At 38.3% G+C, this 56,862-nt stretch overlaps 3 protein-coding genes and 2 long non-coding RNA genes across 5 annotated transcripts; 3 read left to right on the top strand and 2 right to left on the bottom strand.

The window, feature by feature from the left end:
- Window positions 1–4,682: 4,682 nt before the first annotated feature.
- Window positions 4,683–5,775, top strand: LOC120108244 (E3 ubiquitin-protein ligase ATL31-like; the record flags this gene model as incomplete). The annotated part of the gene is given in 3 exon segments (XM_039121823.1): window positions 4,683–5,433; window positions 5,436–5,459; window positions 5,462–5,775. Coding segments are annotated over 3 exon segments (1,089 nt in total), but the record flags the coding sequence as incomplete, so codon positions are not given.
- A 9,812-nt stretch (window positions 5,776–15,587) lies between these two features.
- On the bottom strand, window positions 15,588–20,325 carry LOC103695611. Its single transcript, XR_005509689.1, has 3 exons — window positions 19,923–20,325; window positions 19,601–19,767; window positions 15,588–16,178 (listed from the first exon to the last, which is right to left on the bottom strand). It is a non-coding gene; the product is annotated as an uncharacterized LOC103695611 (long non-coding RNA).
- A 12,499-nt stretch (window positions 20,326–32,824) lies between these two features.
- Window positions 32,825–34,079, top strand: LOC120108247. Its single transcript, XR_005509690.1, has 3 exons — window positions 32,825–32,861; window positions 32,947–33,046; window positions 34,032–34,079. It is a non-coding gene; the product is annotated as an uncharacterized LOC120108247 (long non-coding RNA).
- Window positions 34,080–37,096: 3,017 nt separating this feature from the next.
- LOC120108246 (putative clathrin assembly protein At4g40080) lies at window positions 37,097–38,910 on the top strand. The gene is given in 2 exon segments (XM_039121831.1): window positions 37,097–37,733; window positions 37,735–38,910. Coding segments are annotated over 2 exon segments (1,035 nt in total). The 5' UTR covers window positions 37,097–37,376; the 3' UTR covers window positions 38,413–38,910.
- Window positions 38,911–42,628: 3,718 nt separating this feature from the next.
- LOC120108245 (vacuolar protein-sorting-associated protein 11 homolog) lies at window positions 42,629–56,012 on the bottom strand. The gene is made up of 5 exons (XM_039121830.1): window positions 55,682–56,012; window positions 51,153–51,332; window positions 50,656–50,979; window positions 48,775–50,553; window positions 42,629–43,166 (listed from the first exon to the last, which is right to left on the bottom strand). Exons 1-5 carry the CDS (start codon window positions 55,901–55,903, stop codon window positions 42,810–42,812), a joined length of 2,862 nt encoding a protein of 953 aa, XP_038977758.1. The 5' UTR covers window positions 55,904–56,012; the 3' UTR covers window positions 42,629–42,809.
- Window positions 56,013–56,862: the final 850 nt, after the last annotated feature.

The raw sequence follows: 56,862 nt of genomic DNA, 5'->3' as shown, positions 1-56,862 counted from the left end.
AAGGCTCACCAACCACAACCTAACAAACAATTGTTTTTCGGGTTCACAATCAACCCAGTTGTTTTCCCAAAGGCTCACCAACCACAACCTAACACCGTTGGTTTTCCCCTTGGCTCACCAACAAACCTTAACCCCTTGATTCAATCCCTTGATTGAATCAAGTTATAAGATATTAGAACACGAATTTAAAACAAATCAAAGCTTCTTAAACAAGCAAATACAACAATATAAACAAATAGGTAAAGAGAAGCCCTCAAACAAGTTGTGTAGATGAGGAAACTCGGCTTCTTCTTTACTTGACCCTCTTCTGATTTCGCACGAGGTAGAGGATCACTGAGGCAGCACACAGTTGGAGAGAAGCTTTGGAATTCACTCGGATGCTCTTCTTCTCTCTATTTTTGCTTTGAATGGCCCTTTTGTGCTTATGGGAGATTTCTCTTGTAATCTCTTTGAAATCTCTTCCCTAAATGTTCTCTCCCACTTCCATACCTTCTCCCCTAGCTCTCCTCTTGATTTTATAGCTTTACATGTCGTGGAAACAGAAATCTAGCTGTTAGAGACAAAAATAGAGCCGTTGCGCACAGTCTGCAACTCCTGACAAAGTTTCCGTTGGGATCGGAGTCGACTCGCGCGATCTGGAGTCGACTCGGCTGTAGCAGGAGTCGACTCATGCTTTTCTGGAGTCGGCTCGGCAACTGTTCCAGATTTGAATTAAAGTGGTCTTCTCGACTGGGAGTCGACTCGACTTAACCCGGAGTCGACTCGCCCAAATCTGGAGCTGACCTTGCACTTTTGGAGTCGGCTCATCCAAGGAATCCATAGATGTCTTCTTCAACTTGGCTCACTCGAGTCGACTCGTGAATTCTGGGAGTCGACTCGGCGCTCAGAGGCCGAACTTCCGATCTTCTGTCTTTTGGCTCGTTCAGTTTTGGAGTCGACTCGAACTGTTCCGGAGTCGACTCGGCTCTCAGTATCCGAAAAATAGTCTTCTGTCTTTTTGGAGTAGCGCTGCCTTGGAGTCGACTCGAACTGTCTTGGAGTTGACTCGAGTCTCAGAGACAAAAACACTGTCTTCTGTCTTTTGGTGTAGCGCTGTCTCGGAGTCGACTCGGGCTTTGCGGGAGTCGACTCGGCACTCAGTGTCTGAAATTGGCTCTCTGACTTTTTGCCTTGTATTTCTCTGGGAGTCGACTCTTGCTTCCTTAGGAGTCGACCTGCCAACCATTGGAGTCGACTCGAGTTCCTCAGGAGTCGACTCGGCTCTCAGGGTCCAAAATAGCTTCTCTGTGTTTCTGCCTTATTACTCCCTGGAGTCGACTCGTACTATCCAGGAGTCGACTCGAGGACTATTCTTTTGGATTTTCCTTTAAATTTGCTCTTCCAACTTGAGTCCTTTGAACTTGAAACTTGGGTCAATAAATTGTAGCTTTCTTCCAACTTTTCTTGAGAGCTTTGGAGGCCTTCTTGTGTTCTTCCAACTTGCTATATTCCTTGCAAAATAACTATTTTCTCCTGCAACCAAAGTTAGTATTTATACTTTAAGGTTTTGTGATCATCAAAATCAATCTTTAAATCAATCTTTGGATCATCAGGTCGGATCCAAGTTATACATGGACCTGTCCCGATCCGAATGGCATGTTGGGTTAAAAATTATAGCCATGGACCTGACCTGATTTGACCCGATCTTCTATTGGGTTGGATCTGGGTCCAAATTAGGATCCGAATAAAAAACCGAGTCCGATCGGGGTCATTTAGACTCGAGGACCGGATCCATTTGTACCCTTAGTCTTTAGGCCAAAGCCTTAGGCGACCACCTTAGTCGCCTAAGAGTTAAGCCGGCCCTAATTTAGATTCTCTTTGTTGACCTGATTTATATGGATGGGATTTGATTGTACCTATCCTTGATCAAACATGAACTTTTTGCAGCCTTACTAATATTACCTTTTATAAGAAGCCTCAAGTTCAAAAACTCAGTGGTGGCATTCTCACCATTATGCTTCCTTTTCTAATCTTTTTTTCTTTCTTTGGGTGACTGGGTCCATGGCTGGTAAAAAAAAGGCTACCTCCAAGTTATGCCTCCTACTCAATAAACCTAAAAGTTTTGTTATCCTAATTATAAATAATTTTTATGATGTAATACTAGCTAAAATTATATATGCAACTCATTACAAACTTAGTTAGCCATGGAATCAAAGTGCTAATTGAAAGATTGCTATATATTATAATATTAATTGATATATTTATAAAACCAAATTGTTAACATAAACTGGAGCTAGTTATCTAGGAATTAAATCATGAACACAATAAGAACTAATTGCATCTACTTAGTGTGGATAGTGAAACGCCGGTGAGAGCTGCCATGTAGCCCACGGCTGACCAATCAAATCCACCACATGGCCAATCAGAGAGATGTTATCATGCCCGGACCCGATCCGTGACACGGCCGTACTATTGCCGACTACCGCATCCCGGACATTATAGATGCATGAAGAGACTTTTAAATTTTAAACTCTCTCCCCAACTAGCGACAGCTTGGCTACGATCGTGAGAGGTTTCCATAATCACACAACAATGAGTGAGACCATGGGCTAAACACCTAGGCTTAATTTCATAAGAGCTTGCCATGAAGCCCATAACCGACCAATCAAACCACCACATGGCCAATCCTAGGGATATGCGGAGAGACTTTCAAATTTCAAACTCTCCCCCTGACTAGCGATAGCTTGGCTACAATCATGTGTGGTTTTCACAACGCACGATGAATTAGCCAAGATGCAGGCTAAACTCTGGGTTATAATCTTCAGGACACGCAATTCTTACCAAAATTGGATAATTGAGTGCCCGATTTTTGGTGATATACCGATTCTTCCTATATAAACATCTCCTGAGGTATCCTCTTATAAGTATTTCGAGCTCTAAAAGTGCTCTATTATTCTCTTTCATACCGCTCTATCTCTCTCACAATATCTCTGTTGTTCTCTAAGTGTTAGTCTATTTAGGCATCAGAGTTTCTTGCGGACACTCACTAGCAAGAGAATTTTCCATTTTATTATTCAAGTCAGATCCTACATCAGAGCAAAGTTCGAAGCAAATCTCTGCCATTTAACGCTACATCGGGGAACGATCGACATAGAGCTATCACCATCTGAGTACAACAACCACTAAATCGTCATTGTAGAGCGAGCAGTGATCTTTAGCTAACTTTCTCGATCATAACAGCCAATAGTTCGAGCACTCTAGTTTCTTAGTCAGCTTGATGCCTTGGTCAGGCTGATTTCCGATGTATTTGAAACCATGCATGTGCCTTGCAAAATTTGTGAAATGAAGCCAGTGGGGCACATGAGTTTGGTTTGGAAAAGAACCATACTCTACTTCAAATTGTCATCATGGATAACGTGATCAACATTGACTCGTTTTGTCAATTTGTCATGAACCCCTATTAAATTCAACTTGGATGGTGGCATCATTAGATTAAATTAAACATTGTTGGGAGTTTTGTTATGTAAAATAATAAATCTAATTTTACTTATAAGATTTGTAATTTAGTGCATTTTTTATGCACAATCCAATGCTTTGCATGTTATTCACAATCACACACACACACACACACACACACACACACACACACACACACACACACACACCACACGTATATGACTTCCAACTAATGTTGCTGGTATTAAAGCAAGCATTGCAGGGGAAAGCCCGCGCTAGTATTAAGAGCATCTAGTACTGATCCTCCGTAATCAGAAATAATAGGAAGATATTTACTGAAATCAACTCCATTCATTAAAATGATTACATAGCAAAAAGAGATAACTTACCAAAATTTGGTGATATATAATTGAATTTTGAATTTGAATCACCATAACCTGGCCTTATTTTGTTTCCCGACTTAACCATTAAATACATCAAATAGCTGCATGCCTCTAGTTTGCACACCATTTGAATTCCGTCATTATCTTAGGACTCGTTTGGTTCAAAAAAAAAAATGGTTAGCAAAAAAAAAAAAATTGTTATTTGATTAGAATTTCAAAAAGAGAAATAAAAAAGTAACATGTTTATTAGAAAAAATTTTTCATATCTATAAAAAAAATATGAAAGAACTACTCTCAAGCCATCAAAATTTATAGATAGGATCTTTTCTTTTATTAAAAGTATAATAGATATTGCACACAATTTTTTTAGAAAATGCGCCACATTTTTATGGTCAATCAAATATTTTCAGGCAATCATATTCACATGATTCAGCTTTTTCTAAAAAAAATTTTAGTGAAAAAAATTCTTTTTACAAACCAAATGAGCCGATAAATATTGCTTTGTAGGATTGACTAAAAAAGAACAACATTTTACCTCAAATTATTCCAAAGTCTCCATGCCCCACTATTAATCTACCTATCTATGCCCATCCTTTAACAAATGCCACTTGAATCTAACTTTTATTTAGATAAATATGTAGATATTATTTTGTGAGCTTCCAATTCTTACAAATTCTTTTATTTGGATATTATGTTTGTGCAGAAAATAGTTGAAAGTTTTTCTTTTCTCCTTCCAGACTTGTACCAGTTTTTAAGTTGCGTCTTTTGACCCACTTTCCCGTTTCCTCCCTTCCTACTTATTATCCCTGCCAACTCCACTTCCCGACCCGTTATTCTCTCTCGCGGTGTTGCCGGCTCCGATGAATCACCGCCATCCCAATCTCCGCCCTTGTTCTCCTCCTTCCCTTGCTTCTACTCACCCCTCGGTGCTCAATCGCCCAGTCCTCCCCTTCCTCCGGCCGCAACAACGACGACGACGACGACGACGAGTCTTATTTCAACACGACGAATTACAACGGTTCGATGGCGATCCTGATCGTAGTGTTTATCATCGCGTTCTTCATTACGGGGTTTTTTTCGATGTATATCCGGCGGTGCACCGGCAACGGCACGGAGTCGGGCCGCGTTTCCGTGCGCGGCGGCGCCGGGTGGGGGCAGGAGGGGCTGGACCCAGCGGTGCTGGAGACGTTCCCGACGCTGGTTTACTCGGAGGTGAAGGGGCTCAGGATCGGGAAAGAGGCGCCGGAGTGCGCGGTTTGCCTCAGCGAGTTCGAGGACGACGAGACGCTCCGGCTCCTCCCCAAATGCAGCCACGTGTTCCACACCGATTGTATCGACACCTGGCTCGCCACCCACGCCACCTGCCCGGTCTGCCGCTCAATCTCGTCCCGACCCCGACGCCCCACAAACCCCCGCATCCAATCTCCAACCGCCGGCGCCGGCGGCCGTGGAGGGGACGGTGGTGGGGAGAGGGCGGATGCGGCGCCTGCGGAGCAGGTGGAGATCACGGTGGACGAGGAGGCGGCGGAGATGGAGAGGAGGGAGGAGGCAGCGGAGATGGAAAGGATCGGAAGCCGGAAGCGGGCGATGCGGTCGAGGTCGGGAAGGCGGCCGGCGAGGTACCGCGGTCGCACTCGACGGGCACTCGGTGGTGCAGCCGGGGGAGAATCTCGACCGGTTTACTCTCCGACTGCCGGAGCACATCCTGATGGAGATCATCGCCGCCGAGAAGCTCCACCGGTCGACGAGCTGCGTCGCTTTCCCGACCGCCGGGGAAGGGAGCTCGCGCCGGGGATACGGCGGTGGTGGAGGGAGTGGATGGGAGGGGAGTAGCCGCGGTGGGAGGAGCATCCGGCTGGGAAGGTCGGGCCGGTGGCCGTCGTCGTTCTTCGTGAGGACGTTCTCGGCGAAGATTCCTTTACCGTGGAGGAGGGGGGCATGCGGGAGGGCTCCGTGAAGAAGGGGGGATGGGGAGGGATCCACGAGGGGGGAATCCGCTTCGCGCCGTGGCTGCCCTTCGACTGCTCGACGGCGGCGGGAAAGGCCGAACGCGTCGCCGACGAGGCGAATCGTCCAGTGCCGGCACTCGCCCGGCAGGTTTTGACCGCAATCGAATTTTTTTTCCTTTTCCAAATTTACTACTTCACTATTTGTATTGATAAATCAATTTAAATAACACAAGGGGGACCACTGGGCGGCGTAAGAGCGCGAGAAAAGATATGGTGCCGTTTGGACTCCTTCGGTTTAGAAGAAAGATGTGCTGCCGCTGAATCTCGGAAACGAGAATCGGAATGCAAGAAATGCGAGCTGAACGGACTTGGCCGAGAGATAAGAAAATGCTATTTTTTTTGAAAAAATATTTATAGGAAGCCTGTTTATCAGAGAGTTCCAATAAAAATTTCCAATGTCTAAGGATAGAAAGCAGCCGTATGAAAGAGAGAGATTTCAGTATAATTAAGTTCTCTATGAACAATATCGCGTATTTGAGTTGATGTGACGTGCATGGTCGCCAACAATAGCCAGTCGTACGTTTACGGTGTGAGCATCGGTTGCCCATAATCGTCAGTAGGCACGTGTCAATTGACTCCTTGGCTAGTCGACTCCCTTGGCTAGGATCGAAGTCACTCACTTCGATTTATGACCGAGGTCGAGGAGGCCGGTTCGAGATGGAGTGCCCAATATTTTTTCATTAAGGTGTACTAGATTTTTTTTCTTTTTTGTAGAAATAGATTTTGTTATTCAATGGAATAATTCTTGCTTCATCCATTAGATATATGTTTTTAAGATTTTTTATTTTTCCTAGTGATGGCAACTTTGAAGGTGGTTTCTAAGCGGTGGCTAAGATTTAAGAATAGACCGGAGAAAAATAAAGAGAAAAGAATGATGGATGACAGTGGCAAATAAGAGAACGAGAAGGTTTAATTTAACATTATATAATGACTTTTCAATGGAATGTTGATGGCATATTTTAGGTTGGAGATTGCAAGTTTACCATTTTCTAAGATGTTTTGACATGTAATTAACTATTTCAAGCTAGTATTTTAAGGTCAATCAGATGGACCCGGCCGACTGGCAATATCTTATCCTACATGAATCGGGTCTACTTTAAATTTTGATTTTTCTTAAAAAATTAAGTAACTTGACCATTGACTCACAAAATATATAATTATTACAGGAAGTGCATGCGTATGTTGTTGAAACACATGGAATAAACCTATTTCATGAAAGGGATGTTCTCGAGCTCTTCATTGGTAGAAAAAAATTATTAATCCATCCTGTTTCACCTACTGTTCACTACATAAAGTTTTTTTATTGATTTGATCCACGTCATAGATTCTTTTTAAGATTCTAGTTATTGATTTGTAAATTATATTTTTCCTATTTATAAAAAATTAAGATAAACTTATATGTATATTGTTTGATGCTAATGTATATGTGTGCTTATTTTTTCATTACAAAGTCAGTTATGAGAACTAAAAATCTCCCATTTTTATGATGCAATATTAAATATTATATACATAAAATTATTATTCTCTATTTTTTATATTTTATAATTGCAAATTTTTCACTATTTTTAATAATTAATTAATTAATAGTGCGATAGTTCAAGAGTCGAGTGGTTGATAGGCTCACCCTTGATTCAGATTAAATCTGATCATGGGGCGGGCTTGGGCATAAAAAATACTAAATTTTACATAAATTCAGTCTAAAACCTAATTAAAAATGAATAGAATTTATACCTAAGGCCCAACCTATGATCAGCTCTAACCCAGACAACTGAAACAGGTTGGCCAGGTTCCACAACAATGCTATGTTGCTGTAAACAGATTCAGGTACAATAAATGACAATGTTTTGTTGTGGATGATGATTATAATACTTCAACTAGGGTTCTCCATATGCGTGTGATCCTGGAAACTTAAGTATTCGATGGAGTCGCTCCTCAGGAAGGTGGGAAGGATGGTTTAGGATCGAGATGTTATGAGAAAATTAGGAAAAAGAAATTGGAAGAAAAACACAATTGCAGTAAAAAGTTGACCTTGTACTTTTTTTTTTGGGTAGAAAGTTCGCATTGTACTTTGAGATAGACAAGTTACCACCTTGATAAAGTTACCCAGAAAGTAGACAGGTTTTCACCTAGAAAGAAAACAAAAGAAAACTTAAATGAGCTTTGGGCAGCAGAGCCACGAGAAAATAAATAGGAATGAAACAGAGAGAAAAGGATCGATGATGTGTTTCTATGTGACTTTGTTTTATATCGCATTTAATCTATAATGAGTTATAAAATGAGAGCATATAAGCACCACAAGAATTTTTAACCTTTTTAATATGGGACTATTACTCTCAACACATTACATAGAGGTTTCGGTTGATCCTATCTAAAAATCAAAGCTTTTATATGAATAGATCCAAGAGTATATAAGCACTATAAGGGTTCTCAACCTATCCGATGTGAGACTATTATTTTTCAATATGGTGGATGGAGAGTGGGATCTTGTTGATGATTAGAAGGAAGGCAATACTGAACAAGAAATAGAGAAACCAAAGTCATACACTCTTAATTAATCAACTAGAATGATGAATTTGGTTAGTTAAATCAAAATCCAAGAGAGGTTATAACATATTAGGTTTCAAATATCGTGTAGGATATGTGTCAGGGAATATGTGTAATGTTGAAAAAATTAAATGCGCATGCGGCTTTTTAGGCCCCATGCGCGTTTGCCGGTGGAAATTACGTGAGCCAGCGCCCGCGGGTGCTGGCCGCTTAACTACCGTGGATGCGTCCGCGGAAGGCGCGGACATATCCGAAAAAGATCAAAAAAGCCTCTCTAAACACCTCTATAAATACATTTTGATTTTATCTCTTTTGGGACACGAAAAATTTAAAAAATACCAAAAAAAATCTAAAAAAAGTTCTTCCTTTTAGCCACTTCTGATTTTTATTTTTGCAATTATATTCAGTTTATTTTATTCTTTTATTTTGTTCTTCGTTGGATCTACAAGTCCGATCGGGTTCGATTTGGCTTCTTCCGAGACGTACTGAAGAAGAATTTTAGGGTCGTCGTATCTCTGAGGAGGATTGTCGGAGATCCATACATGGAGGCAAACACTTCTTTAGAACAACGTCTATACGCTTCGACCTGCCTTCAATCAGGCTATTTCTCTTACTTTTGTTTTAAAATTTAATATTAGTGGATCCGTAGGATTTGCAATTTTATGATTTGAATTTATTAAATGAATAGATTTATTTTGTGCTAGAATAGATTTCTTTTATGATTAAATAGATTTATTTTGATACCGAATAATATATATATATATTATATTCTCTTTAAGAATTTTTATTAATTGTAATTATAGATTTATTTGCTTAGTTACGTGATATATTGCTAACAATCTAAAAAGTATTTGTTTATTTTTTTTGTTAGTAATATATAATACAGTAAATTATTCTAAAAAGGTAATAGTTTGTTTAACCTCCAAGAGATTTATCATACCTCCATTTGGACTTCTCAAGGAGTAATTTCTAGATCCCATTTAAACAAAAAACTCGAAAATTGGTTAATACATAATAATTAATTCATTGAATTGATTTATTAGATCTCAATCAATTACTCTAATAAGGTAATAAATTATATAATTCATTGAATTGGCATTTTAGATCTCAATTACATAATTTAGGATGGATATCTCGTATCCGAAAACTAGCAGTTCGCCCCGTCAATCCTCCAGGACCCAAATAACTCAATTTTCGCCCATGAACGATTTGTGTCAATGGATTAGTTCGAATTTGCTAGCACAAAATTAGTAATCAATTATTCTAATAAGGTAATAAATCTTATAATTTATTGAATTGATATTTTAGATCTCGATTACAATATTTGATTTGCTGGCACAAAATTAGTAATCAATATTTTAATAAGGTAATAAATCTTATAATTCATTAAATTGACATTTTAGATCTCAATTATAATATTTGATTTGCTAGCACAAAATTAGTAATCAATTATTCTAATAAGGTAATAAATCATATAATTCATTGAATTGACATATTAGATCTCAATTATAATAATTATTTTGCTAGCACTAAATTAGTAATCAATTATTACTAATTCAAAAAATTCAAACGAAAAATTCAAAAATTAGTAATCCATAATAACAAATTTAAGTTTGCACTTAGATTTTTCTAAAAATTGAATTTGTATGATTTCTAGTGACTATATCCACTAACTAATAATGTCAAAGAAAAGTTTATCAAAAAGGCATACGTGCCTAAAAAAGGCTGGTACTTAAGTGAGCCTAGTGCTCTCCACCGATCTGGAGTTGATCTGGCTATTATTATTTTTGGATATATCAACTAGTCATTCAAAATTCAATACAAATTTTAGTGCAATCTTTTGACATAAACTTTTTGCCTTCACTTAGATTTATGTTCCTTCTCTATAACCTTGAACCTATAGCCTCAAGCACTAGTAATCACCTTAGTGCCAAACCTGAAAAATTTGATAGCCATAACTTTAGGAAGTGGTAGAACCAAATGCGGTTCTGGCTCACCACATTAGGGTTGATCTCAGCCATAGGTGAGAACACTACTGAAGTTGATAACGGATCTAACCCAACTACTTCACGACCTGCTACTCGCCAAACTGAACCTTCTGCCTCCACCAGCACACCCTCTAGGATACCTGATGAAATAGACTATCATTGCATCCGTAGAATCCTAGGTGCCCTCTCTGAAAGGTTGTATGACATTTATTACACAGTCAAGAGTGCCAAAGAACTTTGGGACACCCTAGATAGCAAATATGGTCTTGATGATGCTGGGGTAAAGAGGTTCAAGGCCCCCGACTTCAATAACTTTAGGATGGTGGACTCAAACCCTATGAATGACCAAATCTATGATTTCGAAATCCTGATCCACCAGCTTAGAGCCAGTGGAACCTGTCTGATAGATAAACTACCTAATTTCTGGTCTGGTTCTGCTAAGATCCTAAGCCAAACCCAAGGAGGTCGTACCCTAACCAAGTCTTGAACTCCATTAGGATTGAAGAGCAGCACAGGCTCAGGAGTAAAACCTCTACTGGACACAAGAATAATGCTTATAATGTAGAGGCTAGAAAAAATCAAAACCGACCCTTCAAAAATAAGCATTACAAAAAAGAAGCCCTACAACCCTAGAAACCCTAATCACCACAATAGAAAACCTACCCAATCCCAGGAGCAAAAGAAGAAGAAAGAGGAAAGTGGTGTTCGTTTCTGTTATGTGTGTGGTCGGATCATCCATTTGGCTCCCCAGTGCTTCTATAAGAAGACTGCACCTCTTTAATCCAAGAAGAAAGATCCACACACACCCAGTGCTCAAGTCAACATGGTGACTTCTGGCGCTGGCTTCTCTGAAACTGCTTTCAGGTCTGTTTCTTCACTCCTGAAGTTAACATGACTTTACAAGCACTTGATTGGTGGATTAATACCGAAGCTGGTATTCACATTTGTTCGGATCACTCCTAATTTTCTTCTTACTAGGTCTCAAGTGGAGGAGCTGTGATCATGGCAAATAGCTCGGAGACGCGTGTGCTAGGAGTGGGACGTGTAGGCTTAAAGCTTACCTCTGAAAAAATTCTGTCCCTGCATGGCGTCCAATATGTTTCGGTCGTTAGGAGAAACCTAATTAGTGATTTTTTGCTTATCCAGCAAGGCTATCGTCTTGTTTTTGAGTCAATAAAGTTGTAATTTCTCATGGTGTAATATTTATTGGAAAAGGATTCCAAAGTGAAGGATTGTTTAAGTTGAATGTAATAATTTCTTCAATAAATGAAAATTCTTTGATCATGAATAAAGAATCTCCTTCTATTTGGCATGGTAGATTAGGTCATATAAATTAGAAGAGGGACTTCCCGAATGACCGTACCGGAGAATTCTCGCGCCCTTCTTTATCTCTAAAGACGGGGTGTCCTACAATTAAAAAACTAATAAACCTAAATTTAATACCAAAAAGTGATCTTAAGAACCATGAGAAATGTAAATTTGTGTAGAAGCTAAACTCTCTAGGAAGCCTTTTAAATCTATTAATAGGGATTCGGATCTATTAGAGTTGATCCATAGTGATGTTTGTGACTCTGATAGAACCTCTAGGGAAGGTAACAGATACTTTGTGACCTTCATAGATGATCTGTCCAAGTTCTGTTACATCTATCTAATTAAAACCAAGGATGAGGTGCTTAGCAAATTTAAAATTTTTAAGATCGAAGTTAAGAACCAACAGAAAAAGAAAATTAAAATTCTTAGATCAGATCGGGGAGGTGAATATACATCTAATGATATAACTCAAATTTGTGAAGATCATGGAATCATTCATGAAGTGACTGCTTCCTATTTTTTCCAATCAAATGGAGTAGCAAAAAGGAAGAATATGACTTTAATTGATATGGTTAACTTAATGCTTATAAGCTTAGGAGTACCAGAGAATTAGTGGGGGAAAGCTTTAGTTTCAGCCTGTTATATCCTCAATAGGATTTTCTCCAAAAATAATGACCAAACTCTATATGAAGTTTGGAAACATAGAAAACCTAATCTTAGCTATTTGAATGTGTGGGGGTGCTTGGCAAAAGTGAAAATACCTGATTTTAAGAGAAAGAAAATAGGGCCTAAAACAATGAATGTCAACTAGATCAGTGATACCTTAGATGTTAAATCCACCACAGGATATGTCTTTCTTCTAGGAGATGCTGTTGTGTCTTAAAAATCCACCAAACAAATCTTGATATCTAGGAGTACCATGGAGTCTGAACTGATAGCTTTAGACACCACTAGCACTGAGGCTGAATGGCTCAAAGATCTACTAATAGACCTTCCTGTAGATGAGTCACCTTTACCACCTGTCTTCGTACATTGTGACTGTAAATCTGCAATACATAAGTGTAACCAAGAAAATACCAATGTTAAAATTAATAGACACTTAAAAGTGTGTCATAAATCATTAAGATACAAATTGAAAAATAACATTATTGCTTTGAATTTTGTAAAATCAGAAAATAATTTGGCTGATCAGCTTATAAAAGATTTGTCTAGAATAGTAGTTTTAGAGTCGTCGAGGAAGATGGGGCTTAGCCCATAAAAATAGATCACCACGGTGGGAACCCAATCTTAAAATGTTCAATGGGTAGAAACAAACCGGAGTGTGACTAAGAGCAGCACTGTTTTATGTTTTCCTCATTCCTATGACGCTAGTGCTCATAAAAGCAAGCGGTAGGATGAATTTGTTTATATAACTCTTAATAAATCCGAGACCTAAGAGGCAAGAGCTTCCTTACAAGCTTCCTTGTTAGTTTCCTTATTAGGACTCACCTATATGTGCAGTCTTAAGGCCGTGATTATAAAAAAATGGGTGATTTTCTAAAAAGCACATAAAAGATACCTGCGCATGGTCATATTAGCGCAACCCGCTTAGAACTTAGATCGAGCTATATTATGTGTGCTGTTAATTTAATCGAAGCCATGGACCGAGATTCAAGGTTAAGACCACCTCCTCAACAGATGTAACCATTGTCACTAAGTGAAGGTCCAAACCGAAAGGTACGTACACCTATTACATAATATAAGATATCCAGCATTTTATTTTGATTTTAAGATTATTTAAAAATTAATTTTTGTGGGGGATTGTTGAAAAAATTAAATGCGCACGCAACTATCTGGGCCGCGTGCGTGTTTGCCGCTTAATTACAACAGACGTGTCCGCAAAAGGACCAAAAAGTTCCCCTAAACACCCCTATAAATACTCCTTGATTTCATCTCTTTTAGAACACGAAAAATTAGAGAAAAATACCAAAAAAATTCTCGAGAAAAGTTCTTCCTCTTAGCCACTTCTGATTTTTATTTTTGCAATTATATTCAATTTATTTTATTTTTTTTATTTCATTCTTCGTTGGATCTGCAAGTCCGATCGGGTTCGATTTGGCTTCTTCCGAGACATACCGAAGAAGAAGTTTAGGATCGTCGTATCTCTGAGAAGAATTACCAGAAGATCCGTACATGGGGGCAAATACTTCTTTGGAACAGCATTTACGCGCTTCGACCTGCCTTCAATCAGGCTATTTTCTCTTACTTTTGTTTTAAAATTTAATATTAATGGATTTGTAGGATTTGCAATTTTATGATTTGAATTTATTAAATAAATAGATTTATTTTGTGCGAGAATATATTTCTTTTGTGATTAAATAGATATATTTTGATACCAAATAATTATATATATATATATATATATGTATATTATATATATATATATATATTATTCCCTTTAAGAATTTCTATTAATTGTAATTATAGATTTATTTGCTTAGTTACATGATATATTGCTAACATGTACATCTATCAAATCCATCTCCAACCACACTTGAAGTCTTGATTCTTTAGGGCGCAAACCAAGGTATGATTCATGAGTGTAGACCAAAATGTTGTAGTTTGGACTTGGCAGCAATCACAAAATAGTAGCTTGATAATGTTTTTCTTCAAGTGATGCTGGTGCACCCATTGTAAACAAGAAAATGGAAAGAAATTATTTAAGTACAAACATCCCTTGGAAGAAAGTTTTAAAGGAATGGGCTTAGCACCCAAGTAATTACATATAAATGTGATTGCCTATGGATAGGCAGGATCCAACTAGGTCTAGAATGAGCTGGACCTGACACATTTAATTTCATGCCATAAATTTACACTCAAGCTTAACCCACTAGCTAATTCGTTGCGCCAGTTCCACAGCAAAAATTTTTAAGACCTATGATTCATTCCAATAGATCAAGGTCAAACATGATTCAAACTCAAACCAATGCATTAGGGTTCCAAATGATCTATTTAGATTGGGTTTTTTGCTTGGATACCTTTCTAAATATCAGATTTTGCATGACCTTTCAAAATTGATATTTGCATGTATACCCTCATAAAACACTATGATTCATTCCAATAGATCAAGGTCAAACATGATTCAAACTCAAACCAATGCATTAGGGTTCCAAATGATCTATTTAGATTGGGTTTTTTGCTTGATACCCTTCTAAATATCAGATTTTGCATGAATACCCTTCCAAAATTGATATTTGTATGTATACCCTCATAAAACACTTATTTTGGTATTCTACCTTTTTTTATTCTTGTTTTTGCATATGTACCCATGCCATCTAACACCATTAAAAACTTAACGGTTTCAAATTAAAATGATTAAAATAACCTTAATGGTAGACGTGCAAATAGAAACATTTATAAGGGTATACAAGCAAATAGCAACTTTACAAGGATATTCATGCAATTTTGGATATTTAGGAGGGTATATATACACATAAAGAATCCTAGTAGATGGAAAGAATTTCGATACATTAATTAATATGATAGCCTTCAGAATTCTGTATTTATTAGTTAATAACATAGCTTTTAGAATCTCACATTTATTAATTAACTATAGCTTTTAGAATTTTGCATTTATTGATTATTGTTATAGCTGTTGGGAAAAGGAACATACCTTATGCCACGAGTGAGCCTTAATCTATCTTGCACATTCTGTTTTATCAATCTGTTTAAGCTTAATGTTTTTTTCTTCTTTGAAACTATGTTGCTTAGCTTTAGGATTAAATATCTACAATGCATTTGATTGTATATCTTCTAGGTTTCACTTATTGCATGTGCATCTCTACATTGCTGCAGTGAAGAGGCCGGTTAACCTCTCTCGGTGCATCGTCACTTGTCAAAGGATGTAAAATGGTCGAGACTTCAGACCTCTTCAATGTGGGATTGGAGAAAGCCAGCAAATTAAATAATGTAGAAGTTGCATGAATGGAAGTTGGGTACTTGACATATAAATATATATAGCAAACCTAATCCCATCGCCATGTTGTTGGGAGAAATCAGGTAACTAGCACTAGGAAATCTGTTACTCTCTTGTCCGATGCTCTTTAATGATTTTTGTTGTTTCAGTAGGATGCCTTTGATGATTCGGATTTGGTACAGTTCACCTTGTTTTGGGCTTCCATTCTGAACATAACCTTGATTTGGTCATAGAATGAAACCAACAGATGGTTCTCTGTTTCAGTGCTTTGATGGAAATGGCATTGCTGGCATATGACACCCAACCTTGTGAACTAGAATATAGTGTAGATCACCACAAAATGAGGCAAACATCATTAACAAAAGAATGTTGCACTATTTGTGAGAAACCAGAGATAAGGAATGAAAGGATTATGTGTAACATGGGAATCTTGATAAATTACATTCTTTTGTTAAAGAGATGTTGGCTGAAAAAATATATTTAATAAGATAGTTTGTGGAGATATTAATCTCCAACATAATCTCCACTACTCCAGCAAAACATGTGATCAAATCTGCAATTAGCAAAAAAAATGAAAAAGAATAAGTGTGAGAATTAACTTTATATCAACTAATAAATTATGTTTAGTAATAATGCTAAAAGTGATCCAAATAACTTGAAAGTAAATAAGGTATAAAAGTTTGGATAAGTATATCCAATCATATACCAATCAAGATTGTGGGTAGGTATTATCTTCTCCAACTAAAGTTTCCATTCTCTTATCTTGCTTGCGGGGTTGTCCTTTGTTTCTTTTTTCTGTTGGTGCTATATGCACTGCATGTGTGTCTCCTGTAATTGACACTCTTCCTCTTGAACCAATTCCCTTAGGCCTGCAATATTTCAATGATAAGCAAGTGATAAAGGATAAACATCATTAAGTTAGAGTAGTGCTATATGTTACCTCCCAAGCTTCTTCGGTACAGAAGAAGAGGATATTGAAGCTTGAGATTCCTCCATTACTGGATTTTTGCAGGTCTTTGCATGATGCCCGAGCTCACCGCAACGCTTACATTTGTGCATCTTCTTCGATGTATTCTCATCTGTACCCCTAATTCTCTTCTTTTTAGACCTTTCTGGAGATCTTAGACTGAGCTTAGGAGGCAATATCTTGTATCCAATATCAACTTTTATCCATTGGGCCTTGTCAGGTAATGGTCCAATTTCTAATGCATAGGCAGTCTTATACTTGGCAACGGTGAAGTACTCTGAGACATAATTTTCCAAATTTGCACATCTCATCTACAAATAAAAGCTGTAGCATGCACACAAGGAATGCCTGACATCTCCCACAGACGACAAGAACACGTTTGTTTATTTAGAATTACTTCATGCCTTCATTAGTCTCAATTACTTATGTTCTGTAATCACTGATTCTATAAACATTATAATCACCTAGCTTAAGACTGATGCCTCTTGCATTTTTCATTACCACAGGAACTAAATTTTCTTTCCAGCAGGCGGCCATTCTTTTCACCATAATTTTTTATCTTACAATATCTAATAAATCAAGAACTGGCCTATGTCTAGCCTTAGAAATCCAAACATTGAATGACTTCGAAAGGTTGTTTGTTATATAGGAGCACTTAACTGTGATGCCAAATTGAGATCTACTATATAAACCAATATTTTCAGCATTAAGATACTTGAATGCCTCCAAGTTGGCCTCCTTAATTTGATTGATGATATCGTCATGTTGGACTTTTCTGTATGCCTTTGCAGCTCCCCATAGCTTAATTTTAAGTCAGGAGTGTCTCATACATTTTCTATGTTCTGCTTGGGGGTATATATGTTGTACTGCTTCTTCCAATCCCTTTTGTCGATCTGATACAAGTACAGACCTTCTGAAGTTTGAATTGATTCTTTAAGTGCCTTTAAAAACCAAGTCCAGTTATCACTATTTTCAGATTCTGCAACACCAAAAGCAACTGAAAACAAACCATTATTTTCATCAAGTGATGTAGCAGCCATCATTACACCCCCGAACTTTTCCTTTAAGTGGCAACCATCTAGGCCTATGAAAGGCCTACAACCAGCTAAAAAGCCTGCACTGCAAGCACACAGACAAATAAGAAAGCGATGGAAGTAAGGCTTATCACCAACCACATCTAGCTTTAGCTTTACTACACTACCTGGGTTTTTTCTCAAAAGCTCCTCCTTGAAATCCTCCATTCTCTCAAAAGAATCTGCCCAATTACCATGAATCATGGACATGGCAGGCTCTTTTCCTCGCCAAACTTTGTGGTATGGAAGCTCGAGATGATGGAATTGCAACAATCTCCTTCCTAGCTCAATAGGCGATAGGTCACCCTCTTTTCGTAGCCAACCAATAATCCTATCATATATCCAAAATTATGTAGCCATCTTGTTGCCACATTTGTTTATAGATGAGAACATATGAGGTTCCTTTAATTTTTTAACCTACACATACAAACAGAACAATATATTAATACATGCAATATTTTTTCATAAGCATTGTAATGAAAAGGTAACATATTTCAACCATGATACCTGAAATGTATGACCATCGCATAATAATGAAGCATGAAGCCTCCAATTACAAGATTCATCTTTGCAACTCACTATCATTCTATCGGGCTCACTTTTGAGAATTCTTACGGCAAATTCATTCAATATAGCATACTGACTCAGTGCAACTTTGAACTATTCTGGACTTGTATATTTTGCCCCTACGGCCATGGTAGGATTCTCAATGTCCATCTCATATGTCTCTCCCCCATAGTCTATGATATTTTCATCATCATCATCAGAATCACTATTATAAATACTATGATAGTTACTCTCAGAACCATAAATTTCAGTATCTGTTTTCTGCTCGTCTGGAAATAAAGTTTCATCATTTACCCCAACAAAGCCATTATATTCAATAGCAGTAGCTAAGATATCAATGCCTATTGTAGCTAGATGCTCACTATTGTTGTGCCTTTGGTTCTCTCTTACTTCATCCACTCGAATCTCTTCTATTGCAGTTGCAGTACTTCTACATGTTTGAATTTGATCTTGGTTGTCTAGTATTGATTGAGAAAGTTATATAATATTGGCCTCTTTTGTAACAAATAAGAAGCACTCTTTCAAATGCTTGTACTCCTCAAACAAACTCATCAATTTCTGATCTGTGTCTAATATTATGTAAGACTTAGGCGTTAAATGTCTAATCACATACCAAATCTTTATGGTCTCTTCAAGCTTTAAATTAAAGGTATGCACTATATCATTATATAGGTCCTTATATCAATAACAGTCAACATCAACTATCCAACTCTTTTATCTCCCAAAGTAGTACTTCATTCCTGTAGAATTTTTAATCTTCTTAAAATATCCTCCAAATTTCACCTTCAATTTGAATAGTTGTTTCTCCATTTAAGAAGTTGTACATTGAATAAATAAATATGCATGATATAAATTGTAAGAGAGAGTGCTTATCAACCAAAACTATGCTAACAAAATAAAAAAAAAGGAATAGTATATAAACATCATAGCCATACTATGTTTCGGCAATAAAAAATGGGTGATACTTCACCTTTCTTACCATCAAATAAAGTATATAGGTATGCGGTTAGAAACTAAAAAATAGAACTTCAATATAGGTTCATAGTGAGAGATAGAAATGAAATAAAATCAGCTACAACAATTATTATTGTTCTTCTGACACTTGCAATCAGCATTACAATATCAAGGTTGAGCTTCAACAAATAAATCATGATACTGTTTTGACTTCAGATTTATGTTGAACTCATTGCCACAAAGAACTTGTTACTAACAAACCAGTATTACAATTACATAACTGAGCCTCTATGCATCACACCCAGTATCACATCAACCTGGGCCAGATTCGTCATAAAATACCCATCAGTTTAACCCTGGTTGGATCATTAAAAAGAGGCGGGGCAAAATAAAAATAAGGGCAGATTGATGTACCTAGAGCCAAACTTTGAGGTTGATATTGTTGTACTGCACTCTTTTGCTGAATCAGAGCAAAGATAAAGAATCTACTAATCGGCAAAGTTGAAATCTCAAGAATCAAAGGGTGAGAGGGAGAAGACACCCTTGGAATTTTGAAGACTACTTTCCGTATTTAGAACCAACTGGAAACAAAAAAAGGGAAATCTATAATACTTACAGATCCAAAACAAAGAAGGACTTCAAGAAAGATGGCTGTGGAGAAGAAGATCGTGATCGCGACTACTTTCTGTATTTAGAACCAACTGAAAATAAAAAAAGGGAAATAGATAATACTTACAGATCCAAAACAAAGAATGAATTCAAGAAAGATCGCTGAGGAGAAGAAGATCGTGATTGCTGTTATCCCCCATGATCGTTGTGGAGAAGAAGATCGTGATCGCGACTGCTTGTCCTATTTAGAACCAACTGGAAACAAAAAAAGAGAAACAGATAATACTTGCAGATCCGAAAAAAAGAATGAATTCAAGAAAGATTGCTGTGGAGAAGAAGATCGCGTTCGCTGTTATCCCCTGCGATCGTTGTGGAGAAGAAGATCGCGATCGCAATCCTGCTCGCGGCTCGCGATCGCCATCGCCTGCGGGTTCGTGGGATCGCGAGGGAGATTGACCGTGGGATCAGCCGCAGGATCGCGATCGCGATTGCCTGTGGGATCGCCCGCGGGATCGCGATCGCGATGCCAATTGCAGAGGAGAGAAGGCGGGGATAATGACGTCATTTTCAACATTTTATTTTATTTTTTATTAATATAAATATAATTTATTTTAACGGTGTTAGAACAACCGTTAGATTAGGGCATTTATATAATAACAGTGTTTTATGAGGGTATACGGGGAGGGTATTCATGCAAAATCTAATATTTAGAAGGGTATCCATGCAAAAAATTTTAAGACATATGATTCATTCCAATAGATCAAGGTCAAACATGATTCAAACTCAAACCAATGCATTAGGGTTTCAAATGATCTATTTAGATTTGCATTAATAAGCAACCAAGTGGAACATGCCGATTCTTGTCTCTCTACAATCATTAGGATCTATTTATATACTTATTAGGCAACCAAATCAAGCATGTATGGTGTCATCTCTCCATGAGATAATTAATTAGAAAGAAACCATGTGGATCATGACCATAACAGATAGTTTCGGGATCTGACAAGATCCTTCCTTTGGACCTAGTTTGATTCCTAGACAAGCTGGGATGGATCCTACGGTAGTTAGGGTGCCGTCCAACCTATCTAATGATACAAAACCTATTAACCATGGTATTCTATTGTGTCTAGAACCTACTTAAGATGCAAGACCTTGTTCTAGATGACTTGGTGGTTATATAATCAAATTCTAGAAGCACCTCACGAGTTCTAACCATTGTAAGAAACCCTATATCACTATAAATACCTCTTGTAAACCATTCTTTTTATCCTAGAATCAATTTATTGACTTTTGAACCTCCCTTTGAGCATCTCTTTGGAAGTCTGACTCTATGTTGCAGCAAAATGCGACTTCGAAGCAGCTCTCCTACAACTTGAAGGATTCCCTCTTGTGGCACAATTTTAGATTGCCCTGCAGAGTTCAACTGGTCAAACCGAAGGGTTTGGTCAGTGAGACAACTGACCAGTTAATCGTAGATTTAGTCTTGATTTTAGTTATTTTAGATCAAGTTTCTTAGGAGCTTTTTCAGTATTTTTGTTGCTTACACAGTTATGTAAAATCTCAACAAAAAGAAAAAATGATTTTTTGCATAGATACCCTTCTAAATATCGGATTTTGCATGAATACCTTCCAAAATTAATATTTACATGTATACCCTCGTAAAACTCTATTATTGTTCAAATGCCCTGGTTGTTCTAATGAAATTAAGAAAAATTATTTTTATATTAATTAAAAATAAAATAAAATTTTGAAATTATATCGTGATCGCGATCCCGCGACTCGGACAAGGTGGTGCTCATGGACTGGAGGGACTCGCACTTGGGCAACGAACCTTACTTGAGGCATCGGAACGACAAGCTCCTGACGCTCTTTTATGCCATGCCCTTCGACTCTGATGCTCCTAACCTCTTCCTTGCTTGGATTGGAGTATTCATGCAAAATATCAATTTTGAAAGAATATTCATACAAAAAATCCAAAAAAATCAGATATTTAGAAAGGTATCCATACAAAAAACTCAAGAAAAAATATATCATTTTATTTTCTTCTTTATCAGAGAATAATTCCTACATGGAGTAAGAGAGGCTTTATTGCTCTTGCTGGGCTCGTTCTACACATGTGGAGCACGAGAAGTTGTCTTTCACTTGCAGGTATTTTTGTCCAATCTCTTCTCTAATTCACACCATCCCTTGATACCTAGCTGGTGCGATCGCACCAAGCATTTGACCAAAGAATTAGAATGGTTAGAAAAATTAGCGAAGGGAGGCAACACTACAAAGGTCACATAATCTGCGATGGGGACCAAGTTAGGTATCACCGAGGAAGAACTCTATTTTTCCTCTCCTCGCTGTTGGGGGGACCAAACTCTGTAAGTTATTCAATATATTGCACGCAATTGAAAAGAAACACCTTAACGTCATAAGTTGACTCTCCATTTTTCTTCCTTTTAATTTATTTACTGTAAATGATATACTTCCAAACCGGTTATAGCTCACCAGAAGGACCAACCAATTAAAACACACTATGGTGCCAATACATGGTAGATTGGGAGCGGCCACTGAGCGAGCCCAGCGCTATACCGCTGAGCTTGCATATCAGAAGCTCCCATAGTTGGCTGCATCCTAACAAAATAATCTAGTGATCATTGAGATCCCATTGATGTGACAGGTGGGATGTCGTCCGCATGCGAAGCATTTACATTTGATGTCTAAGTTGTATTTTGGCTAGTGACTTCTGGTCAACTCACGTGCCCTAATTATCTGGTGGTAGGTAAACTCCTCCACCAGCTATACATAAAATAGTAGGGGGCAGAGGAGGTAAGCAAGAAAAACATCCTAACAGACTGAGAGACTATCTCTTTCTATTCTCTGATAACTACAGTGACTTAGGTCCCGTTTGGGGAAGCTTTTAGAGGGTCAAAAAGCACTTTCTAGCCCTCCAAAAGTACTTTTGGACGAAAAAGAGTATTTGGTAAAAATTTCGGAAAGCTGTTTTAGTTTTTCCAGAAAGCTGAAAACAGCTTTTCGGGAAAAGCTCCATTTTGGAGCTTCCCGAAAACGCTATTTTCAGCTTTGTCGAGAAGCAATTTTTTTGACCAAAATACCCCAATTTAAAAGACCCTTTTTTCTCCCAAAATTCTCCATCCCACCGCCTCTTCCTCTCTCACCCTTCCCTCTCTCTCTCCCTCCCTATCTCCTTCTTCTTCTCAACGCCGCTGCCCCTTGTTCCTTTTTTTCTCTTTGTTTTGGGAGGCAGCTCGTGGCTGCCCACGGTGGCAGCCACCACGCCGGTCGCATCGGCCCGTGGAGCGGCCGGGCTCGCTCGTGGGGTGGCCGGGCCTCCGCTTGCCACAGGACCGCGGCGTCCCAACTGCGGGACCGGAGAGCTGTGAGGCGAGCCACTTCGGTTCCCTTCCGCCGAGCCCGGCCACGGCATCCTAGCCGTAGGACTGCAGCATCCCAGTTGCAGCGAAGCCGCCATGGCAGTGAAGCCGTGGGGCGGCGATGTCCGCCTACGGTGGTGGCGGGCGAGCCGTCTCGGCTCCCTTCTGCCGAGCCCCCTCCTGCGGCCGCCACAGCCTGGCCCCCTTCCGGCGCCGCCGGCCGTGCGGGAGGAGAAGAAAGAAGAAGGGGGGAGAGGAAGGAAGGAGAAGAAGAGAAGAAAAAAGAAAAGAAAAAGAAAAGAAAAAAAGAAGAAAAGGAAAGAAAAAAAGAAAAGAAAAGAAAAGAACAAATAAATAAATAAATGTATAAATAAATATGTATATAAATGAATGAATGAATGAATGAATAAATAAGATAATAAATAAATATATTTCAATGAATAAAATAATAAATAAATAAATAAATGCATAAATAAATATATATACAAATGAACATATAAATAGATAAATAAATAAATAAAAGGAAAAATAATGAGTGAGTGGCAAATAATCTGATATTTATGATAGTAAATTTCTTACCATTGCAAATAGTTAAGTAAAGAGATAATTTGTTAAAGAGATAAATGGTCTTTATAAGGATGAAAAATTAATTTACACTAATAACTATAATATTTTATACATTTATTGTTATATTATACTATAAATATAATATTATATTACATTATATCATAATACATTAATATGTTATGTTAAATAATTTAATATTATATTATATTATAAAAAATTAATTTATACTAATAATTATAATATTTTATACCTTTATTATTGTATTATACTATAAATATAATATTATAATATATTATATAATATTATAATATATTATATCATAATACATTAATATGTTATGTTAAATAATTTAATATTATGTTATATTATGAAAAATTAATTTACTCTAATAATTATATTAGTATTATGCTATGCTATACAATGTCATATTATTGTATTATAATAATATTATTTTACATTACAGAATATTATACTATATCATATATTATGTATTAATATATGTTATGTTTTATTATTCTCTATTGTATAATACTATGAAATGTTCTTTATGGTAATTTTATCATACAAAGTACTTTCTCAGTTTGTTTACCAAACACATGTTAAAGTACCACACCACTTTAGAAATATAGTTACCAAACAGTAAATAGTTTTTTATAACAGCGCTACTTCATACTGTTTTACTTCCAACAGCTCTACTTGCAACAGCTTTACTGCCAACAGCTCCCCCAAACAGGGCCTTAGACATTGGAGGTCTCCCCTCGGATGCGTTCTGGCTAGAAAACCTCTTAGCCCTATGATGTTTCATGTTGGAGCGCTGTCATCCAACAAGAATTTCAACTGCAGCAACCAAGCATCGCTCAACTTTCCCAATCTAAACCAAAGCAGTCAACTATCGAACTCTCTAGCGTTGTCATGCCTTTCACTGTGGTACCTATGGCCGGTCAATTCTCAGCGATAATAATAAGAAAATGTAACAAGAAAGAGTTAGCTCTTTTGGAATGGCTATTCAATTTGCTATTCCAGTTTGCTAGAATATTTAAAACAAAAAATGAGTTATTCCGGAAACGAAAAGATTTAGTCAGAACAAGTCTTCCTTTCTTATTCTTTCTTCTTCAAACTTGCTTGGCAGGTACAAGACTTGCTCCAAGTCTCTTTTCTTTTTTTTCTTCATTCCTTTACCATATAACCCAATCTGACAGTAAGTTACCCTGGATTAGATCAAGAGATTGTAACACATTGAAGTTGTCCGATCCAGCACATATATATTGTGATTGAGGCAACTCGGGCTGCCAATTGCTTTTGCGAACTAGGAACAGGTTTATGCAAGTTTATATTTCTTAGATCCTAGCTTCAAGCTTCAAATATGTGCATAATGTTCGGTTGTTAAGCAACAGGAGTTTGCCTGAAGGCTGTTCCTTTCCCTGCATGGGAAGGTGACAATTACTCTTTTTCTAGTATATGTGTTCAATAACCAAAGTTTATAGGCCCATTATAAAGGCGGCAAATAGGCCAGCTCCTTGGACTAATTGTTCTCTATATCTTCAATATGGCTGCAAATGGGTTGAGTTCACCCATGACCCAACCTGACCGATCCGCTTTTTGAAGGACCCGTGGGGTCGGGCTGGATCCTAAAATTGGAGTTATTCTATTTTCTGGATCGGGTCTGGGTTAACTAAATTCAAATCCGACCTATTTGAAATTTGGATAATTTTGAGTTTTCAATTCTACGTTCGACCCGATCCGACCCAATCCGAATCTGTAAAATTATTTGAGCCCGTGGGAGTGCAAACAAGTTTTAAAGCCATGGATAGGTTGATCCGAACCGGATCCGACCCGACCCATTTGCATCTCTAACCTTCAACCAAGGCCCAACAAGTTGCATCGTTTTGTAGTTTACTAGTTAGGTGTCACCATTTGCTGATGATGATGATGATGAACCACAATCATGCCCATGTCACGGGCCATTAAGAAACAAATTAGAGGAAAGGAACAGCCCAACCACTTTAGACCTGTCCCCATCTTTCATTTCCTCTCTCTCTTTTCATTGGAATTCTATATCTTTCACATATATGACAAATCTCTTATTATACGTTGGACGCTAGATATTTTTCCAACTCCTTGAGGTGCCTATCTAATCCATGCCTTATCCAATGCACCTTGATTTGCTGCGGACTCGTTAGCGTTCACAATAATATTTACTCAATACACGCATGTTTTTTTACATGCAAACATGCAACTAATCCAGTTGAATTCACTTTTACTAAAGCATGATACCACCAAGAGAGCAAATGAGATGGCTTGATCGCATGGTGGATCATCCATTTTAATCTTAAAATGAAACTCACAAGTTTCACAAACTCCATCAATGGCTCTTAACATTTTACAAGAAGAGTGCTTAAAAGTAGTAGTAAATTATGTAGCATCCACCAATACCAATCCAGAAGTTAAGGCAAGTAAATATCCTAACATGAATACAACTCGGACCTGGCTCAATCTAAAGCCCATCCCTTACCCAGAGTTCAACTCGTTGGGTAAGACACGGCTCCTAAATTAAGTCTCAAACTCCAACCAGGTTAATCGTGGTCTTAATAGAATCATATGTAGACAATCTCAATTACACCTGATAAAAAAATTGTTTCAAAACCTCCAGACAAGCACCATGTGAATGGTTTTATGTGTAGGTCTATATCTTAAACCTAAAACACGTTTGTTGGATCTTGGAAGGCTATAACTAGATCTCAAGCGAGGAATAATTTAGAACTCTCGGATTGCAAATTATTCATACTAAGGCTATATTTAATTTGAGAGAGTTGAGCTCTAGAATAAGAAGGTGAATGACTGGCTCCTATTCTAGCTATTTGGTTAGAAAGTTTCATTTCCATTTCGATTCCAAGAAACAATAGAAATACTTCAATCCTGCAAAATTTAATTCGGACTCTAATTTAATATTCAAATTTTATGCAGATTTTAATTTTAATTTCAGTCCTAACTAAATACATTAAGGAATATAATCGTTCTGCTTCTCATTTAAAATTTCTGTGACGAGCCAAATACACTCCAAATTAATTTCTTGGGGTTGTTGGCTTGCAATTATGCACTTTTATCTTATTTACTTTTTCATTCTTAGATATTTATTTGTGAAATCACTGCTAAGAGAAGCTTTAGAGCATTTGTTGTCATATCAGGATATTACAGGATGCCACTTGCCGGAAATTATACTTGAACATTAAGTTGACAAAGACTAGCAGCAAGGACTTGGTCTCAGTAGTCACGCTACCTTATCCGTCCTCCTGTTGTTGGACGATGATGTATACATTTCCTTCGTTTTTTTATTTTTTTCCCTCTCATATGCAACAAAACATAGTGCTTTTATATTATGTGCTTTGGATATATAGAAAAGGTTGAGCTATAATTGGCATTGTCTATATTTTTTGGTAGGAACTAACATAATCTACTTAGTCATTGAAATATATTTCATGTTTTCTGCATGCGTATCAACATAAATATTGTATTGAAATCCAAGTAAACTAGTTGTTTTTGGATTTTAAATATATGATTATGAATGATGAAAAATGGAAGCTGATGCACGACAGGAATATGCTTGTCAAAATCTAAATATCTTCAGGTTGTAAATAATATTCTAAATAAAGTTAATATAGAAGGATTTCTTTTTTTATACTAAAAGAGGTTTTTTCCTTTCTTTACTAGCATATACCGGCTCCATTTTTCAGATTGTCTCCTACTGAGATTGAGCCCCGACCTCTTACTCGAGTTGTAGGAGATATTACCATCTGATCAAATGCTTGATAAAATTATTTTGTTTGAAGCCCTTCTCTTGCTAAGAAAAATTAACTCAAATAAGTAAACGAAATATTAGCACAAATAGCTAGTTCCTATTCCAATATTCACAAATAAACATATATTAACTTTATAATAAATACTGCAGCGACCATCTATAATGTTCAAGCATTTCTAAATATTTTTAAATTATAACACTACCAGAAAACACGCGTATAGTGACGGACCGTTATTTGTGACTGATTAGTGACCGACAAAAATTTGGTCACCGTGGTGTAAACTTAGTGACCGATTAGTGACAGACCGGTCATAGAATGCACGGGTAGGATGGGCGCCAAAACTTAGTGACCATCATAGTGACGGGGTATCTGTCAGCAATATGATAACCAAAATTGCAATCAGACAGTGACAAATTCAGCCGTCACAAATATCGTAACCCAAGTATTTATAAATTTTTAAAAATTATTTTTGGCGGTGACAGATTATTGACAAAAATTTCCGTTACCAAATTTAATTTTTAATTCCAAAAATATTAAAAATATTATTTTTGAGTAAATCTAAATTTAAAAAAAAGATAAAAGGAGGAAAATTCAAAATGAAACTAAGTGTGCCCGCCGTTCCGCCCAAATTTCTTCGATAACCCAAATTCCAATCGCTCTTCAGAAAACTCAAATTCCTTCTTCTCATTTTCAAATCTCATGGTGTCGGCCATGACCCATTTGCACCCCTATTGCAACTTTCCTGCAATGGGATTAGATTTTGGAAGAAGGTCTAGAATTTTTTTACCATGCTTTATAGTTCAAAAATATTTTTTCCTGCAAGTTTCGTCCAATCAGCCTTATAGATAAAAAATAGTTTGATATGAAATTTGGCTTGCAAACCGACTTAGTCCAATCAGCCTTATAGATAAAAAATAGTTTAATATGAAATTTGGCTTGCAGACCGACTTAGTCGAGTCCCGAGTTAGGGATTTGGCATCGCGGCTTCCCATCTCCTCTCCTCTCCTCCACCTCCGGCCTCTCCTCTCTGGCTCCCCCTTGCCGACCATTTTTGCCTCCCCGTCGACGGCGACCACGGCTACATCACGCCTCCCGATCGCGGCTACATCACCTCGTCGACGCCCCCTCCTTCTTGCTCGTCGGCTAGGGTTTTCAAAACCCACAACTGGTTTTTCCGGAGGTAAACCCTAACCTACCGAGGGTTTCATTATCTCTTTGCTCGGCGCCTGTGTTCATCTCCTTCTCACCCGGGACCAAACTTGTGGCTACATCACCCCGTCGACGCCCCCCTCTTTCTTGCTCGTCGGCTAGGGTTTTCAGAACCCTAAACTGGTTCTTCCCGGAGGTAAACCCTAACCCCATTTCCTTTTACCCCATGATAACAAAATAAAAGAAACGAAGAAGAGGAAGAGGAAGGGGGAAGGAACCTACCGAGGGTCTCCCCCTGTGGATCCGACGCCACGCTTGATCGCCGTGCCTTTCGATTATATACATGATCCTGTGTTTTTATCTCTTTGTGTTCATCTTCATCTAGTCATTATCTGGCATAGCAACTGACATAGTTCATCTTAAGAATGCAAAGGTGTTCATCTCCACCTGTGGATCCATCGACGCCCCCCTCGCATTTTAATATGCTGGGATTATTCTTGATGCAACTCAAGTTGAAAACCCAATGAATTATTTAACCAAAAAAAAACCCTTAAACCCATTTGTTAAGCTCTGTTATTACTGTTAAGCTCTGTTATTGTTCAATCATGGTCTGTTTAAGCTCTGTTTGCAACTCGCTTGAATCAGTAGATTATTATAGACCCATTTGCAGCCCAACTTGCTTGCAACTCGAGTGGAGAGACTTGTCTAAAATAAGCTCTATTTAAAAAATCTTAAACCCATTTGCCAGCTCTGTTGTAATTTCATATGAAAATAAGCTCATGGATTTTAGACCTTTGATGTCTAAAATAAACCCATTTGCCAGCTCTGTTGTAATCTTAAAATAAGCTCTGTTGAAAAATAAGCTGTTGTAATTTTGAGGGTTGATGGGTTGGGACTCTGTAAAGTTCATGGATTTTAATTTCTTCGTCATGTTATTCATTTCTATAATCATTGTTCATCTGCAAGGAAAAATGGAAAGTGGTGGAAAGTGGTGTTGCTTCATGGTTGTGACTTATTTCCAGTGTGCAATCAAGAAGCTGGTCAAAAGGCTTGCTAAGAAGTACCATGCTTTCCTAGCATCAGTGGCGATCATGTATATTGACATTTGTTCTATGTGAAGCAGATAGTATTCCATATGTAAATTTGGATGATTTGACTTGTATTCCTTGTCTTTGTAAAGATTAAATGCTTTTTGAATGAATAGATAACTTGTAAAGATGAATTCCTTATGTTCAGCTTTTTGTAAAGATTGAATGCTTTTTTAATGTCAATGATGCTGGGACAAGATTGAATGACTTATTTTTGTCATGCTTATGATAACTTCTCATCTTCATAAATATCATACCAGTTTTTGTTTCTTTTACATTTTTTATGATCTTGCCTTTCATGTTTTTAATGGTCCGGTTTTTCTTATGTTGTTTTCTTTTTTTATCATCTCTCTAATATTTTCTAGGCTTTCTTATGTTGTTTTATTTTTTTGATTTTTAGAGGAACTATGTCAGTTGATTGTAATTGGATGTACCACCGACTTAGTGAAAATGGTTATATAAGAGCTGAGTTCTGTGATGGAGTTAAAGGGTTCCTTGAGTTTGCATTTACTTAGTTAGAGTATTATAGTGGTGATAAGATTAGATGCCCTTGTATAAGATGTGACAACCAGAAATTTCTTAACCGTGATACGGTCAATGTTCATCTGTTGAGAAAGGGGTTTACACCGGGGTATTCAACATGATTTGCACATGGAGAGTTACTTGGTGCAGTTGCTCCTGTAAATACAAGTGCAGTAGAAGCATCGACATCAATGGATGTTGGTTGTGAATATGGTCAGCAATATAGAACCATGGTGATGGAAGCTATGGGTCCAGAAGAGGAACTTCATTTGAGGGGTGCACTTGAAGTTAATCATGAGGAAGAGCCAAACAAGGATGCTGCAGATTTTTATTCTTTGTTGAAAGATGCAGAAGTACCTTTGTGGGAAGGGTGTAAAAAACACTCTAAGTTATATGCTATTAGTCAATTATTAAATTGCAAGTCTGAATTTAATATGAGTATATCTTGCTATGATTAAATCATGAAAATAGTGAAGAATATGTTGCTGGAAAGTGAGAAGCTGCCTCCTGATTTCTATCAATCAAAGAAGATGCTTCGGAAGTTGGGATTGGAGTATACAAGTATTAATGTTTGTGAGAATAATTGTATGCTATTCCATAAGGAAACAGAGAATTTGATTGAGTGTACTATTTGTGGTCATCCTCGATATAAACTTAGAAGAAATGATGGTGGTGGTAGGAGAAAAGATATTTCTTATAGAAGGTTGCGATATCTTCTAATAACACCAAGACTTCAGAGGCTTTTTATGTCAAGCAGAACAGCTAAAAATATGTCATGGCATGTGAAGGGAGGTGATTTAGATGAGATGGTGCATCCTGCTTATGGGGAGGCTTGGAAGCACTTTGACCGCATTCATCCATGCTTTTCTACCGAGCCTCGTAATGTGAGACTTGGGTTATGTACGGATGGTTTTAACCCTTTTAGCCAATCAGCTCGTCCTTATTCTTGTTGGCCAGTTTTCGTAACAGTTTACAATCTTCCACCATCAATATGTATGAAACGACCCTACATTTTTCAAGTTTAGTCATTTCTGGACCTAAGAGCTCCGGCAAAAGTATTGATGTCTTGCTTAGGCCTTTGATTGATGAACTTAAAATATTGTGGAAAGTAGGGGTCGCCACTTATGACATTTTTAGAAAAGAGAATTTTCAAATGAAGGCAGTTTTATTGTGGACTATCAACGATTTTTCTGCATATGGCATGCTTTCAGGATGGAGTACGCATGAAAAGTTGGTCTGCCCGTATTGTATGGAGAACTCAAAAACTTTTACACTACAACATGGTGGGAAGACTTTTTTTTTGACTGCCATCATCAATTCTTGCCCATGGACCATGCATACAGATACCAAGTTGATGGTTTCTTCAATGGTAGAATAGAGACAGACCCCCCACCTCCTCGACTGTCTGGTGAGGAGTTGAAAAATAGGGTCTCTGCCTTGCCTAATATAACTTTTGGTTTGAGAGCTCCTAAGCACACCATTTCTGGATTCGGTAAAGATCATAATTGGATGAAAAGGAGCATATTTTGGGAGTTGCCCTATTGGCATACACTACTTATTCGACACAATTTAGATGTCATGCATATTGTTCGGAATGTGTTTCTCAATATATTTTACACTTGTATGGATGTGAAAGGGAAGACTAAAGATAATGTGAAAGCAAGGCAAGATTTAGAGTTGTATTGCAAGCGTCCTAAGTTGAGGATGCAATTTGTTAATGGAAAGCTAGTTAAGCCTCCAGCTTCCTATGTATTGTCCAAAAACCAAGCAATAGAGATCTGCGAGTGGGTGAAAGGGTTAAGACTCCCTGATGGATATGCTTCAAACATATCGAAGTATGTTAACCTGGATGATTATAAGTTTTACGGGTTAAAAAGTCACGATTGTCATGTTTTCATACTGAGATTGCTTCCAATTGCATTCCGTGAAGTATTGCCAGCACCAGTGTGGGATGCATTGACAGAATTAAGCTGTTACTTTAGAGATTTATGCAACACAACTTTGCGTATCCAAGATATGGAGGTTCTTGAGAAAAATATTGTGGTAACTCTCTGCAAACTTGAGAAGATATTTTCTCCTGCATTTTTTAACTCAATGGAGCACTTACCTGTTCATCTAGCTTATGAAGCTAAGGTTGGGGGCCCCGTGCAGTACAGATGGATGTACCCCTTTGAAAGATAACAATTGCTGTAAATCCATTAAATAGTTTCTTTGTATCCATTAAATTTGAGAAATTAACATATTAATCTTATTTATAGGCTTATGCATGATATAAAGCAGAAGGTAAAGAATCGAGCATCGATTGAAGGTTCTATTATCGAGGCTTACATCATAGAAGAAATATCAACTTTCTGTTCGCATTAGTTTGAGCCTTCTATACAAATGAGGTTAAATCAAGTTAATGAAGACGAAGGGGAGTTTGATCTCGTGGATCGTCTATCCATTTTACTCATCAAGGTCGGCCTTTTGGAAAACCTTTTGGAAGGTATTTGACTACTTAGGAGTTTAGTGCTGCTGAATTATATATTCTTCTGAATTGTGAGGAGGTTCAACCTTTTGGAAAGTGAGTTACACAAGTACTTAATTATAATCATGCTTAAAAATGCATATGGAGTACAATATATGTGATTATAGCTTTTGTCTTGTAGGTATTTTGATGATTATATCCGGCAATCTTGTCCAAATATAAGCCAAATAGATTTGGAAAGACGACGCGAAATGGAGTTTCCGGCTTGGTTTAGGTCATATGTGAGTACATAATTCATATATATAATAATAAATTAGACTTTCTCTTGATTTATTCTTATGATATTATTTTTATCATGTTAGGTTAACGACAGCAAAAATCATGTTGATGGGCGCTTAAAGGACCTATCATATGGCCCTGGGAATAAAGTTAAATATTATAAAGGCTACTTTGTGAATGGGTACAGATTTCACACCAAAGAATATGGAAGGATAAAAGAACCTTCAACAGTGGTGTGTGCATTAAGGGAAGCAGTTACAATGACTTTGAGAGTGACTATTATGGGATGTTGGTTGACATTATTGAGTTAGACTATTTTGGGATTGGTAATAAAGTAGTGTTATTCAAATGCGACTGGTATGATAGAGATAAGGGTATGAAAGTGCACCCTCAACATGGCCTCGTTGAGATCAATTACAAACTAAGACTTCCAACCAATGATCCTTTTGTATTAGCTCAACAAGCACATCAGGTGTTCTATACTGGTTACCCAGGTAAGAAGAAGAATCGAAGATTGTGGTGGACAGTAATTAAGACAAAAGCTAGAGGTAGGTTCACTCCTAGTGGGACAGAAGAAAATTTTCTTGATTTTTATTAAGAAGAAAACCACAAGATTCCTACCCCAATCTTGATGACAGATGAGCTTGATGATCCAGACATTTTGGTTGGTGTTAATAGAGATGCAGAAGATATTGATGTAGCAGAAATTGAGTTGACAACTAACCAAATGGAAGAGGACTTTGAGGATGAAGAAGAAGATTTTGAAGATGAACAAACCGAGGAAGAGGAGCATGAGGCTGAGGAAGATTAAATACAACATGCATATTTATGAATGCTAATATAACTAATTTTATATTTATAAATTATAATTGTGCAGCATGAGAAAGAGCAAAGGGAAAGAAATAGGTCCACTGATTGTTCTTTACTTTGATTGGATTTGTTGACATTTACATTGTGAAATAACTACAACTTTTTATTGTTGTGCAGCTATGGCCAAGAAAAAAGGGAAACCAAGAGGTAATGGAAAAGCAGCTTGAATACTGGCTGCTACTCAAGTTCCTCCTCAACCTCTTAGGTTGCCTGAGCGTGTCGAGGAATGTCATGATGATGATTACATTCCTGATGGGGACATGATTGAAGAGGTGGATACAAATGAAGAAATAAATGATGAAGAAATGAATGGTGCAGTGCAAAATCATGAGGATACAATGAATAAGGATCAGATGAATGATGAATTTGGGATTGATCCAAGACAGAGTAATGGCCGAGAGCCAACCCTTAAAGCCCCTGTTGATGCAAATGGAAAAGTGATTGTTAGGTGCACAAGAGGAATGTATGAAAATATCACTTTCTTCTATCACTAATTTGAATTTATGTGTTTGTTGCATTTAAAGTATTTAATTTATTTTCTAATGAATATTTTTTAAATTGCAGGTTTTTTGATTATGAGGTCAGTCACAAAGCTGTTGCTATCATGCGCCAATTTTTCAATGGTCCGTGGTTGTCATGGAGGGAGGTCCCTACTCATGCTAAAGTTGGAATGTGGAACAAATTTGAGATGATGTAATTAATTTATATTTCTTATCATTAATTTTTGCCCTTGTTACACATGCTAATTAGTAAGTCTGATTACTTGCGACCTATATATTGTTAGGAGATACACACAATTCTTCCAGGACAAATGCATCATGTGCATCAAGTTTGGAACAAACATTGTCAGCGACGGTTGACAACCTCATTAGGGAGGGTCAGAAGCCAAAAACTTCTGGAAACAAAAGGAGATTTAAATAGAGCCCGTGATAAACCCCCTAATTGGATCTCTAGAGAAAATTGGAATAAGCTAATTGACATTTGGATCTCCCCAAAATGGAAGAAGAAATCAGAAGCCAACAAAAACAATAGAAACACCATGAAGAATGGTAGCATCTCTAAACACTGTGGAGGATCAATCGCATTTGTCAATCATGACGAATGACTGGTACACATCTTTATTCAATTAGATTTCTATAATAATTTTTATATCATTGTTCAATCATCTCAAATCAGCCCATTATATGTTAATGAATTTTTTTTTTCTCTTTTGTAGAAATTAAAGTTAAGTAGGGAGCCAACAATAGTTGAATCTTTTAATCGAACGCATAAGACAAAGCAAGGCATGGAAAGATATGTAGATAAGAGAAGTGAAACTGTCATGGTAAGTATAATTTTTTTATGATTCATAAATATTATTGAGCTTGCTCTTGTTTATCTCTTGTTTGATCCACCATAATGTTTTTCTCTTCTTTTAAATCAACTGGCAGGCAAAGTATTCAGCTGAATACTCCAAAAAATATGGTGATGCCTCCACCTCAGATGCTCCTCCACGTGATTATGACTTGTGGTTTAAGGCAACTGGTGTCCCAACTCATGGCCATGTCTATGGCAATTCCACCCAGAAGGTAATGGGTTACTCCTACAGCACGTCCTTGTACAATGTTCAAGGCTCTAGGCTGAGTAGCAGGAGCAACTTTGAATTTGTCCCCTAGAGGATCTCACTGGAATTATTGGGCAATCATCATCCTCTTCCACCTCTACAAGTCAAGCTCCAGAGCTATACACTCATGAAGACCTTTTACGCATTCTTGAGCAGGAAAAAAAAATGGCAAGAGGAGGTTCTTCAAAAGATGAGAGAAGAGATTGGCTTTGGACCAAGGCATGCATATCGGGGGAGTAATGGTGATTCTAGTTCTGCTGATCATGCTTCATTATGATTGTTTTTGCCTTAGATGATAGGTCTTTGCATTCCTAGGAGGAATGAAATCTCTGTTGATCTCTATGACATATTTTTAGACTTTGATTTAGATGGATTTAGAACATGTTGATGCCTATTTTGAATGATATTTTAAATGCTTTTTGAATTATGTTGAATGCCTTTGCTGTTAATGATATTATTATTATTATTATTATTATTATGAGCCAATCAATGTACCAAATATACCAAGTTATTAGATTGTGATCAGTGATCAAATTTTGGTTACTAAATTATTTACCAAGTATTGTGACGAGCAGTCATAAACTTAGTGACAGGATTTTGATTAATAAAAATTGATTTTGCTCAGAGCGTTTGTAACAAATTAGTGACGGTAACCTTGTCTTGAGAGTCAGTGACGGGATTAATGACAAATGTAGTGACAAAATGTGTGACCATGTTTGTGACGATTAAATCTGTCACTGAAGGTTGTGACAGATCAGTGACCAAACTTGTGACCGCATTCTGTGACAAAATCAGTGACCAAGTTACTTTCATCACTAACGCCGCAACTGGATAGTGACGAAAAATACGTAATTTCTTAAATATTTAATTCTTGAATTTGTAACGGCTTAGTGACGGAATTCTGTCACAAAAGTTAGTGACGGAAATCGCCGCAGTCACTGAGAATTTAGTGACGCGTGTTTTTGTAACCAATTCAGTGACGGAAGCTCCGGTCACAAATTCCATATTAGTAACCAGAAATACGGTATAGTGACGGAAATCTCCGTCACTACGCGTGTTTTCTGGTAGCCTAATGTATGCTTTTATGAAGCTATTAGAAATGGCAAGATATAAGTACATCTTCTGTCAACATTTGTGCAAACTATTTTATACAAACTATTCTTTCACTATGATAGGTTGCAATACCAAAAAATTGAAAAAGAAAAGAATGCAGATGATTTTTTTTAAATGAAAAATTCGAATTTGCACATTACTAGCTACACTACAAAGCAAATAGATGCCAGATTATAAATTGCACCTTCTTCAGTATGTTTTCTTCCCTCCTTTTAACCCAAAAAAAAAAGCAAGAGAGACCATCAAACATCTTAATGAAAATAAAATAGGTAAAAAATAAAACAAGAAAATAAAAATAAAAGGAGGATCATGACGTTGGTATGCTTAGTTCATACTACCATCTGAGCTCAGTTGATTTCATTTTTTAATATCCTTTGGATTACTTTTCCCCGTTGGTATGCAGATAGGTTATGTACCCAAAAAAAAAAATGCAGATAGGCCAAGAGGTTGACATCCATAGAGCTATCCTTGAAGCATGCACAAGCGTTGTATAGAAACTAATGAATACGGTGTATTTCTGAATCCATTGTGCGAATTGTTATCGTCAACTTCCGACTTCCCGAGATGTCTGCGTTCGCTGCATCATCTTACGTTGTAAGAATTATAGTCAAAACACACTGCTAAGACTATTCTCTCCTCAAACCCCATAAGACCGTTGACTAATTAGGAAGCCCATGGCCAACCCCCTCCTTCCAACCTCCTTCTCCGCTTAGCTCCCAACTCTCTTCATCTCTCTCTCTCTTTCCATGGGTCGCAGATTCCGAGGCATCGTCGGAGCCGTGAAGGACACGGCCTCTCTAAGCAAAGCCAGCCTCCTGTCTTCCTCATCCGACGCCCAGATGGCGGTCCTCCGCGCCACCACCCACCATTTGGAGCCCTCGGACCCCCGCCACCTCGCCGCCCTCCTCGCCTTCGGCCATGGCTCCCGCGTCGCCGCCGCCGCCTGCATCTCCGCCCTCGCCGCCCGCCTCCACTCCACCCGCGACCCCGCCGTCGCCATCAAGTCACTTCTGGCCCTCCACCACCTCCTTGCCCGCGGCGCCTTCATCCTTCGCGACCAGCTCCCCGCTGCCCTCCTCCGCCACCCTGCCTCCGGCCGCAACCCCCCTCGCCCTCCCCGCCTCCGCCTTCCCCTCCGCCGACTTCCCCCTCGCCTCCTGGTCCCGCTGGCTCGCCCGCCTCCTCGAGCTGCTCCTCCTCGCCGCCGCCACCACCGCCACCTTCCCCCCCTCTCACCACCACCGCGTTGTCGACCCCGCCTCCTCCAACGACCGCCTGGCATCCTCGTTGAACCGAGACCTCCTTATCGAGCTCGACGCCCTCGTTGCCGTCGTCGAGGAGGTCGCCCGCGCTCCAGCTGCGTCGGCGGCGGCGGTGAAGGGGAAGAAGCTAATATCGGAAGCGGTGAGGGTAGCGGAGGAGTATATGGTCACCGCGGAGCCGGAGATCCTGGTCCGGGTCAGGGAGCTGGGGGAGCGAATCGGGTCCCTCGGATTCGCCGACTCGGTCGAGCTGGTCTGCCTGCTGAGGCGGCTCGAGGAGTGCAAGGACCGGGCGGACCGGCCGTCGGATGGGAGATGGACGGATGACGATTGGTTTTGGGTGGAGGTCCGGGAGCTGAAGGAGCAGGCTGAGAAAGTTGTGGTGAGGAAGGAGGAGGAAGGGAGATGGAGGGTGAGGAGAGAGAAATTAGGGAGCTCGTCGGCTCGGCTCATGGACCGGGTTGCTTCCGGACCGATCGTGCCGGTCCGGTTCAGCTCGAGCAGGTGGGTAGACCGTTGATGTCACATGGGCTTTGTTGTATTATATAGTATTGGTGGAATTAATAATGGAACGTGTCGTGATATAGATGACAAGGGGGTTGGCTCCTCCCCAAAGTCATTTAGTTTTTGTTTAGTTTTTTAGTTTTTTAGTTTTGGCCAACAACAGACGACAAACTTATTAGATTCGTGTGAGTTTGATAAAGTTGGTGGTTGAGATTGTCCTGTTGTACAGCAAACTTTTACTAGTTTTCTTTACGACAAAATGTGTGTGTCTGACACGACATCTGTTACAAGTTATTACTTGCAAGGCAGGTTTTATACAGACTTGTTCTCTCTTGATACCGAGTCACACATGGTAGTTTCAGATTTATTATTAGGAGATGGAACCTTGGAGTCTCTCTCTAATATAATTGTAAGGTGAAGTGATTGTGCGATATTATGCGAATGTGCATGATGTTTTAATATAATGTATGACCAGTGAAGATTGGATGCACGATATATAATCTAAATGTTTGCAAAATATGCGCATGCTTGTTCGCAAAAACCACATTTACCAAAAGCAAAAATCTAGTGAAAAAAATGAGTAAGAAATCTAGATAAATGTGTGCCTGAAAGAGAGAATGATCCTTTATTTTGTTGCGTGGAGTTGGCGGCGTTTCTCCATCCTTTGTGATTTAAGCCATGGTAATGATCTAATCGTTGCTTCTACAAAACCACTTTATGTCTTAAGTTTTTGAAGGTGCCTTAGAATCAAGGCCCTTCTCGAAAAAGAAAAAAAAATTAGTTTTTGAGTTTTTTCCTTTAAAAATCCATTAAATGTTCAAAAGATAAAAATCCTATAAATATTTTCTGTGTTGCTTTTGATACTTTGTGTTCTACACAAAATTCGCCCAAAAAGGTTTCAATGGCTCCAAAAATGTATGTCCCTGTGCTTACATATTACCTTCTAAGGTTGAATAACTCTTATCTCGAACCATGTAACTCAGATCTTGAACTAAACTTCGACCTCATGAGCTTAAAAAAAGCTGATGAATATTAGAAACATGAGCCAAAACTCTTAAAAGCCTTAGAATGCCATGAAAGGATGGTTATACTTGCTCACAAAAACATTTAAAGTGCGAACATTGGAAACCTCAACGGTTTGAAGATGACCCAAATTGGAATCTCATTAAATACAGGAATGCAATAAGAGTTCATAGTTCCATTGATGTTTTCGCTTGGTCTTATGTAGATATGCTAAGTTTGGAGCTGAATGTGCTCATCAGAAGCACGGATTTGGATCAATATATCTTAGATAGACATGGTGGGATATCTAGTTTGGAAAATCCGAGTATTTTCAAAATTTAGACATTTGAGTTCAAGAAAGCAAGAAAACTCTAGGGTTTCTAGAATAGAAGGGTGAAAGCTAGCAAAATTCTAGAACTAACCTCGTAAATAAATCTAGGGTTCCAATGGTGACTATTTGGGTTTGCCTATAAACCCTTAATAGTGTTTCTTTTCGGGATAGAGAAGATCAAACTACTTTACCAAGGGTTTCTAGGGTTTTGAGGTGCCCGAAATGAAACAGAGCTTAGAGGAGAAGAAAGAAGAAGGGATGCATGGGGAAACTTCACCATGTTAGTTCCGATTTTAAAACATTCCTCTTTAGTTCTACTTGAGAAAATTCTAATTTCTATAAAGAAGATAAACTAGGTATTATCGCTAAAGTCATATCCGTCAGGCCGGCAAATGGAGATTCTAAGTTCCCATAAGCTTAGAAATCAAAGACCCTAGGTTCAAATCTTGATTAATGCATTTGAGTAATCAGATTTAGTCTAGATACTTATAGTAAAGTGGTCTAAGTTTGAACTATGAGTGGTGCATCCCAAGTATTCAATTTGTATAATTATAGTGCAAGTGAGTTTCTCTCTCATAGAAAAAGATGCTTCCAAATCGAAATAAAGAGGATAGAGATAGAAAGAATAGAAACAAAAGACACTGGTGGCTAAAGGACATATTTTGTTCAATTCCACATAGTAAACTGATAAATGAAAAAGGAATATATATATACACACACACACATACATACATACATACATATATGCATACATATACATATATACACACACGCACATATATATACACACACACACACACACACACACACACACACACACACACACACACACACACACACACATATATATATATATATATATATATATATATATATATATATATATATATATAATTTATAATAATGCATTTATTATTGCAAGTAAACAAATATATCACATTTGCCATAATTTTAATTTTTCTTAGATCACATACTTATGTTACATGTGAATTCAAGTAGCTAATGGAGTCTAAAATTTTAAATGCGTTTGCTGGAATGGAGAAGCTCGCTCATTCATATGTTTCCATCATGGCTTTCTTTTTTTGTAGTTAGCCAGCCAATCAATTAATTGATTACCTTCATGAATGACAATTGAAGCTAACGGCTTTATTTTTTTGTAGTTAGATCACATACTCATGTTACATGTCAAGGAGCACACAGACAATTATGTGAATATTTACATATAACTAGATGTTTTACCTTTCGGACTATAGCAGGTTGGATGATCTTTCTATCTAGCTAAAATAAGATTTGATTGCAACAAAAAAAAAAGAAAAAAGATTCTGGATACAGCGACATGGTAGATAACCAGTTTTGGACTAACTGGCTTACAGCCTCATACCATGGAACATGTTGAGGTCAGTTTCTAATCCATGACCAGATGGATGGATTTAGTGAAGTTTGTCATCTGATTAACTATGAACTGTTGTTTAAGTATTTCTCCACTTTAAGCATAGCTCTGAAATATAAACCCTAAGAGTACCTGATGTTTCATTCGACATCTCGAATGTGTTGAACGAATCGTTTTGGAACATCATCCCAACAATACTCTCTTGGATGCTAAAGCAATGACACTGGTGCCATTTTGCACTTGTAAGATTTGATTCTATCTACAGATTTGGGGGTTCATTTACTTATTCATTAGTATAACAGCATGATTACTGATTGGGTTGTTGGCTGACAAATAAACTGCTGATAAGATTATGAATTGCTTAATACGTATGGTTTCTCCTTGTGATTGCAGGGCATTCATGGGAGGGTAGTTGCATGATTAGGTTCTTTTTTTTTCATGGGTAGCTTTTTTTGGGCAAAAAAAAGATAAATGCTTGGTAACATTATATGGGAAGTGCTCTAGAAAGAAGGATAAGCAAAACAGTAGCCCTGAGAAGCTAGAGCAAACAAGCTTCTTATGTCTGCTCCTTAAGGTACCCAAAAAATCTTTCAAATACGAAACGCCCAAAGTGAAAACCGTCCGCAAGACATTAGATATATAAAGAAATGTTTTTGTTAGAAACTTCAATGAAAGTCGTTTGAAGCACAAGAGGTTGAAATAAGTGGCTCCTAGAAGAAAAAGGTGAAGGAAGAAAAACACCCCGGAATTTACATACTTTTGACATCTCTGAAGAAAAAGGTGGAACTTTCTTTCCTAGAAGGACTAGTTTGCATGGTGATATACATAGAATCTGCCGATATAAATTACCCATAAAATGGCAAAAATGAATAGTTGTTACTTCTTTTCAACAACATCAACACCAAAAAGAAAACTAAACAAGGATTTCTTCAAGTAAACAACTGCGCAGGCCCATTAATTTAGATGAAATTATAACAAATACAGCAGAAGAAACCACACTGCAAGCAAAATATTGAAATTAAGATAAAGAACGCATAATTAAACGAACTTTTACTACATGACATAAAGGTCGGAACAGGCAACAAGAAAGGGTGTCATCTCAACTCTTCAAATCATGGGAAAATGAAAAGTGAAGCAATGCATAAACCTGGACAGAGTTTCAAGTCATGGAATTCTAGGTCAAGTGATATGAGAGTAGATCATCTCACATCTTCAGATCATTACCAAGTATCCACAAAATTACGTGGCAAATGGGAAACTGTTGCAAATCAGGGCACTTTATGGGAATAGAACTATATAAAACTCCATTGTTCTTGAAGCCACTGATTGCACAAGAAAGTGGAAACTCCTCAAATCCTTCTCATGTAGTAATTGTCAGAAAAGAGTTATTCATGTCAACTATTCCTTTCTCATTTTTCCTCACTCCCTAGAGGTCCAGTTCAGTTGCTATATAGGCTACCTCCATGAAGACCAGTCCTTAATAACCACATATAACTTGATGGCATCTCATCCAGAATAAACAGCAGCCCTGAGAATTGTTAAGGTCAAGAAACATAAAAGATTCAATAGGTCCCAACCTCCATGAGGAATTCAAGAATTTTACAAAATCAGTTTCAGATGTACACATTGATGATGACAGAAACATTACAACCAGCATGTTATACCATGCAACACGTTGAGTACTGCCAGATCAGGGAATTTGTCGAGGATCAGTACTAGTTTTGCTCACCACGCCCTTGCCAAAATAGTCTGCTATTACAGAAAACCCATCCTTTGAACTCTTCAACTGCTGGAAAAACCAATTTTGGTCTCTGGCATTTTGCTCTAAATTTCTTTTGGTTTCTAAAATGGATCTGTATTCCGGTGCACACTCTGGGCATTCTTTCTCATTGTCCCCAAGGCAGCGTAGGTGAAATGAGTGCATGCACATAAAATGTACTGCAGGAATATCAAGGGTGAAGGTGCAGGCTGTACACTTGCTAAGTTGAAAAATTCTTGCATTAGTCCTGAGATCTTGTATTTCCTTCCTCATTGAAGCAGTATCTTCCTGCATATCAAAATATGTAAATGTAAAATCAATAAAATAACAATGGAGCAGCATAGGCTGGCTATTTTATTTAAAAAGAAAACAGGTTTCGTTTGCCTAGTCATTTAAATGCTGACAGCCATCAAACTAGTGCAAGTAAAATGCAAGCCCTGATATTAACTAATGTATATAAGCAAAAGAAATGATCCAGAGCTTTGTGAACTAAACAGTGCAAACCAAGCCTGATATAATAAACAACCTCCTGCCCCAAAAGGGGGAAAAGATTTGCAATTTTCATGCCACAGGTACATAGTCTATGTACATTTACTGTACTGTACCAAAAGATTTGCGATTTTCATGCCACAGGTATGAAGTCTATGTACGTTTACTGTACTGTACCAAAAGATATGCTGACTGTACCATTTTCCTTTTAGAACCAAAGCACCCTCCCATGTTTCTAAATCTAAAGAAAAGGAAGTAAATAACATATTTTGCCTAAGATTCAACCTTAATCCACATCAGATAATTTAGCAGAGCTCCATTTCCTGATACCCTAATGCAAGTGAGATTATATTAAACTATTCCTCCAGCCGAATATAAAACCCCTAAAACTACATCCTAGTCTTGTACTTCACAATTCCTCATGGTGGCAGGCAGCACGAAGCCCCGCAACTTCTTCAAAAGTTTATCTAACCAAGTCTGAAATCAGAGTTGAAACTATAGTGCCAGAGTTATCAGTATAAACTGAGAAACTCACACAAGCATCCTGAAAAATAGTTTCCAGTTTTTCCACAGTACAGAATGGACATAATCAGCCTATTCCACTATGCAGATTGTCCAGAAATAAAAATCTCCCAGAAACAGGCCAACCAGGAAAAGCCAAAATCTTATCAAGCAACAATGGATGCAGAAACACATGCCATATCTCTTGCTATCTGTTAGTAGTTGTTAGAGAAGCGAAATCTCATATTCTCCTTGCATTCGATCTTAACAACTAGCCACATGTTTCTTTGCACCTCCAGGTTCCCTACAGAAGTGTTAAAACAAATTAGACACCAACCCAAGGTATTCCGAACCGGTACCGGTAGGCATACCGGTGGCCTACCGGATCGGTTCATCGTTCTCGGTACCGGGCCCATACCGAGAACCCCAATCGGAGCCGGAGGAGACGAGATGAAAGAGAGAGCGAGCGGGGGAGGGAGGGAGAAGGAGAGGCCTCCACCGCCTGCGGAGGGCCATGGGGGAGGGGGGGCGGAGGCCGCAGGGGTTGCCGCGTCCCCTGTTTCCAAAGAAACAGGGGACGCAGCCGAGGCCACGGCCTCCGCCGCCCCCCGCAGCCCTCGGCGGGCGGCGAAGGCCTCTCCTTCTCCCTCCCTCCCCCGCTTGCTCTCTTCTTCTCTTCTTCTTCTCCGACTTCGGCTGGGTTTTCATGGTACGGGCTCTGTACCATTTTTCACTGCGGAACCAGATCGGTCAGGCACCAGACCAGTCCGGTATGGGCTAAACCGGCCGGTACGCGTTGGTTCAACATACCATGCACCAACCATTGTTTATTTCACCCTAACTCCTCTGAAAGGCTGGCTATCACACTTCTTTGCTTTGCAAATAATCATTTAATGAAACAAACAATTCAGCTGCAAACAGGAAGAAAACAATTGAGATGACACTTTAAAAGTAAAATCATCAGATGATACATTTTTCTGAATGCCTTTTCCTCTCCACCTTCTAGACAAACTCTACTGTACCTGCAGATACTATCAAATGAAAGCAGTGCTAGTTCAGTTCTCCAACAATCTTTATCCAGTGATGTTTGTCCTTAGCAGTCATCATCCATATATCAGAATGTACTTGATAAAGTTTTTGGCCAGTAATCATATATGCCTCCATATACCGAATGTACCGATATCAAATCTTGACTTCCCACTAGATCTAAATTACTTCCAAGGCAAAGGAATTCAAGGAGTGTTCATGTCGATAAACAAGCTGAAACTGCATAATCAGTAATCTTGTTTTTTCGCAATTAACTTTTTAGGTTTCATAACATTAATGTTTCTTGCCGAAGATGACTAACCAAAATAAATCATTGGAAGGTTGATGTCAGATTAACAACTTGTCATACAAAGCCCTCATAAATCACGCTTCAATCATTAAATAATTCTCCTAAAATAAATCTCAATCCAGGCTTACCCACTCAATTTGACACAAATTATCAATTATGATAGAAGGTAACTGTGACACCAATTCTCAACCATCTTTTAAACTTCTATCCATGCACACGTAACCCTATCCAGCAAGTCTTATCTACCAGTATTTTGAACCTATGACTATGCATTTCTATTTCTTTTTCGTGCACTTTTTGGGGGTTATTTTGTTTTTTAGATTTTATTAGAAGGAAAGTTCATTAACCAATCGAAGATAAAATTTTCTAGGTGGGCAAGGCAAATAGAGCAAGACCAAGAGGGCATTACATGGTAAATGTATTTTTAATGGTTAAATTGTCCATAAAAATGGTTTTCTGTAGCTTTCATTCTGTTCCAATATTATCTATGATAATAACAGTAGCTTCAAAAAACAATGCAATGATGCATGACTGCATAGAAAATGTTCAAAGTATATTAAAATTTAGTATGAGTTATTTAGCATCTAATTTTGTCCCCATCCTCACTTTATAAGTTTATTTGTTGAGAACTGGAAACTGACTTTGGTTCATGATCTGGAAAATCCTGCAGTACCAAAGAGTCAAACCCTTGATATAGTGACTGGCTGAGAACAACTTTAAAGTCGAGCTGGAATGCTCTGGATAGTGTATAGTACTTCTTGCTATCACTTTAATTAATTTCTATTCAGTTTGAAATCTATTAGCACTAAAACTATTGGTGTCAGGGAAAAAAGGATTTAGATTGTTACCTAAAGTTAGATCAAGTCTAAGTAGGACGAATCTCTAAAGTGCATGTTAAAAACTTTTACTAAGAACTAGAGCAATTAAATCTATCTTAAAATTTTGAGTGTCTGCTTTGTGGTTTTCTTTTTCCTTCTAGTGCTCAAAAGAATTCTTTAGATTTGAAGGTCCGATTGTTTTAAAAGAAATAGAATGGTTTAACATTGTTTATCCACTTCTCTGGCCACATCCATGAGGTGTTGGAATAATCATCTTTTGAGATGTAAGTTGGAATCTCAAAGCCCAACTCCAAGTTACCACGGCAATAAATCAGCAATTCGGTACATGTCAAATGCTTGGGCTTCACATAGGACACAACACAGACTTCAAGGACAGTAAATTGTCAAACACTTACATGACATGGTCCAACATAATTCATGGCCATGCACATAAGCCAAGTGAGGGGGGGAGAGGGGAGGCAAATTTGTACAAGCAATCATAGGATGAGAACAGGAAAGCAAGATCAGAGGCAGGAGAAACGCCGGGAGGCGAGGGGGAGAAGACTGCAGAGAGAGAGAGAGAGAGAGAGAGAGAGAGAGAGAGAGAGAGAGAGAGAGAATGAAGGTAGGAAACAAGCGACAGAGAGGAAAGAGAGAGAGGGGTCATATATAGGAGACACACTGAGAGGCAACCTGCAAAAGAATACTGCAATAACCAAGCTAACAGTTGCTGCATCTTCCCTTGCTGGTGGCTGCTTCCGTGCACTCAACACTATGTTCTAAACCAAAACCAATTTGAAGAGACACAAGAGAATGGCAATTTATCTTTTCAGAGGAATTCTTCAACAACACAGATATCTCAACACCAAAGGGTTACATAGCTTAAGTTACTAAGTTTCCTCTTTTATGTTTTTCACTATCATTAAAACCCTAAAGTACAAGCAGTAGGTGCAACAGGAGCGTCACACATCAACTTTGTTTTGCATGAGGCTTCTATTTGATGCTAACACTGCACTTTATTCTAGAAGATAGAGAATAAAATGCTTTACCAACCTCATGCAAATCTTACTCAGAAAGATTAAACAGATGATGTGTAACTCAAAAAGATTACACAGATGATGCTAGCACTGCACTTTATTCTAGAAGGTAGAGAATAAAAATTCTTTACTAACCTCATGCAAATCTTACTCGAAAAGGTTACACAGATGATGTGTAACTCACTGACTGCTCCCTCAGATTTCCATTTTTTTCCCCATAGGACTTCTATGTCATTATGGCACTTGAAGTAGCGTATTGGGAGAAATCCCCTCACTTGTCTTCATGCTCTGTTTAAATATCGTGTCCACAGGGGACTGTCACTGAGACAAAGATTTTGCCAACTTAATAGATGTATGGCCTGTACCACCATGTATTGGGCCTATCCAGCAATCAAACTTTTGACCTATGAAAATTTATTATGTTTTAGTAATTTCTTATAATAAATATTGTCACTTAATTTATTGAACATTATTTTCTACATATTTGCATTTTTTAATACATGCTGAATTAAACACTTGGATGCACATTGAAAACTTTGACTCTCGCATGTGTCCATGCACCACTAGTCCCAACTATTGATAGCTGATAAGCATCTATTAATCAACCAAAGATGGTTAGCAGATTTGAAGCATCTTACCACATGTACTCTAGAGGACGTTTGGAAGAAGAAAGAATGAGCTTAAATTAATCCAAATTTGAAAGCTTGAAATGTTCAGAAAGTATTCACTTTTGCTCAAAAGTAATATAAACAGCAATTGTTGGTGTTTCAAAAATTGAAGGATCAAGGCTTCCTTTGATATTTGTGATATTTATATAACTTTTCATGTATAATCTTTTTTCACCATCTCAATAGATGGAGAAATCTTTCCTTATATGGGCCCTATTTTCCATCCTGATGCAATTTCAGTGAGTGCTTCTTTTGTTGCACATAATAAGAGCCAGATGTTTGTTGTCATTAACCTTTGTCCATCCAGGACAAGGCAACCCTTGTAAGCTTCCAAGCATGCTTCACTACCAACACAAATCCACCTATGTTACTTTGAGTACATTATTCAATCGCTATCATTACTACATGCTTGAGTTACTTAAACTGTCTAGGTATCTAATGCTTGTACACTAAAATTAATTCATAAGCAGATCTCTCTGGAAAAGTGGATCACAGGCAGCATCGGTAAAGTTCTTTCATACTTTAACATTTTCATACAACTTGGATCAGCCTACTGATCACTTAAGAGAAAAGGACCACATAGTCTTCATGTAATACCAAAAAGCCATCCTTGGAACCTAGATAATCTCTTTATAACTGCTTGTCACAAATGAAAGTTAAATTGTGAGTATTCCCATTAGCATTAATGTGCCTGGTGTAGCAAATGACTAAAGAGAATTCATATGCTTCAGCTTAACAATTTCAATGCACAACTTTGTTTGTGATACTAATTTTCTTGCAAATAACAATTAATCTTTAGGCACTTGTGCATGAATAATTTATTCATTCTCTTTATCTTCGTGGAACGAAGCAACCAAGTATATGTTACTTGAGCTCCCATAAAGAAAGGACTGAGGAAAAGTTTTAGTGATTTCTGGAAGCACTCCCTTAACACTTTAATTTCCAAAACTTATTACTGGATCAATTCTTAATTCTTTGCTTGGAAGATATGATGCTCATAATAAGCAAGAAGAAAAATCTTATCTGTTATGTTCTTAAAATACTAACCTGGTACTTCTCAATTGATTTGCGGTCATCTTCGATCAGCTTTGTTTCTTGTTCAAGCTTTCGAGCAATGTAATCCTTTACAACAGATAGTGTCAAGCAAGGGTTCCTAGATAATGTCTGTAGAACAACTATGGGAGGCAATATATCATCCCTCTCAATGTAAGTCAAGACCTCCTTTACTTCTTTGGAGCAATCTTCTCCAAGCTCCCCGAAGTACTTGAGAAGATCACCCCAAAGAGATGGATCTCCCCCATGAGTTGAATCCCCTAGCTTCTTGCAGCACGCAATCAATCCATCATGGTCATGGGCCTGCATGTAGCAAGCAATCACTTCTTTATAAAGTTTCATCTTCTCGTACAGGAACAACAGACCATCTTTGAATTTGTTCATTTCACAAAGAATAACAGCAAGATCAGCATCATACTGAGGTTGCTCCATGTCAGACGTCCATGCATTCTTAAGCAAGGTTAGACCCTTCTGCTGTCTTTCTACACAATCCTTTTCCTTTTTAACATCTTTGTTCTCAACAGTATATTTCTCCTTGCTCTCCTTTACAGACCCGTTAGCCACTTCCCTAGCACTTATTACTTTAAGATCACGATCTTCACCACCATTTCTTTGTGAAACTGATGGAAAGCTCAAGGTGTCAGATAGGTATAGCTCCAAAAGTGTGTTATGAATTTCAACCTGAGCAGGTGAATCCTTCACCTTACTGATATACCTTTCTAGGAAGTCCATGAGAGATTGTGAGCTATGTACAAAAATATTTATAAAGTCCATTGGGGAAGGCAGCATAAGTAAGTGCATGCTACTTGAGGTCCTCCTCATTGTTGATTCGCTACCATCAGTGCAGAGTCTCAGGAGTATACCAACAGTTTCAGCTGGTCTGTGTTCTACAAGAATCTTGCCATACTCTTTCATAGTGACGCCAGCTTCATTGGGCTCAAGGCTTGAAATATACTGTAATGCCTCATGGTATCTACCAAGGTCTTCAAGTAAAATCTTTAAATACCACTCATGTCTCTCAGCTTTCTTTGCAACATATAAAGCATGCTCATGATACCCAGCTGCACGGCACACTCTGATGGCAGTTTCCACATCAAACTTGTGTTCACCAACAGCATCTTCGTCTTTGATGAACTTGTTTAGCTTTTCAACATCTTTCAATTTTGTGTAGCAGTTTAAAAGAAGAGTTGTATGGTCTTTAGAAGCTAATCCCCTCTCATGTAATTTCTCAAGATAATTAGTAAGGTTGTAGATCCTTTGTGCATCTAGAAACTTCTGGATAACATAAGAAGGTTCCAGATGACCAATTGTGTTAATATATTGTGACATAGCCTCATCATAATCTTGTCTACCATATAAATGGTCACCATATTTTCGCAGCACTTCAGCAGTGGAAGCAGCATCAGCTTGTTGACTCTGTACAAGGTTGATTGCAACAGTATATAAATTCTTTTTGAACAACATATCCAACTTACTTTCCATGTCCTTTTCTGCTATGCACATAATCTTCTTGTCACTCATTATAAGAATGATAAAGCCCCATTCACATAGCAAGTGTGACACCTCACCTACCACCATGCTATGGGCAATCAACCGATTCTTCAGATCATAAACATTAAAGGTATTCTTGCTGCTTCTCTGATCTGCAATAACACACAGTAAGTATCCACGAAACCAACCAAGAAATTTCTTCTCGCCATCAAAAGCCCAACAAGGACCTCGCCCATCAACTTCATAAAAGTACACAGCTTCAGGACGACCAATAATCAGATCCTGCTCAATTAATAACAAATGCCCAATATAACCAACACCTAGGTATTTATTCAGAAAAAAAAAACAAGAATACATCATGTAAAAAACACAAAAGATGCATACCAGGCGGTCATTCATTGTAACGGCATTAGCATCACATCCAATCTGATCCAAGGTCTGCCTCTTTGGTGGTTGATCATGCAAGCTGAACAAACTTACAGAACTAGGAGTGACAGCAAAGAGTTGAAGAGTTCTCCCTTCAACTCGGAAACCAAGACCCGTGATAGAAAAGAGACTCTTGTCTGAGACAGCCTCAACCTGCAGCCTGAAGCGTGTGATACGCTCACGTGCAATGTCACCTTTGATGCAGTAGATGGAACCATTATCTAAACCAATAGCAATCAGTAATATTGGAGGAGCTTCCTCAAGAACTAAAAATGAAATAATCTGCAGATAGCAGAGCACTTTGACTCATTAGACTCGCAGAAACATGAAACTGGCACCACTACACCAGCAATCAAAATGAAGACAAACAAAACGCCATCAAAAGAAAGAAAGGAAGAGTATAGAGTTTTGTACAAGGCCAGTAAAGTAAAGCAAACAAATGCAATCTGTAATACCTTTGCTTCAGGAAACTGATTGGTGAATATCCGCAGTATCTGGACGCAGAAAGGACTAGTCATGCTTGAACTTGAACCTTCCGGCTCAATCTTATCAAGGTCAAACACCTTTAAGCAAATTGAAGATAGCTGGGGAGATGTCTTCTCATCTTCTCCAATGGTTACTAGGAAATTGCGTTGCTGAATAATAAAGAAAATATAAATAAATCACAAACCAAGCTATATTGAGATATATAAACTAACTTTGTGGACCCCTAATATTGAAGCAGTAGTTTGAAGTTTCAGCCAACATTTCAAAAATGAAACTTATTACTTTCCGTCAGTACAGATCTGACCTAAGTTAATTTTGAAGTTTCATACAAAACATACTCATAGGCCAAAAAGGAATTGAACTTATGCCAATTTTTAGTCATTTCTTCATTTATTCCAATTCTAAGGAGAACTCTCACAAGATTAAGCTTGAATTTCCATGTTCTGTGGATAATTTGAAGCATCAAACCAAAGCAATCTAAAACAGTAAACTGCGACATAGGTTTTCACTATCATAGAGCTCAAACCTCATAAACATTTAAATTTTTATGTGTTGATCGTCATTAAATAAAAAGATGATATATTGCATGTCAAAATGTATGAAAAATTATTATTATCTATTTATCCACCTCATAGATACCTGCATGCATATACTATTACAGCATGACACTACTACAATGATGTACTCAAAGGTGACAAAGAATACAATAATATAATGATGTCTGATTTGTTTGCTAGACTTGCTTTCCTTTTGTTTCTTCCTAATGGTTTCCATTCCTTTTCGACATTTCCTATTTGGATAAAATTGGAGCCAAGATACCAAGACCATCAAAAATATCTAAAGTGAAATTAAATTTGCCTCGTCCAAAGCCAAAAATAACCAAGTTTTTGAACCTTGATGAAATCTAATCATAAGTTTTGGTGGAAGATCACTTAAACCATGCATTATCTTATTGGATGATCGATAAAATTTACTATGAAAAACATGAGAGAATAGGCTCAAGGCCATAATGGTAAAAGACTAGACAAATGACAAAGGCTGAGGTAAAGAATTTACGACATTGTGCTCAATTCTCCCCACTAGCAAGATAATATGCAAGCCCATTGGCACTGCTAAGTAGAAAGAAGTATATATTACACACACAAGCAATGCCATGAACATCAACTAGAAATAACAACAAGCCTCTGTAGCTACCAACTTATAATGTCCAAAACACCAACACTCCTTGAATCACCTCATAATATAAGTTCCTAAGGCCTTTTATAAGGAAAAAGTATACTGTTCTGTTTCATAGGAGATAGACACCTTAGATAACCATAAAAGCCAAGACAAGATTGAGGTTACTCCTATATCACATCTCCAATTCAAGAAGACAATGAGCACCCAAAAGGAAAACAATTAAATTATTATGTAAGCATGAATATAAGGGCAGGCTTTCAGACTGGCAGCTTGAGAAAAAGGATTTCAGATAGAAAATGCTACTTCAAATCCAATCTTGAGCTAAAATATAAAATTTCATATTCTTAAAAAGCTCCATGAACTCATTGCTAATGTTTTTTCCCGATCACTAATATGGGAAATAAGTATGAGTGGATTCTGAAGACTTTACAATCTTTACCTTCCAAATTCTTTAATCTGCCACTTGAGAAATCAAGTACCAAAATTTCTTAGTAAAACAAATAGATGACATTCACCTCGTGGAAACACTTCGTGCATTTCCAGGAACCACGAAAGCATACCAAATTAGATTATGACCTCATAGCAGATAAGATGACTTTAATTGTTTCACCTATCCAACATAAGCATCGACATAAGGGTTAAGATACATCTAAAAGGTCCCCCTCGGGGGGAGTTGTTTGTTCCGAAGTTTCTCCGATCGGAGTTGTGTCGGAGAAACGGCTGCTGCGATTTTTCGACTGACTCGAAAGGTGGGTGAATAAAAAAAGGCAACCTAGGGATAGGTCTGGAATAAGTCTTGTATGAGTCCTTTAATCGAGTCCCTCCTTCACCAACAAATATAACAATGATTTAGCCATAGCTGTCTCGACACAATCAAACTGAACTCCACATCACGTAGCCACTAGCGAAAAATGAAAATTCGAGTTTTCATTTCCACCAGCATCTACTATGTGGGTTCACCTCTAAAGATCTTCAAATGCGGGCTCAAGAGAGAGCAAAGCGAAAGCGGGGATTTCACTGACTTGACTGGATCCCTTCGAAAAAGGGAGCTCAAAAGTCAATGAGAATCTCGATGGAGCTTGACCGGTCAGTGAGAAAAAACATGGCTGGAAAAAAGTGGCTGGAGAAAAAAGGGCTAAGCGTACGTCCAAGCAAACTAGTTCACTTCTTTCAAGGAACCAGTGAACCAATTCAAGAGTGAGCAGTGACATGAGACCTCTTCTCCTCGTTGATAGTGGATGCCTTCCCAACTGTTCGGGCTACCAAACTACTGATCCAACTACACTCCTTCTCTCCATCTGTTGTTCTCTGGCGTTATCTGTTCATGGGAATCAGCCGGAGGGGATTTCTCGATCAATGATGAGGCTTTGGCACAGTTGTCACACAGAACACGAAGACACAAGCACAAAAAGTTAAAGCTCGTTTGTGGATGATTCCTCGTTGGAGTGAAGAAATCGCGTTATAGCGCGATTTCGTCTAGAAAGTGATACCTTAAAATGACACCTTGTGTCATTACAGCGTGCATGTGTGCGCGAATAAGTAAATCCCCTTGAGGGGGACAGTAGATTGTGTCTCACGCATATACTAAAAAAAAATAGAAAAAAAGATCTTAAATTAAAAAAAAGAAAGGGTTCGAATAGCATCTACTAATATCACCTCCATGACTGGTAGTTGTCTCTATGTAGTGGTCGGCCTTCGTTAAGCTTCACCAGAAGCGACTAGTCGCTTCCCGAATGCCTCTTGTACTTTTGTGTATGGTCTAGTCTTTCCAATGCCTCCTTCCTTGCCGCCAACGCACGCTATCACTAGAGTTGATCGGAGTGGCTACTTGCTCAGACTGAAGCTCACTACCCAAATTATTGACCAAGCCTTCGACTACTCGAGACCCACCATCTTGCTCTACCGCCGAGGAAATTTCAGTGATCCCAATAACCTAATTGATCCAATGCGCACATGAGAGAGTAGGCTTTGAGCATATGATTGTATCGTCGGCGGAAGTGAGTTTGAAGTGAAGGCTGGACGCAGCCGGGCCGGGTTCGCCTCCTAACCCCCTGAAAGATCCGTTAACATTGTTGGTGACTCTTCAGTTGAATTCCAAGGTAACAGATTGCAAACCATCGGAAGATTGAGTTTTATAGGAAGCAGACTGAAGTCAAAATTATCCACTTTCCACTTTTGTCATACTCACTGGTTACAATTTTTTCCAACCATGCAGTCATTTGGAACTAAAGACATCAAACTCTAAGGCATGCCATTACCCACAAGCACAAAACTATTTGGAAGCCTAATAGATTTGGAGCTGAAAGATGCAAATATTTGCTATAATTAGAAGGAAAACAACCTATCAAATCATTCTTCTTTCAGCCCCACCAGAAAGCTTATTACTTTCACACCCAAAAATATACTTTCTTACCCTTTTATGTTTATCAAAAAGCCTTACTAAGCCTGCAGCCTTTCTTTAAAGTTTTTTCTAATAATTAAAGAAGATGCCATAATTTAGATTTTGGAATGATCTGGGTGAGGGTACAAGAAGTTGAAAACATAGTCATCAGCATGAAATCAATGAGCAAGCTGTTCCTACGATCACCAGAACACGATACACATTTAGATTTTAAGATTTGATCCCGAATACTACTAGTGCAATATCTCTGATAAGGCATTCAAATTTAGATCCACATTGTTGATCAAGGTTGCAATGTAGAAAGTTGGAAAAACCAAAAACTACATGATCGAAAAGCTACCTAAATAAGAATCAAGAGTTAAAACAGATGTTAAAACTTTATAACATTTTTCTGTTACAATCAAAACCAAGCATAACCTCATCGCTTTTACAACTACATGGTGCTTTAAAATTGTATTTCAGTGATGTCCATTTATGCTCCCCCATATAATTCAAGCATTTCCTTGGACTATCTTTAAAAATATTACAAGTTTTGGAGTTAGAACTTTTCATTTTAACAAGCAGAATAGTATCATATAAATAGATAACTCAGTCCCTACAAATTGCCTAGGGTCACTTCATCACAAGTAGCACGGCAAGGCCTCACCTCCGCGCGCATGCATGCATGAGGGATCCTACTGCAGTGCCGGTAACTTCTTTCTATCTAATTTTTCTTCGCATTGTTATAGTTCCCATTTCCACTCAAAGGAATGAAGTTTTCTCCAAAGATGGCAGCTTCATAAGCTAAAAGTTTGTAATTTTCTTTGTTCGTCGATGATTAAGTCATCTAGCCATTATGAGAACAAAAAAACCATAACTACCGATCAAAGCTTCCAATTTCAAGGATTTTTAAGGACGAAAAAGAGGGATGATCACTACCTTGAGCTGCTGGATAAAGAGGACGGAGGAGGCGTGAGCCTGGAAGCCGTAGGAGAGCTTGAAGCCGCGGTCGAGGAGGCCGACGGTGCCATCATCGCATCCGACGGCGATCCGCCCCCTCCCGCTCGCGCAGCACAGGATCTGGCCGGGGATCTCGCTGGGGATCGAAGCCTTCCCGGCGGACTTCTCCTCGAAAAACTCGAACTTCCTCCACTGGTACATCTCCGATCCCTCCCACCAAAGAAGCGAGACGCAATCGGAAGAGCGGATTTGGATAACCCTAACCCTAGAAATGGAGCTGGCTTCAATCGGAGAGGAGGTGACGAGGGGGAGGAGAGATGAAACTTGGAAGGGTCGGTCCGTTTGAATAAAAATTCTATACTTCCACCAAAAGAAACGGAACCCGCTCTCTAGAATGCATCCTATAGTGGGCCCTTTGGAATATGCCACATCAGCACCTTCGAGGCTCTTAAATCAGCTCTTAGGAAACTAGAAGCCACCATTAATATAAGGAGGTTTAACAGCCAGATCAACTGATTGGATCAGATACATGTATCAAAATGACTATATAAAAAATAGATCCAAAGTAGGCTAGAGGGCTGGCGAGCAGCGTCTCTATTTATGATGGGTAGATTGATGCTGATCAAATCTGTACTTGGCTCCATGCCCATTTATCTTATGGCAAACACGGTGGTGCCAAGTACAGTGCTATTGAAGATTAAGCGGCTACTTCGGGGCTTTTTATAGAGCTCGCATGGAGGTGGTCGAGGGGTGTACTTGGTGGCATGGGATAACATTTGCCTCCCATTCAGTGAGGGTGGCCTTAAGGTTCTATCTTTTCTAAAGAGACGGAAGATACTCATTGCCCGGCACGCAGTCCGGTTCCTTTTAGAGCCGCAGGAGATCTGAAGTCGGACCATAGCATCCCGCTATGGGCGGTTGGGACCTGAGGCATTCGCATGAAGGCAGAGAGTTTCCTTCCTATGGCGCGAGATTGCGACGTACTTGCTTACTACTTTGGTGTACACTAGATGGCTGATAGGCGAGGGGCGTAGTATTTGACGTGGCTGGGGACTCGTGGGTAGATGCCCTCCCCTTGCAGCATTGGCCGACTATTGTTAGTATCGAGGCTGCAGAGGGTCTGCGGGTCTGTGATCTTCTTGTATTAATTTAAATTCTAT

The sequence above is a fragment of the Phoenix dactylifera genome, unplaced genomic scaffold (assembly GCF_009389715.1).
Source record: "Phoenix dactylifera cultivar Barhee BC4 unplaced genomic scaffold, palm_55x_up_171113_PBpolish2nd_filt_p 001237F, whole genome shotgun sequence".
Classification (NCBI taxonomy): Eukaryota; Viridiplantae; Streptophyta; class Magnoliopsida; order Arecales; family Arecaceae; genus Phoenix; species Phoenix dactylifera.
Note: the sequence above shows the minus strand (reverse complement) of the source record. Positions and strands in the feature narration are given on the sequence as shown.

Bases quoted from the DNA above. Each gene is read 5' to 3' on its own strand.
- LOC120108245 (XM_039121830.1), bottom strand. From the start codon at position 55,903: ATGTACCAGTGGAGGAAGTTCGAGTTTTTCGAGGAGAAGTCCGCCGGG. The intron at 51,333-55,681 runs GTAGTGATCATC...TTTATTATTCAG, and splicing joins TCTTTATCCAGCAGCTCAAG to CAACGCAATTTCCTAGTAAC. The intron at 50,554-50,655 runs GTATGCATCTTT...TTAATTGAGCAG, and splicing joins TTACAATGAATGACCGCCTG to GATCTGATTATTGGTCGTCC.